Source organism: Salvia splendens, chromosome 2 (genome assembly GCF_004379255.2).
Source record: "Salvia splendens isolate huo1 chromosome 2, SspV2, whole genome shotgun sequence".
Classification (NCBI taxonomy): Eukaryota; Viridiplantae; Streptophyta; class Magnoliopsida; order Lamiales; family Lamiaceae; genus Salvia; species Salvia splendens.
Genome location: NC_056033.1, coordinates 31,407,103 through 31,470,952, shown reverse-complemented (window position 1 = coordinate 31,470,952; position 63,850 = coordinate 31,407,103). Strand labels below are relative to the sequence as shown.

At 38.0% G+C, this 63,850-nt stretch overlaps 4 protein-coding genes across 4 annotated transcripts; all 4 read left to right on the top strand.

Annotated features, from left to right (window-relative positions):
* Positions 1-24,671: 24,671 nt before the first annotated feature.
* On the top strand, positions 24,672-28,163 carry LOC121792192 (glucomannan 4-beta-mannosyltransferase 9-like). Its single transcript, XM_042190045.1, has 9 exons — positions 24,672-25,368; positions 25,451-25,549; positions 25,619-25,871; positions 26,518-26,628; positions 26,722-26,858; positions 26,942-27,055; positions 27,160-27,359; positions 27,443-27,637; positions 27,750-28,163. Exons 1-9 carry the CDS (start codon positions 25,048-25,050, stop codon positions 27,907-27,909), a joined length of 1,590 nt encoding a protein of 529 aa, XP_042045979.1. The 5' UTR covers positions 24,672-25,047; the 3' UTR covers positions 27,910-28,163.
* An 8,324-nt stretch (positions 28,164-36,487) lies between these two features.
* On the top strand, positions 36,488-43,969 carry LOC121792191 (glucomannan 4-beta-mannosyltransferase 9-like). The gene is made up of 9 exons (XM_042190044.1): positions 36,488-37,371; positions 37,449-37,701; positions 37,938-38,048; positions 38,122-38,258; positions 38,343-38,456; positions 38,537-38,575; positions 43,077-43,237; positions 43,332-43,550; positions 43,649-43,969. The coding sequence occupies exons 1-9, from the start codon at positions 36,949-36,951 to the stop codon at positions 43,815-43,817; spliced, it is 1,626 nt and encodes a 541-aa protein (XP_042045978.1). The 5' UTR covers positions 36,488-36,948; the 3' UTR covers positions 43,818-43,969.
* Positions 43,970-48,878: 4,909 nt separating this feature from the next.
* Positions 48,879-51,385, top strand: LOC121792188 (pentatricopeptide repeat-containing protein At5g12100, mitochondrial-like). The gene is made up of 2 exons (XM_042190042.1): positions 48,879-50,579; positions 50,700-51,385. Exons 1-2 carry the CDS (start codon positions 48,917-48,919, stop codon positions 50,879-50,881), a joined length of 1,845 nt encoding a protein of 614 aa, XP_042045976.1. The 5' UTR covers positions 48,879-48,916; the 3' UTR covers positions 50,882-51,385.
* Positions 51,378-52,294, top strand: LOC121792189 (peroxiredoxin-2E-1, chloroplastic-like). The gene has a single exon (XM_042190043.1). It carries the CDS (start codon positions 51,495-51,497, stop codon positions 52,161-52,163), a length of 669 nt encoding a protein of 222 aa, XP_042045977.1. The 5' UTR covers positions 51,378-51,494; the 3' UTR covers positions 52,164-52,294.
* The last annotated feature ends 11,556 nt before the right edge of the window (positions 52,295-63,850 follow it).

The following is a 63,850-nucleotide window of genomic DNA, read 5'->3' as shown; positions in this document are numbered from 1 at the left end:
AAATCGAAAAGCTTGTTCACGCCTCCAAGAATGTTCGAATCCAACATGTCATTGCGCGGAGGGATCAACCTTGCATCGGTATCGGGCGATGTTGATCGATGATTCATACTTGTAACATCACTAATACTCAAATCCACATAGACACCAACAACTATGCACAAACCGGCGTAAGCATTATCTCCTTTCTTGCCCCAACAATTCTCAACAACAGATTTGGATTGCACTTGAACAACAGGGAATGAGGAGATGACCTTCAGCACTTCCTCGATGGAATCGTCCTCCTCTACATATGCCTCTTCCTCATTCTTTTTACTTGAATCATGAAGACCATCATCGTCATCAATTTTATCCACCTCTATAGCTCGTACTTCATCATCTACTAATTTCTTTTCATTGAGCCGCAAGTCAACTTGATTCAACACTTTTGCATCACTCTCCAAGTATTTCTCTTCACAAGAAACAAGCTTCGTAGCGGAGTGGAGGCTCGGGGAACGCAGGCAGGAGGGCGGGCGTTGGAGCAGGGGCTGCTTCACGGTAGTGGGCAATTCGAGGTAGGCCGCAGCTTGACGGAGGTGAGTCGTAGGATGGCCGAAGGATGACGATCGTTGCTGATCCATGTGCAGCGGCGGGGGCGGTGCAGCGCGGTGGCGACTTGGCCGTGGTTGTTGGTCGAGCACGTGCTGCAGCGGTGGCCTCTGGTCGAGAACGAGCTGTGGATGTGCGGGGGTACGAGGGCTTGGGAATGTGGGGTGCAGGTGCCGGTTCCAGGTTTGGGGCTGCTCTCGCTGCTGTCCAGTATACGAGCTAGGTGGGAATCGCGACGGCACGTCTGAATCAGCGTGAAGAAAGCCCCGGGGGCCGAAAGAGGGGCGCGTCGTGTATTTTGACGCGGGAGTGTCAGATGCTCCACGATGCGTCGGGCCATAGAACAGTTCTGGTTCTGGTACAGGCTGTGGCGGTGGTTCTGACAGCGGAGGAGCGCGAATCTCTTCCACACGTCCACCGGATGTGCGGGAGGGCGGATCCCAGCAAGTCCGGCGACGCCTCGATCCGGAATAGAAGTCCACATAGTGTTGTTGTTCGGACTCGTCCATCCCCAGGTACCGGTCCTGCGGCCTGTCCCAGCACGTGTGACTCAACTTATTTTAACACAAGTTATACCCGCAAGTGTACGCGGCTAGTGTAGCAATCAGTAAGCAAGAGTATCGTATCCCACAGAGACAATTTTGTATCAACTTAACTACCATGAACAAAGATCAACTACTATCTAGACAATCAAGTGCAGTTTGGTTTGTTCTAACAACTAATAAAAGCATATAATAAGCAAGTATCAATTAAGGACTAGAAAACACGGTGTGATAATGAAAGATAATATGGAGAAATTGTAGAACTCAAGGATCCGATGCACAATTCCAAGCTCTTATCCAATTGATTCGCCTTACCTTTTGGTGTCTCTAGAGTTACTAAGTCAACCACGATTATAGATTAAACCCCCTCCCGAGGTGAAAAACCTGTAGATTAGATGCTAGAATTGAAGTCCCCTTCTAATCCTAAAACCTCTAACTCCCAAAAGTTTGATTAGGTTAATGACCTCACTCAAAACCTCAACTCTCCCGAGTTCTATTGTATTAAGGTGTGAATTATTCTTCTTTCCGGATTAACTATTTCATCTCCCGATTAATCTAATTAATCCTACACAATCAAATGGTGATCAAGCAATTGAAAGGAATAAACCCAAGAATAATCAAATAACTACAAGAGCAAGGCAAGAACAATATCAATCGGATAAAAACTATGAAATTAGTGCATCATCACCAAGAATTCTACAAGAGATGTTTAGCTACTCATGTTTATGAAGAAAATCATGATCAACACAAAGAAATTCAACAAACACATGAAATATAGATACTAAGTACTCCTGTGAGAGCAAGCTATGGAATGAAGCTTCAATCTTCCGATATAGAGTCTCCAAACTTCAAATCTTTCTCTCAAAGGTGTTCTTGAGGGTGTGAGTGCGTGTGGTAGGCGGTAGGTAGAATGTCGAATGAACCCTAGGCTTCTTCTCCTCTTATTTCCCTTCAAAAATCGCGTTTTCAGCTTTCAGACGCGTCAGACAATCCGACCCGGCCGGGTTGTATTTTTGAACTGGAAATTCAACCCGGCCGGGTCACCATTTTAGGACAGTTGCTGGATTCTGGCTCAACCCGGCCGGGTTGTATTTTTGCACTGTAAATTAACCCGGCCGGGTTACCTGTGCGCGGCTTTCGTAGATCGGTCATATCTCTCTCATCCAAACTCCGATTAGGGCGTTTGAGATACCCACGCGAAGCTCTTTCGAAGACGAAGAGAATGATATGCAGTGGGTGTTGATTGGACTTCAAAATATCTAGAAGAATTGTCTCAAACCAAGGCTGCTGCATATCCACCTATTTTACACCTTTTTCTACACATTCTTAACAAAAAGGTCAACATACCAACATAATAGAGAAGTAGATATAAACACGCCTAATAATAGACGAAATATGATCACATTCATACAAAACCACCCTCTAAAATCATGTAAAATCCAAGTATGTCAACTCCCCCAAACTTACATAATTGCTAGTCCTCGAGCAATGAAGAAAAAGAATTAAAAGAAGACTTGGATTTAAAGGGGTTTTAGACATCATCATCGTCTCAAAGAATATGGAATAAAGGAGCATATCACAATACAAATTCCATCAAGTTAAGCTGTCGAATGCACCTTTGCTACTAACTCGTATATCACCTTGGATTCGTACTTCACTCGGGATGTATATATGTGTGTATATTCACCTCACTAAAAAGTGTATAACGTATCAAGTAGTCACTCAAATCAAGCACAAATGCATGGTTTACCATAAGCTTGCTCAATGTCTGACCTCTCCTCTACCTCGTGTGACAATAAATCAAGAGTCCGAAAGGTCTTTTATTTAGGTTATAATGTAGGCTCTTTGGTAAGGTGAGGAAATATTTGGCTAAAGTGACTGAAATTCCCAAAACGTAAAATCCCAAGAAATCGCAACAATCAACTTTTAACTTCAACCATTCTCAAAACACTTCTAGATAATAACTAGACTTTGTCTAATTTCTTCCCAACTTCCAAAGACCTCAAATTATTCTCTATTTACAAATTTTTTTTCTTTCTTCTTTTTTCTTTTTTTTTTCTTCTTTTTTTTTCATTCACTTTTTTTTCTAAGTACAAACTCAACCAACCTTTTTCAATTATACTTTCCCAACTCTTCTTTTTCAAATCTCAACAAATTTAGAGTCTAGGATTCCCAATCCACTTGATTAGCTTGACAAAAGAAAAGGCTTAAGGCTAAAACTTGGCTAACAAGGGTGTTATATACTAAGGTTAGTGTTTAGGTAAAAATGAGGCTAACAACGATGGCCTAACATCTTCCCCTATATTTAAGGTCACTTTGTAGACTCAAGAAGACCAGGAGCAAGTTCTAGAAACACATGCACAATTGATGATAAAACACACATGAAAGAATTGAAGGCTCAAAATCTCACTTGGGTAAATAGCATGAATCAAGGCAAACAAGCGATTCGTTACTTATGCACCCAATTACTCAAACTCTCAAGTCAATGGTCAAGTGATAGCTCAAAATGGATGGTTCTTTTATCATAGAAGACTAGTCTTCACCCCAATTATACCAATTTTTTTTTTTAATTCAAGCCCAAAATTTGCAATCAATCACAACCAAACAACACAAAACTTCATGAATTTCTTAAACAAAGCAATTCTATCCTAAAACAAAATAAAAACAACAAAACACAACTAATCAATCTAAAGCAAAAAGATAAGTACCTCGTTAGTGTCCGTATCCACCATATCATCCCCCCAAACTTATTCAAAGCTATGCAAAGAATAAGTTTGAAAAGTTGGTGGAGAAGGGAGACTAACATGGTATGCAAGCAACATAAAACACACCAAAAACAAACTGAAACAAAAGAATTAAAAGATACCTACTAGGGGTTACCTCCCCTACAGTGCCTTTGGTTATCGTCGTTGGCTCGACGTCGTCCATGAGCTGCATCATGTCACGCCATAAATGGTGGCGTTGGATTTTCTGTCAATCTTGGAAGCATATGATATAGCCAATCTCTTCTTCCACCAAGTATTTTTCAGAGCTCCATCAGAAATTTCAGTTTCCACTTTGGATAAATTTTCAGCTTTTGTTTTCTTCACCTTCACTTTAGGATTTGATGTAGTCTCTTCTTTAGAAGTTGATCCACCACATGAACCAAACATCCATTGCGGTAAAGAAAAATCCCCAAATGTGGACTCAATTTCTTGTGCCTTTTGGACCTCTACAACGTGCACAGCTTTGCACTCTTTCTTCATAACAAGTTCTTCTTCCTCACGACTCTTCATAGCATTGTAGATAGATAGGATGTGACGTTTGTTACCCATATGAAGAGTGAGCTCTCCCTTTGCCACATCTATCAATGCTTTTCCCGTTGCAAGGAATGGGCGCCCCAGGATAAGCGGTATATTCACGTCTTCTTCCATATCCAATACTACAAAATCGACGGGAAAAATGAAGTCATGTACCCTCACAAGAACGTCCTCAACAATTCCTTTAGGATAGGTGACGGTTCTATCTGCCATCTGTAGTGTTATTGTTGTCGGCTTGAGAGTGTCGATCTTCATCTTTCTGAAAAATGATAATGGCATCAAATTTATGCTCGCCCCCAGATCACAAAGTGCCTTTGTCTGTCTGTCATTTCCAATAACGCATGAGATGTTGAAACTCCCAGGATCTTTAAGCTTGGCCGGTAGCTTTTTCTGAATTATGGCACTACAATTTTCAGATATGTTCACCGTCTCATAGTCAGTCCACTTCTTCTTCTTGGAGAGCACATCTTTTAGAAACTTTGCATATGTAGGCATTTGCTGTAACGCCTCTACCAACGGGATGTTGATGTGCACTTTTCTAAATATGTCAAGAAACCTAGAAAAGTGATCATCTAGCTTCTTCTTCTGCACGCGCTGTGGAAATGGGATCTTAACCTCAGCAGGGGGTGCAGGTATCACGATGCTTGCCTTGGGAGGCGGCACCTCTTCCACTGGTTCTTCTTCTTCCACCACCTCTTCTTGAGAGATTTTCTCCTTCTCTGCAGGCAAGGTTGGGCCATCATAGCTCTTTCCACTCCTAAGATTAATGGCTTTGCAATCCTTACAGTCTTTAGGATTGACAATTGTTTGTGACGGAAATTGGCCCGGTTGATGCTGAATACCCACTGCCTGTGAAATCTGGCTCATCTGGTTATCGATGCTCTTCATGTGAATATTAAGGTCATTCACATTAGCTTCAACCTGCACTAGCCGTTTGTTGGAGTCCTTCATGCACTCTCCCGTTTGCTTCATAAAGGCCATTAACACATCTTTCAGCTCATCCTTCCTCGGTTCTATGATTTGGCCATTTGATACCTGGAATCCGGGTGGTGGTTGCAGGGCATTATTTGGGTTCCCGTATGACAAGTTGGGATGCACCTTGTTCCCATAGTGATTGTAATTGCCTCCTCCTTGGTTGGGGTGGTAATTGTTGAAATTTCTGTTGTTGCCACCTTGATGAACGTAGTTTACATCTTCGACTCCTTGTTGCATCTCAGTCCCAAACTGACTTGTTCCCATATACCCAAGCTTGTCAGTTAGAAATTCCAGCTGCTTGGATATTGCATCAATCCTATCATTATTGGAGGTGGATGCCACCCTATATGATTTTCCTCTGTCGTTTCTCCATCCATCATCATTTGAAGCTACCCTCTCGATCACTTCAAGTGCTTCAGCTTCCCCCAATTTCAAGAGAGATCCTCCGGCGCTCATGTTCAGTTCACGCATTGCTTCCAGCGTGCCTCCCCTGTAGAAGGTTAAGATCTGTTGTCCCGGAGTTAGCCCGTGATTGGGGCATCTTCTCATCAGCTGCTTGAACCTTTTCCAAGCCTCCATGATATTCTCCTGAGGGTGCATCTTGTATTGAATGACCTCAGCTTGGCGTTTGAGTGCCTCGCTAGGTGGATAATATTTCTCCAAGAACAGCTCCACCATTGCATCCCATGTAGGCACAGAGTTAGGACCCATGCTGTCATACCAGTCCCTTGCCTCATCTTTCAAAGAGAATGGGAATAATCGGAGGAGGACTTGCTCATCTGTGACCCCATTCGCCTTCACTGTGTTGCTGATCTGTATGAACTTGGTGAGGTGCTTGTTGGCATCTTCTGAACCTGTCCCACCAAATGCGTTTGCTTCTGCTCTGTCTATCAACCCCGGTCTCAATTCGAAGCTGTTGGCCGCTATCCCCGCATTGTTGACTGGTGGATTAGCAACCTGTCTGTAGGCAAATTGATTTTGCACGGGCACTGGCCTCACATTCTGTTCATCCAATTGCCTCTGCATGGCAACCAGCTGTAGACGGAGTTGGCGGATGACAGGATCCTCATTGTTGTTCTCCTCCCCGTTATCCATTAGAATTGGAGAATGAGGCTCGTACTGGATAGGTGATGGAGGTGGAGATGGACTGGGTGATGGAGTTCTCTGGATAGGAGAAGGTAGACGCCTGTGCGCGGGTGAAGAAACCCGAATCCTTTGGTTTAACCTTCTCTGCGCGTTCCTCCTTCTGTTGGATGCTTCGATCTCGAGATCGATAGGCTCTAGAGGTGGACCTTTAGAACGCGTGTGCATACACCCTGAATAAGGAAACACATCTATTAGAGAACTCAAAATAAAAAGTAAAAATAAAGCAAGTAAAATCTAGATTAGTAATCTCAATTATTATCACGATATTAAGCTATAATGACACACAATTGTCCCCGGCAACGGCGCCAAAAACTTGACTCAACTTATTTTAACACAAGTTATACCCGCAAGTGTACGCGGCTAGTGTAGCAATCAGTAAGCAAGAGTATCGTATCCCACAGAGACAATTTTGTATCAACTTAACTACCATGAACAAAGATCAACTACTATCTAGACAATCAAGTGCAGTTTGGTTTGTTCTAACAACTAATAAAAGCATATAATAAGCAAGTATCAATTAAGGACTAGAAAACACGGTGTGATAATGAAAGATAATATGGAGAAATTGTAGAACTCAAGGATCCGATGCACAATTCCAAGCTCTTATCCAATTGATTCGCCTTACCTTTTGGTGTCTCTAGAGTTACTAAGTCAACCACGATTATAGATTAAACCCCCTCCCGAGGTGAAAAACCTGTAGATTAGATGCTAGAATTGAAGTCCCCTTCTAATCCTAAAACCTCTAACTCCCAAAAGTTTGATTAGGTTAATGACCTCACTCAAAACCTCAACTCTCCCGAGTTCTATTGTATTAAGGTGTGAATTATTCTTCTTTCCGGATTAACTATTTCATCTCCCGATTAATCTAATTAATCCTACACAATCAAATGGTGATCAAGCAATTGAAAGGAATAAACCCAAGAATAATCAAATAACTACAAGAGCAAGGCAAGAACAATATCAATCGGATAAAAACTATGAAATTAGTGCATCATCACCAAGAATTCTACAAGAGATGTTTAGCTACTCATGTTTATGAAGAAAATCATGATCAACACAAAGAAATTCAACAAACACATGAAATATAGATACTAAGTACTCCTGTGAGAGCAAGCTATGGAATGAAGCTTCAATCTTCCGATATAGAGTCTCCAAACTTCAAATCTTTCTCTCAAAGGTGTTCTTGAGGGTGTGAGTGCGTGTGGTAGGCGGTAGGTAGAATGTCGAATGAACCCTAGGCTTCTTCTCCTCTTATTTCCCTTCAAAAATCGCGTTTTCAGCTTTCAGACGCGTCAGACAATCCGACCCGGCCGGGTTGTATTTTTGAACTGGAAATTCAACCCGGCCGGGTCACCATTTTAGGACAGTTGCTGGATTCTGGCTCAACCCGGCCGGGTTGTATTTTTGCACTGTAAATTAACCCGGCCGGGTTACCTGTGCGCGGCTTTCGTAGATCGGTCATATCTCTCTCATCCAAACTCCGATTAGGGCGTTTGAGATACCCACGCGAAGCTCTTTCGAAGACGAAGAGAATGATATGCAGTGGGTGTTGATTGGACTTCAAAATATCTAGAAGAATTGTCTCAAACCAAGGCTGCTGCATATCCACCTATTTTACACCTTTTTCTACACATTCTTAACAAAAAGGTCAACATACCAACATAATAGAGAAGTAGATATAAACACGCCTAATAATAGACGAAATATGATCACATTCATACAAAACCACCCTCTAAAATCATGTAAAATCCAAGTATGTCAACGTGCGGTGCCGAGGCTCGGGGCGATCGCGGTACGACGCCCGATGAACGTTCTGCTGCGGAAAACGGCCGTCGCGCCAATGTAATGCGCGGGCAGCGCCTCGTCGACGATGGATATCCCCATCACGGTCTCGTTGTCCGTGGATGAAAGGCCGGTGGACATCGTCTTCTGCCGCCCAAGCGTCGCACGGGGAGTGATACCCTTCGTCATCAAGTTCGTCCGAGAAATAGGGGGGATCAGGTTCGGGCGCTTCCAACTTCTCCAGCCTGAGTTCCATTCTGTCAAATCGCGCCAAGATCTTCTCCAACCCGGTGGAGAAAATCGCGGTTGTTCCTGCCACATCGTGCGGCGCCTCGGAGGCCGCCTGGAAATCGCGCCGCTGATATCGCGACTGATCGTCGCCGCGTGAAGCGCTTGTGGACGCGCGGCGCGAAGAGTCTCTGATTGTGACTTGCGCATTGCCTCCGGTGAGGAACCCCGTCGGCGGTATACGTTCATCCGATCCAGCGCTGGACGTCCTCATGTTAGGAGGCCCTCGAGGAGATTGCCATTGAGCTACTTCTATTAAGGATATTGGTGGTGAATAGGTTATTGATGAAGAAGGTGGAGGATTAGGCGTGGCTGTGATGGTGGTGCTGCGACTGTTTTTTTTTTTTTTTTTTTTGATATGGAGGATGAGTACGGGATGAAAGCACCAGTTGTTACGGACGTCCTCCGTAACGAGGCCGGATGGCTAACTTCTCGGAGAGATAAGGTGATCGAACCTTCGACGTTCTCGAAAGATAGACCACGGATTGCTGATTTTCGGACGTTCTCCGACGAACAACAATTGGGAAACGAAATATGATATTCTTGTTACTCAAGACAAGTTTGTGGAAAATAATATATTCATTGAATAAAGTGATAACAATAACTCCTATTTATAATGCTACTAACTTAATGAACAAGAAACAAATATCTAAACAAATATGGAAAAGATATGGTAAATCAAATATGTAACTAAATAATTGGGATATGGATATGATCGTATCACAGCTCTATATGAAATTCATATAAATTGTAGTTAAAATTTTTAAAAAAATAAATGAGAAAATTTTTTAAGATTGCACATGCTACACGTGTACTCAAAGAAAGACACCACCACACTATAATGATTGTTGATGAATGTATATTCTTTAAACACTCGAAGACAATATGCAATAAGGAAAAATAGATTAACAATCAAGTTTTATGTCAGGATATGAATTCATATTCTTTTCATGTACACAAATTAATAGATATAGTAAAAGAATCAAGTTTGCCTGAATTTTGAACCTATTTTGAAATTTTAATTCGACCGTCCAGGCTCAAGTAAATTTAAGCTTAATAAATTTATACATAAAATATTTTAACAATTTATTTACTTTCATTATTACTACAGTTAAGCCTCCTGTGATGCACGGTGTCCATTGCTATATATTTCATTCGTCCTCCAACAATATTTATCTCATTTTACTATTTCGATCCATCTCAATTATTGGATGTAATGTAGTCATAACAAAAATTGGTATAGAATCTCGAAAATACAATTGCTTTATACACTAAGTGCAAATTATTTGTAGTTTCTACGGTAATAAAAGTTTTTATTCGATGCTTATTCAAGTTGGATGATGTATACATACTTAACAACTCACGCATAATTTAAAAGAAAAAATGAACGTATTCAGCATTTAATACCAATTCAAATGAAGCATAGTTATTAAATAGTCTAATGTCAACTCTGATTATTAATTTGTATTTAGTGATCAGAAGAGTTGGTGTGTGAAGAAATAGCTAAAATTTTGATTAAAATGTAGTTGGTGAAAGAAAAACAAATGCATCGCAATCAACAAATAGGAAGAGAAGTGTGTGTGGGTTATTAATAATTATTACCAAAGTCGTGTAATGAAATGAAGGAAATGGGAGTGGGCGGAAGGATGTAAAAGCTGTACAACATCACATGGTGTAGATGGCGTAGATCTTTCTTCCTCACCACCACCATTTTATAGTAGTAATATATAATAATTTTTGCAAATGACTATGATGATTATTTGTATGATCAATAGAAAAAGTAGGTAGTAATGTTAGAAGTGGACGACAGTGGAGGCTTTTAAACTGGACGTACGGTAATTAAATTAGCTTGCCCTCATTATCAAATTTTACTTTAATCATCATTAGCACCTTTTTGTTGAACCTTACTGAATATATAAAAAGGCAAAATTTTACATGTTTAAGATCCTAAAATACATATTTTAAAATATAGAAAACATTAGTTTTATAATATTGCTTGGAACCATATGCCGAGTTGCTTGTCTATGTATCGCAGATTGCATGCTACGTTGTTGTTAAGTTGTCACTTTAAGACTGGTGTCAATCTAACGCACTCTAGCAAATATAGTAGAAAATGCTAAATCTCATCAACTTCACATGATCAACAATGGTATTTTAGTACTTAGACACAATCTCCAATTTATTAATGTTAACCTGACCCCAAACTTAAAATCACAAACTAAGATTAAGGAATGTTAATACTAATCCCCAAACTTAAATTAAAATTATACTATCATTTTGTTTCTTTAAAATAATACTGACCATTTAAAACACATTGTACGTGTGGTTCAACCTCCCTTTGTCGACTGGAACTCACAAAGAGTGTCAAAGTACAATAAAAAATCTAACAATTACATCTTAAACTTTAATTAAGTAGATAAATAATCGACTAATTTTCTTAAAGAAAATTAAATATATTTTTATTATGAATAGATTTATCATTTTTTAAAGCGATAAACCGGCAATGAACAATAAACCATGAGAGAGTAGATAACAGTTACTCCCTCCGTCCCAGAAAGATTGTCCCAATTCATTTTTTGCATTCGTTTTGTAAAAATAATAATAAATAGGTAAAGTTGAAAGAGAGTAAAATAAGAGAAAGAATAATATAGGTAAGACTATTCTCTACATTATTCTCTCTTTTACTTTACTCTCTCTCTACGTTAACTATTTATTATTATTTTTGCAAAACGAGTGTGAAAAAGGAAATAGGACAATCTTTCTGGGACGAAGGGTGTATAAGATATAACTTATAATCATAAATCCATGTTAGTAAAAGAAGTTAAAATTGATTGAACTTGTATATGAATAAACCAACAACACCATAGTTTTATAGCACAACGTGTCCATATCTTGACACCTTGTTTAAGGAAGATTTTTATGGTATAATAATAATATGTTATTAGCTTTTAAAAAGTGTAGTCTTCTTCTTACTCAACAAAAGGACAAAAGACAATCAAAGTTCACAACCACATTGACAAAAATAATCAAAATTCACAACCACATGTGCATGATATTCTTATAAAGCAATCAAAATTCACAAATACATGTGTATAATATTCATATAATTAACATAATCAAAATTCACAAGAACATTTGTATATATAATGCTTTAGTAAAATCAGAAGCAACATTAAAAAGAGAGAACCGTGAGAGGAAGGTTCAGGCAGTGGAAACCGGTGAGGGAGGCCGCGGTAGCAGCGGCGGTGGAGAGTAAATGGCGGTGGCGGGATTAATTAGAATTCTGTATAATAATGAATCGTGTGATATTCGACTTAATATATCGTTGGATATTGACCTATTTAAATATTCCCTTTGTATTAGTGGCACGAGATTTTAGGAGGAGTTGTTAGTTGAAGTAGATGTCCATATTCTTGAATGACACGAGATTTTATGAGGAATTGTTAGCTGAAGTAAGTAAAAAAAATAAAGTTGAATATTTTAATGAGAATAGATGAGAGAGAGATTTAATTTCAAATATAGAAAATAGATATTTTAAATATAATAAATTAAAAAGGAAATGCGGATATATGAGACAGAGGAGTCAGATTTTATTTTAATATGAGGTCCAAACAACCAAAATTAATTACCACTGGGCTTGTTTCGTAAGTTTTAATAAATTGCCCTAAAAACAAAAATAATTCGTAATTCTCCTCTTAACTATGGTTTATTAATTAAATATTTTAGTTTATTTTGTCATTGTATAATTTCATTTTTATTTACTTGATGGCTTTATGATATAGTGTGAAGGGTTTGTTATTTTTTCAACGACTTAAATATTGCAGTATATTACTGAATAATAATTAATGTATTTTAATTTACATTAATATAGATAATTAAGATGGAGTAAGACCTTTACAATTAGAAAAACAATTATAGTAGTATAAATTTGGTCAATACGAATTAAGTTAATATATGTACAAAATTACCTTACTAGTTTTATTCATGAAGCGTAATCAGAAAGAAAGACAAAGAGAACTTATAATTAAATAATAGGAGTAATAGATTACATAATATAAATTTCATTAGTAATAATAGCAATGTTGTGGGACTAAATTTGTCTTTCTCTTTTAAATTGTTTGTCAAACTTTTATGAAAAGGTACAACAAATTGCTTGATATTATATTTTCTGATTGATTATATTATACATAATCTGCTTTTGGATCTATTAATTTTGCATTAAATCTTGTATTGTCTATTTACTAAAGTATTTATATATACATATTCGATTAAGTGGCACGTGGTTAATAGAGTATGTCATACTGGATGGAAAATAAATCCTGTGGATATTTAAATTATTATTATTTTCAGTGGCGGATCTAGGGGGGGCAGGAGGGGGCGGTCGCCCCCTCCGTGCGACTATTTTTCCCTTATCGGGATGTAAAATTACCATGTTCGCCCCCTCCATTTGCCTCCGGCGTCGCCCCGAACAACAAAAGAAATAGCCATGTCCTCACTAAATCAAGCTAATACTATATATTCCGCCCCCTCCGTTTCCGGATCCTGGATCCGCCACTGATTATTTTTATTGTTATTATTGTTACTTTTTTTTTTCTATAAGTCGTATTTAATAAATCTGATTGAGTGTGATTTAGCATAATGGAATTTTTTAGTTCGAGGTTAGCGTCAAGACTACAACATAAATGATGCCGTAAATTGAATTATTAGACAAACCATTTGCCAACCTCTTAACATATGACTGACTTAAACAGGTTTGGAGCAACTATCTTTTTCATAAAGCACCTCTCCACCAATATAACTCTTATTAAATCTTTTTTATAAAGCAAATAAGTTACAGTGAAAATTGCTTTCCCCATAGATCCTTCAAAATGTAGTTTTTTTCGAGAACGAATATACAGAGACAGGAAATATTCCATTTAAATATAGAACACATTATCAAAATTGTACCATAACACATACTCCGTAAAAAATAATTTATTGAATCACATAAATGTAGAATGCATAAATACAATACTTAACTAATTTTTTTGCAGTTATTTACTCCGTACTAAACTCAATAATATCCATAAAATACTCAATTATTTAATAATTTTGTAATTTAAATCTACTTTTGCATAGGTCAAAACACATTATTACAGTATTTATAGAGAGAGGTGAGTATATACCCATATATAATAACTTAATTAGTATTAATATAAAACAAATAATCACTTATTGATTATTAGATAATCAAATCCAATGGATATAATTAAGGCATGTGAAACAATTAATTTATTAAAAAAAACAAAAAAAGTGGAAATTCATTAATTTCCTATTTTAATTCGATACTATTTTATTTTGAAGCTATTTTTCAAAAATAAATATAATTTGAGCTATATTAACTAAAACTAATATTTTTCCTATATCAAAAATTGATTGAATATAACTTAATCTTGTTTGTTATATAAATATATAAATTTCAAATCAATTAATACATAATCCAAGTAAATATAATTGACAAAATAAACATCAACTTAATTCAAAATAATATCATACTCCTCATATAACATTAAAATAAATACTTTTTGTTGGATTGTCCCATTAAAAATAAAATATTTTATAAATGAAAACAATATCATCTCTAATTTTTTTTCTAGTATTAACTTTATTCTTTACATTTTTAACTTACAAACCAACACTATCTAAAATTTGTGCTACAAATAGTATATTATATTCAATGAGTTAATAGTGCTCGTATCATATTACAAGTCTTCAAAGTTCAAAAGGAATTAAAATTTTCTTTAACTTAAAAGAAATTAATTACTCCCTCCCTTCCATAGTAATAGAGTCATTTTATCATTTTGGTACGTTCCATAATAATAGAGTCATTTCTCTTTTTAGTAAAAGTCAACACATTTTTCCACACCTACTTTATTCTCTCTACTTTATTTTCTCTTCGTCTCTCTACCTTTTTTCATTTTCCACTTTATTCTCTCTTTATTTAACTCACCTAACATAATTTTTTTAATCTTCGTGCCCAAAAAAAAAACGTTTCCGTTCGATACGAACGGAGGGAGTATTAGTCTTCAAACAGAATTAAGTACTTCATTAACTTAAATAGAAGGACATATGTGATCCGTGCGAGTCAATCAATACCGATTGGCTAGAATGTCATTCAGTGACGTCAGCCATTTTGATTTGTCGGTTCAAGCCTCGTAGTTATTTCTCCAGCATAGCAACGAACATTAATATACATTAATGGATCGTTTGGTTCGTTTGCTTGGTATAGGACATGTTCGGGCTTCTAGATGGGCTCAGGTTATGTTTGGTATATAAACCTGCTGTTTGGTTTCACTGTTGAGTGTTTAGGCTCATCTTACAAGTTTTGTTTGGTACATATGTTTAATGAAGAAATTTCACCATCCATGACTCTTCTACCCCTCTAGGGTTTCCGATTTTGGAGGCTTTGATACATCGATTACAAGGTAATACATCATCTTTAAATATTCATAAAATGTTAACTTTTCTACAAATAGAGCGTAGAACTTACAGGGAGATGGCTTGCCCACGTGTTCGCCGAGACGATGATCTTGTTGCTCGGTTCATTCCAATATGTACCTGCGATTCCAAGGAGCTCTTTGAAGGTCCTATAGCCCTGTTCCAAGAAGTGAAGGCGATCCACAATCTCGAACCATTCAAACGTCACGCCGAAATGATACTCCACCACGGACTGAGCCTCGACAATAAAGTGGCTGGGGAATACCGAACCCTCACAGCCATACTCCTTTTTTAGGCGAGCCATGGTGGTGAGAATGATGGTGTCAATTTCATGCTTCCATTTGCCCCGGTAAAGAAATGAGCTTTGGAGGGGTGAGTCCATTGCCATTTTGATGCTATCGAAGTTGAAAGAGAGAAATGAGATACTTGTGTTTTTCTACACCAATGAGGTTCATATTTATAGAATCTATTCTTCTTCCTCATTTATGAGCACATTTCCTACCCTCCATCACTCTTATCTACCCCTCATTCATTTCTATGCGGCGAGTGATGTGGTTGCATCATATCAAATCCCCCATTTGTAGCATTGAAGATAATTCATTGAAGTGATTTTGCATATCCCGCAAAAGAAGCTACAAATCAAAACTACAACACCTACCCCATTGACATCAATACTGCATGGTTATAAACGACATAATATACAAATTACAAACCATTTAATTCAAAACAAAAGTGCATGTAGCTGATTCACCAAATGTCATACCAAAAGCATAATTGATGAATAGAAAACTACATAATAAGTAGGGTGTCTTTGTTAGGGTTGGAACGGTACGGTATACCGCGCCAAAATGTATCATTTTATCATTTGAAACTATCATTTGAAACTATCATTTTATCCCCTCAAACTATCATTTTATCCTCTCAAACTATCATTTTATGATGCAAAAGTATCATTTTATCATCCAAAAATCTAAAACTATCATTATTAAACAAAGTATCATTTTATCATTTGAAACTATCATTTTATCCCCTCAAACTATCATTTTATGATGCAAAAGTATCATTTTATCATCCAAAGAACTAAAACTATCATTATGAAAGAAAAGTATCATTTTATCATTTGAAACTATCATTTTATCCCCTTAAACTATCATTTTATGATGCAAAAGTATCATTTTATCATCCAAAAATCTAAAACTATCATTATTAAACAAAGTATCATTTTATCATTTGAAACTATCATTTTATCCCCTCAAACTATCATTTTATGATGCACAAGTATCATTTTATCATCCAAAGAACTAAAACTATCATTATGAAACAAAAGTATCATTTTATCATTAGAAACTATCATTTTATCCCCTCAAACTATCATTTTATGATGCAAAAGTATCATTTTATCATCCAAAAAATCTAAAACTATCATTATTAAACAAAAATATCATTTTATCATTTGAAACTATCATTTTATCCCCTCAAACTATCATTTTACGATGCAAAAGTATCATTTTATCATCAAAAAAATCTAAAACTATCATTATGAAACAAAAGTATCATTTTATCATTTGAAACTATCATTTTGTCCCCTCAAACTATCATTTTATGATGCAAAAGTATCATTTTATCATCCAAAGAACTAAAACTATCATTATGAAACAAAAGTATCATTTTATCATTTGAAACTATCATTTTATCCCCTCAAACTATCATTTTATGATGCAAAAGTATCATTTTATCATCAAAAAATTTAAAACTATCATTATTAAACAAAAGTATCATTTTATCATTTGAAACTATCATTTTATCCCCTCAAACTATCATTATATGATGCAAAAGTATCATTTTATCATCCAAAAAATCTAAAACTATCATTATTAAACAATATTCGGGCTTTGCATATTTACAATAGAATATATTGAAGGCGAATATTCAAATTTTTATTTATGAAAAAAAACATTTAATCACTATATTTTAAACATATATTTTTTCTTATAGAATGGAGTTCTATATTTTAGCTCAGTAGCTAGTGTTGAATGGTTAGATTTGTGTTCTTATTGTGAAATGATTTAATACATGAGATGAGAGTGATATTGACATTGATTAATTTCGTTCTTAAACACTATGGATAATCTGATTAATATTGATACGTCATTAATTAACATTTTATATGTTCAAACCAACTACTTTTGCATAATGATAGTTTTAAACTTTTGGATGATAAAATGATACTTTTGCATCATAAAATGATAGTTTGAGGGGACAAAATGATAGTTTCAAATGATAAAATGATATTTTTGTTTCATAATGATAGTTTTAGTTCTTTGGATGATAAAATGATACTTTTGCATCATAAAATGATAGTTTGAGGGGATAAAATGATAGTTTCAAATGATAAAATGATACTTTTGTTTAATAATGAAAGTTTTAGATTTTTTTGATGATAAAATGATACTTTTGCGTCGTAAAATGATAGTTTGAGGGGATAAAATGATAGTTTCAAATGATAAAATGATATTTTTGTTTCATAATGATAGTTTTAGTTCTTTGGATGATAAAATGATACTTTTGCATAATAAAATGATAGTTTGAGGGGACAAAATGATAGTTTCAAATGATAAAATGATATTTTTGTTTCATAATGATAGTTTTAGTTATTCGGATGATAAAATGATACTTTTGCATCATAAAATGATAGTTTGAGGGGATAAAATGATAGTTTCAAATGATAAAATGATATTTTTGTTTCATAATGATAGTTTTAGTTCTTTGGATGATAAAATGATACTTTTGCATCATAAAATGATAGTTTGAGGGGATAAAATGATAGTTTCAAATGATAAAATGATACTTTTGTTTAATAATGATAGTTTTAGATTTTTTTGATGATAAAATGATACTTTTGCATCGTAAAATGATAGTTTGAGGGGATAAAATGATAGTTTCAAATGATAAAATGATATTTTTGTTTCATAATGATAGTTTTAGTTCTTTGGATGATAAAATGATACTTTTGCATCATAAAATGATAGTTTGAGGGGATAAAATGATAGTTTCAAATGATAAGATGATACTTTTGTTTAAAAATGATAGTTTTAGATTTTTTTGATGATAAAATGATACTTTTGCATCGTAAAATGATAGTTTGAGGGGATAAAATGATAGTTTCAAATGATAAAATGATATTTTTGTTTCATAATGATAGTTTTAGTTCTTTGGATGATAAAATGATACTTTTGCATCATAAAATGATAGTTTGAGGGGATAAAATGATAGTTTCAAATGATAAGATGATACTTTTGTTTAAAAATGATAGTTTTAGATTTTTTTGATGATAAAATGATACTTTTGCATCGTAAAATGATAGTTTGAGGGGATAAAATGATAGTTTCAAATGATAAAATGATATTTTTGTTTCATAATGATAGTTTTAGTTCTTTGGATGATAAAATGATACTTTTGCATCATAAAATGATAGTTTGAGGGGACAAAATGATAGTTTCAAATGATAAAATGATATTTTTGTTTCATAATGATAGTTTTAGTTCTTTGGATGCTAAAATGATACTTTTGCATCATAAAATGATAGTTTGAGGGGATAAAATGATAGTTTCAAATGATAAAATGATACTTTTGTTTAATAATGATAGTTTTAGATTTTTTTGATGATAAAATGATACTTTTGCATCGTTAAATGATAGTTTGAGGGGATAAAATGATAGTTTCAAATGATAAAATGATATTTTTGTTTCATAATGATAGTTTTAGTTCTTTGGATGATAAAATGATACTTTTGCATCATAAAATGATAGTTTGAGGGGATAAAATGATAGTTTCAAATGATAAAATGATACTTTTGTTTAATAATGATAGTTTTAGATTTTTTGGATGATAAAATGATACTTTTGCATCATAGAATGATATTTTGAGGCGATAAAATGATAGTTTCAAATCGCATAATAATTTATGGACCACATAACATAAAATTCCAATTAGAGAAATGTAGATTCAGTAATGTATTATTTTACGGAAAATACACAGCCATGTGAGGCACATACACATACGCAAAATTGAAAAACTCAAAGTATGAACAGATACAATTTCTAATTTTTGCACTGTGAGTTCAATTACAGTGTGACATCAGGAAAATCAAGCACATAAAAATAAAGCCCAAAAATGAGATCTAGAAACTCAAGCACATAAAAATAAAGCACAAAAGGAGATCTGGAAAATCAAGCACGTAAAAAATAAAACTAACCGTCCGAAATTGGGAGAAAACTTGATGATGTTTATGTCTACCGATTCCGGTAGCTGAATCGGAGCCCTAACGCCGATAGTTGTATGTCGGCGCTTGCTTATCAAGGGGGAAAAATGTAACAGAACTGAGTTTTACCGTTCTCGCCGGGATCGATGAAGACTTCACTGGCTGCTCAACGTCCGGCGTCGAATTGGTGATTGCACTGACTGGATACGCACAAGAGGGGAAACGAGAAGTGGAGAGAGGATTTGTTTTCAATCTTCAAATTGTGAAAATAGGGAGGGCATAATGGAGAAGTGGAGGTTTGTCGGGGCTGGGCATTCGAGCCATGATAATAAACCAGCCCCCACAAGTGTGATTTGGGTCAGGGGTTTTTAGTGTGAACAGTGCGGGCCTTACGGGCCTCGACCGGGCCATCTAATATCAAACATGGCAACCAAACAACTAGTATAAATATGATATGAAACGTAAACATGAGTTAACATACGAACCAAACGACTCCTAAGCATAACAAAATTGTACTAATTTCCCATTCTACAATAAGCAAAAACAAAATTGGAATCCCTCGACTCTACTATAAGCGAGTCACTTTGCTTTTTCCGGATATCATATCATAAGTAATGTATTACCCTTTTTAGCAAAAATAATGCTCTATTTGTTTCCTCAAAATAAAACTTTTTTTTTATGTGTTTCCTAAAAATAGAAACTCTTCACTAACACTAATTCCATTATTTTTCTCTTCCTCTCTATTACTTTTCAAATGTTTTCTCTTCATCTTCACTAATTTCACTATTCTTTCTCATTCTCTCTATTACTTTACAAATATTTTTTCTTTTAATCTCTCTTACTTTATCAATTCTGCATTAAAATTTATACTGTTTTCAAAGTTCTTATTTATAGGATGTTGTGAGTGCATTTTTTCTATTTTACTTTATACTTCCACCTACTCTATTTGCTCTTCATCTTCTACTTTTTTTTATCTCCTATACTTTACTTTTTCTCCACTCACCTTTTTAAATATTAATTTTTTAAAACTCGTGCTCAAAAAAATATTCTCGCTTATAGTATGATGAAGTAGAATAAATTTGTCGCGTTAATATGGGCAATTAAATCCATAAACTATATAAAGTATTTAAGTAAATCTTGTTTACAGTAATAATATATAAATTTTATAATTGCAGTTTTTAAAATATTTTAATAATTTTCAGTATAAATCTTGTTATCTGATAGGTAAATTAAGTAAATAGAGTTCGCTGAATGCGATTGAGTTCTATACTTCTATGGAATACTGCTAAAAGGGTATCAAACAAACGAAATTACAGCTCGAGGGATCTTCTATTCATCGCTAATTATTCATTGAAATGAACATATTTTAGATACTAGAGTAGTTACGAATAATTTAATAGTTTGGTATGGCTTTTGCTTGCAATAAATTTACATATGGAGCTACATCATGACTTATTGACTTCTACACACAATTATTTTAAATATATACTAGAGTAATTAAAGGCAAAAAATGGTCCTGAACATATGACGATTTTATGATTTTGGTCAAGAACATTATCTTTTGAATTATTTGGTCTAACACAATTGAAAACGAGCCAGATTTAGTCATTTTTAGACGGCGCCGTTTAAATCTAACAGTCAACGGTTGTTTAGTTGATTTTGACTGGATTAAGTTACTAATTATGTTATATTAGAGCCTAAATTATAACCTAATATTTTCTTCAGAAAATTTTAAACATAAAATACTTTTAAGTACTTAAAAATGCAAAAAATACAAAACAAAATTTTCTCACTTTTCTCAATATAGAGTTACGATGGGTAAATCAAACTACTAGGAGTATAATTTAGTGTTTATAAATTTCAACTTAATTAATAATAAATAAATTTAAAATGCATCTATAGATCTACTACGCAATCTACATCCAATTTACACAAATTGAAACCAAATTCCATGGAAAAACTAAAATAGAATCAGCGCAGATTCACACCACCGCTCTTGGTGGGATTGTAGAAGCTTGAAGGCGGTGAGATTTTAGAAAGAGAAGGAGGAAAAGAAGTCTAGAGATGTGAGTTTGCCGTGGACAAAAAAAGCAGGAGGAGGAGATGGCCGCTACGTGCCGTTGCACGACTGCTACGACGGCCACACGGGCGGCAGAGTGAGAGAATCAGTGACTATCTTCATTTTGTTAGGGTTAAGTTTATTTTCAGCTTTTTAAATGACTATCTTCTTTAAATTTGTTTTTGAATAATAGGGGAGTATATTATTTTTGGAAAAATTTTAAAAAAATTAATCTAAAAACCTAATCCGGTCAAAATTAACTAAACAGCAGTTGAGTGTTAGATTTAAACGGTGCCGTCCAAAAGGGGCTAAATCTGGCCCATTTTCAATTGTGTTGGACCAAATGATTCAAAAGATAATGTTCTGGACCAAAATCATAAAATGGTTATATATTCAGGACCATTTTGGGCCTTTACTCTACATAGTATTGTAATACATTTTGTGCTGTTTTACATACTTTACAGTATCTCCTAATTCTAAATAGGGATGATGATTATTAATTTATTTATTCTCATTTTTTCGTTAAAATTATTTAGAGGTGTATGAACATATGATATGGCTTATTTAGAGGTGTATGAACATATGATATGGCTGTTTATCACACTCTTTTACTAATCAAAATTTTCACATAGAATAAACTGTAACTAAAGTTATTAGGGAATCACACCTAAGCAATTTATTTTCTTTATAAGCAATCTGGTATAATTAGTTATATTAGTTGGATCGGTTAGCAGAAATTATAAATTAGCGAGTTAAGTCCATAGCAACTAACGGGAAGCAAGGGACTTAAGATTCGATCTCTCAGCGTTGCTGATGGATGATCAATTATTATGAAATTATGATTTTCATACACTCAGTGCCTGTTCGATTACCTATATTAAATCTCTAAGTTTAGGTTAAACCCATGTTTGATTGGTCATATTATGTCTTGACTCAATATCAGACTGAGTCCAAGATAAATTGTCACAAGATAAGTCGTCAAGGCTTACTCCATTCAACAAAATTAATCGATGTGTACAAATAATTAACTTTCCATATCTACCATTTACTAATTCTGCAAGGCCGCCGGAGAGAGCCACACCAACTGTCGTTGTATGGCCGCCGCCCCCAAATTTCTCGCCTCGTTAATTGCCACCACCTCCCCCGTTGAAGAGGATACCCTCCAGCTACCCGAATCCAGCCTCAAACCCCTCCATAGCACCAACAATTATGTCATCATTGTCGGGATGGGTGGGGAAAAAAGAGAGAGAGATGTAATTAGAGTGGAGGTGTGAATGAAATAAGAGTATAACTGCGGTATTTATAGTGTGAATTTAGGAATAAATTTAAATGACAAAAATAACATGTGATCAGCAGCTGCGACTGGATCGGCGATCGGGCTTGCAATAGGCGTCGATTGAGCACCGATCCAACCGGCAATAGGACGTGTTGGAGGAAGGTGAGATCGGTAGTGCTCTCATAATAGAGGATGATAAAGCCTTCGATTAATCGGGACCACGGTTTTATCGTCCTCTATTGTGAATGCTTTTAGTATACACTATACATTATTCTATTAAGTTATTGTGGATAGTTAAATAGTACTCCCTTCGTTTTATAATAGTAGAGTTAATTTGTCATTTTGGTGCATTCCATGGTAGTAGAGTCATTTCTATTTTTAGTAAAACTCAACACAATTCTTCTTACTTATTTTACTATCTTTTAATTTATTCTCTCTTCGTCTCTTTACCTTTTTCATTTTTCTTAAATCGGGTGCAGTAAAAAATGTCTCCACAATCGTGGAACGGATAATAGTACATTCTTTTGGTTATTGTGTGTCGTTAAACATTATATTTTTTTATATTATTATTAAACTGTGATCATGAAATGCAATTTAATTATAAGAAAATTTTCTTCAATCAATAATGAGACAGCCTCATATTGAATCTACATTTATAGCAGTATGTGAGTAGTAACTAAAAATAATGCTAATTTTGCCAATCTATCTTTGCTCATGTGTATGAGTGTGTTTGTATTTTATTTTTATTTTTCATAATTTGATAAATTAAGAGATCGCAAATTCGCAATCATATCTCAGATAATATTATTGTTTTCAATTTTCAAAGAATCGGGACATGATTTATTTTCTGACAGTAGAATGTCGGAAATTATTAAACAATCTAATAAAGAATCTAAATTAGTTAGCTAACCTTACATTAATTCCATTTATATCAAATGTCGTTGGAATTGGAGTGTCTAGAAAGACAGCCCAACTTCCGAGGGCAATTTTGTCACTAAAATTAGTTTACGATTACTCGAGTAAATCTGAAGCACATAGGATTAAGGATAGCAAAGAAATAAGCACAGCACAGCACAGGTAGGATCCTTTAATTTGATAGATAAATTTGCAAAATTAATTAATGCTAATTGACCGTTGAAATAGTTACTGTTTACAGTTAATTATCTATCTGTCTATTGTACTAACGCTTTCAATCCCAATTAGATTTTTTACAATAATTTACTTTCCTGTTTCAAGACACATTTTAATTCAGCACAGGTATTAAGAATTTTTTTGAATTTATAAGAAAATATGCAAAATAGTTAGTGGAACGTGAATCACATTTTTACACGATTAAGTTTATAATAAAATGTGAGTATAATAAATTATTGAAGAATGAAGTCCAAATATTAAAATTCCTAAAGTAATAAATGTATCTTTAAATGGTAATAGATGTTTGAAATAACAAAATATGTCAGGTTTTGACAAAAGGATAGTATTTTCCCCCATTTTATTCTCCTGTTTATCCTTTATATTCTTTTTTATTTATTTTATTCTCTCTTTTACCTTAAAATAATTTAACCCACTATATAGTACTACATTCGTCCCAACTAAAATAACATATTTTTAGTCGGTACAGATTTTAAGAGTTATTGATCAATATGTTTAATTGAACAATAAATAGTGATGTAATTATTAAATTGAGAAAAAAAGAGATATGAATAGTTTTATTTGAAAAAGTAACTGTGTGTATTAATTACGTAGAAAAGCTTTCCAAAATTTGAAATGTGTCATTTTATTTATTACAGACTAAAAAAGAATATGTATCTACCATATTAGGTTCAGTGGAGAGTTGTTTTCACGGCTCTTGGAAACCGTCAAATTCATCAGTTGTTAGCAGACTTAGTAGACAATAGAAAATAACATGAATAATATTAATAAAATAAGCAACCTAAAGATGGAAGCCAAAATAGAATTTCTATAAAGAGGTTCTGTTTCAATCCCTTCCCCACACCATTTAGTATTCCCACTCCTCACTTCCCCTGTTTTCCCATCGTCCTAAAATCCTCAGAGTGGCCAGAGAAGAAGCAATATTTTTCTGGCCATCTAGAAAAAAGGCGACTGCGATTGATTGTTGAGCTGCATTGCTTTGATGTTTAATTCAACATAAAGGATCGCAGTCTTTGCAGTGTGTTTTCTGACAACCATGCTCTTTTTCCCCATTCGTTTTTGCGTCTCAGAGAAGCAAAATCAATAGAAATATTCTTGCGCTTTTCGCAAAGAGAAGAAAAGCAACGCACAAGGCTATATATACCCTATCAACAGATCTCGATTTTCCACACTCAAAAACAAACCCAGAGGAATCAAACAGAGCCTAAATGGAACGCCTCTCCGCTCTGCCGGAAACCTTCTCCGGCGTCCACAACGACATGGCGGAGCAATTCCAGATCATCTGGGGGCAGATCAAGGCCCCGCTAATCGTGCCGCTGCTGAACATGGCGGTGTTCCTCTGCTTGGCAATGTCAGTGATGCTGTTCATCGAGAGGGTTTACATGGCCGTCGTCATCACTCTCGTCAAAATCTTCGGCCGTAAAGCCGATAAGAGATTCAAATGGGAGTCGATGAAGGACGACTTGGAGCTCGGCAACTCCTCCTACCCCATGGTCCTCGTCCAAATCCCTATGTACAACGAAAGAGAGGTAGCTGAGCTCTCCTTGTTTAATGCATTTCTAATTTTATATGTTTGAGAATTCTCCATTCTAATTCAATTCTACTGCACAGGTTTATCAGCTCTCGATCGGAGCTGCATGCGGCCTGTCCTGGCCGTCGGATCGAATCATAGTCCAAGTTCTCGATGATTCAACCGACCCCACCATCAAGGTAAATTGAAAATCTCAATTGCATTTGTTGTAAATGAATCGGAGTAACAATATTTGAAAAATGCAATAGAATATGGTGGAAATGGAGTGCCAGAGATGGGCGAGCAAAGGGATTAACATAAAGTACGAAATCCGCGACAACAGAAACGGATACAAAGCAGGAGCTCTTAAAGAAGGCCTCAAACATTCCTACGTTAAACAGTGCGATTACGTGGCAATATTCGACGCAGATTTCCAACCGGAGCCCGATTTCCTGTGGCAAACCATCCCGTTCCTCGTCCACAACCCCGAGCTCGCCCTCGTCCAAGCTCGCTGGAAATTCGGTACTACTATTCTTCTTCTCACGTGTTAATTAAGGGTTATTGATGTTTAGAGAGTGTCGGTGATGACACTGGTGAGAGTGACTGCCTATCCACCACTCAAAACAACCATGCTTCACTGTGTGTTGAGAACATAAAGCCAAAGGGGGTTGATGTAGAATTAAAGACCATTCAATTTTTGACTTAAAAGTGCTAGTTTCCAGGTTTATAATGGTGTGGTTTGTGAAATGATGTTGTGTCAATTGTTGTAATGGAAATATAACTGTAGGTTGTCCTAGAAAGTTGATGGTGAGAACTGAATAAATGATAGCTCGTGGATTGACTTTATTATCCTTTTTGCCATCTGAGGGAAAAAGTTGGTAAATACTATAGTAAATCTTTCATTCTTAAAAAAGGATGGTGTGTGGACAAGGGGTAGTTTTGTCCTTGGTCCCTACCTTTTTTAAGCCAGCAATCGCATGTGCTGACTGCTGAGGCCTGAGGGCATGCATATATGACTGTGGTGGGCCGCAATCTTTATCTACCGACACCCTTCTCCATTCAGTTAGATGGTGGCATTTACTTTTGTTATGGCTCTAAACACTAATTGTTGTTGAATGTTTTATTTAACTAGGATTAGTTAATAATCAGAAATAATTTATCTTCCCAGTTAATGCCAATGAATGCTTGATGACGAGAATGCAAGAAATGTCGCTCGACTATCATTTCACGGTGGAGCAAGAAGTAGGCTCATCCACCTACTCTTTCTTTGGATTCAATGGTAATGACATACTCTTACATTAGATGATTAGAAGTGAGTAATATCAATGTAATAATGCTAATATAAATCTATGATGTTTGTGAAAATGTGAAGGAACTGCTGGTGTGTGGAGGATTGCTGCAATCGAGGAGGCGGGAGGATGGAAAGATCGTACAACGGTGGAGGATATGGACTTGGCCGTTCGTGCTAGTCTTAAAGGATGGAAATTCTTGTATCTTGGCTCTCTAGAGGTGCCTAATGAAACAAGTCATGTTTTCTTCTTTGATGATCGCTATAAAAATGATGTAACTGTATTTTATACTGTTTGTTGCAGGTGAAAAATGAGTTGCCTAGCACGTTCAAGGCGTATAGATACCAACAACATCGTTGGTCGTGTGGCCCTGCAAATCTGTTCAGGAAAATGTTGTCTGAGATCATAAGAAACAAGGTTGAGCAATCTCTCTCTTTCTCTCTTAATCCTGTGTCTGATCCTTGAGAAATATGGATATGGACAGGGACAGCTGATCAAACTATAAACGCGTTTATTTGCAGAAAGTGTCATTGTGGAAGAAGGTTCATGTCATATACAGTTTCTTCTTCATAAGGAAGATAGTAGCCCATATAGTAACGTTCGTGTTCTACTGCGTCGTGCTACCTGCTACCGTGTTGGTACCGGAAGTTCAGATTCCAAAATGGGGTGCAGTTTACATTCCTTCCATCATCACCCTCCTCAACGCAGTTGGAACTCCAAGGTCCCAATTTCTCGCACCTCGGATTGGCCTAATGTTTATTTCACTTTCTTCTTTTGTTTGATGTTATGAGTTCGAATATGTAGGTCACTCCATTTGCTTGTTTTCTGGATCCTCTTTGAGAACGTGATGTCACTGCACCGCGCCAAGGCCACCTTGATCGGGTTGCTTGAGGCAGGGAGAGTGAATGAGTGGATTGTCACTGAAAAACTTGGCGACGCACTTAAGTTCAAATCTGCACTCAAAGCATTCAAGAAACCTCGGTTTAGGATCGGAGATAGGTACATTTTGTGATCAATGAATGCATCTCTTAGTCATTTTTAGCATATACTACTACTACTCTGTACTTATATAACCTGCAAGAATCTGATAGATAATTTTTTGCTGAAACAGAATCCATTTGTTAGAGCTTGCTATTGGCTGCTACCTCTTCTTTTGCGGCTGCTATGACATTGCATTTGGGAAAAACCACTTCTTCATATACCTCTTTGTCCAGGCAACAGCCTTCTTCATCATGGGATTTGGCTATGTTGGCACCTTCGTCCCTTCTTGAGGAGGAACTTCTCGTTGCTTGTTCCGATTAGTGTTTTGCTAAATTTGGAAGCATGATACAGTCTTGGTTCCCTTTCTCCTCTTTGTTTTTTTGCTCTTGTATACTGCTCTTTTTTACATGTAGAAAGTGAGTGTATTCTTGTAGGTTTAAGCATAAGAGTTGGAGCTCAGGATTGTTGTGGATTTTATTTTTTCATGTGTATATTATAAAGTTGGATCACTGAAATTGAAAGTAACATTGGTTTTCTGTATCAATTTCACTTTCTGGTTGTTCATAATTCCAAGGTTGTTTGAATTAGACAGAATCAAAGTCTGAAAAGCAGTATGCAACAATAAGCCTATTCATTAGGCAGTTGAACAGACCTCCCATCTTAAATTTTTCTTTTCTAATAAATAAAATAACTAAATAAACAAAACAAAAACAGAGATGAATTGAACAGTGGAAATTTATTGTTTTCAGCTACTGGGAAAGGGAGATGCACTTAATAAGAGATTATTTTTACCCAACTGCTGCCTTAAATATTGGTGATAAGAAAATTGAATGCAGTTGTAGAGAAAGCAGGCCTCTAATTAGGCAGTTGTGGCTTGTGAGTTTCATTACAAGAACAATAACATATATCTACAACAAAGCCAATATGAAAGAACTGTTCTATTCTGTGGTACAGAATTGCACATGCTAAAAATAAATTCAGGCTCTTTGTATCTAAGTGCCAAGGTATTATAACACACTTTGCAACCTCTGTTTAATAATAATTAAAAAAAAGAACATAAATCAACTAATTGTTGCCTTACATAAACTCTTGTAATTTTACTCCTAGCACTTATAAATTAACTCATCTTTTTTTATTCTTATTATATCACTTTCATTATTGGGTAGACATGACGGCATTATCAGTAACGATGTAAACGCAATTAGGTAGCTAGTTGATATTAGAGGTGAATAAATGTAGCTTAATCATGTTTTAAGGTGGCGAACCAATTACCTAGTCATAGAACTATTAAATTGCTAAGGATTTAAGGCATTGATATTGTTCTTTGACAGTTAATTTCAAGCTAATTAAAGTCAAAATTTCTAATAATGAGTTTATTGAACTGTTTGGATAGTAAAATTCAAAATCCACTTGTATATACTGATGTTTAATGGATCAAGATCGATCAAGTACATATCTTTTCATCGTCCTCTGCATCTATATGGATTTGAAGTAATATGTTTTAGCTTTTGTGATACTAGTAAATATAATCAGGAATTATTTGGAGTGGAAGAAATTAATTATATGTACAGTATGTAGTACCATAAAGGGCAGATGGGCATTATTTTGAGTTAATGTGATGTCAAAATAAATTTGCAATCTTATTGTGGCTATGGCAGTGGATACTGGCAGCTGCTAATCTTTTACAAAGATGCAACAAGATTAGCATGTGTAGAAATTAAAAAGGTACAATAACTTTTTAATCTCATCGCCTAATAATACTATTAAAATAGAAAATGTAAATAAGTATTTGGTAATTAGGAAAATGTGTGTTTCTCAGAATTCTCCATCTTCTGCAACAACAACCCTTTTATTTGGGCCGGTCCAACATATATTATCCAACATTATAATAAAAGGCTGATTCTAACATAGCCCCATTTAACTTTTTGCAGCCCGTCTATTTTAAAATTATTAAATTTATTTATCAAATCAAAGTCAAACGAGAAACCAAAAATTGATTGGAAAATAACCAACAAGCTTTGCACGTAATATTTGGTTCGGACATCAAGAAGGATGGGGATCCCCTGCTGTGGTGGGAGCACAGCAGGGGCTGCTGCCCTCACACAACCAAATTTTTTAATAATAAATTTGTATTATAAAAAAAAAAAAATTTAATATAAAAAATTTGTTTGGGTGAGGGCAGCAGCCCCTGCTGTGCTCCCACCACAGCAGGGGATCCCATCCCCATCAAGAATCGGTGGATTGTGCATTTAGTATTCATTGACTCATTGAATCAATGGTAGAAAGGAATTCTACGTAACTAACTGCATTAACTCACCATGATCCATTCAGTCTTAAGTTATCCTAGATATGAAATGATTTTGAATCAACAATAGCAACTGTTCGCGATAGATTGTCCACATCTATCTAAGTTGAAAATATCAATTACTTACTTCTACAAGGTAATAACTAGGAGATCTTATTTAACCATGGGTTTACCCATCCGTTTATAATGTAGAAGAAAAACTTATTTATTCCATTATTGATTATTTTCTATGAATTTAATTAACAAATATAATAATAAATGACAAACAATGTAAGTAGTAGATAAATTTATTCTTATAAATTCTACTAAGAAATTAGATTTTACTACACAAGCAACTTTAAGCATGTTTTGTGCATATACCATAACAAGTGCACCACCTATATATACACATATATAGCTTAAAATGAATTTTTAATCCCTTTTATCTGAGTTATAAACTCAATTTTCTATGCATTTGGGTTAGACTTATTGTACTTTGTTTGATTTTTGAGCTATTTATATACTCATGTTTTTGTCTAAATCTATATCAAATGGTTATTTGATGAGTTTGGTGCATTTGGATAGAAAAAAGGACTTAAAATGAGATCAAAGACGAAGAGTACAAAGAATAGAGAAACGTGAAGGAAATAGAGAAGCCTCGAGCTTTTCATTTCCTAAGCCTTTTGGCTTTTCACTCCCAAGGTAACCTCCAAAATGTTTATGAGGTGCCTTATTGCCGAGACTCTTCATGTAGGTACTCCTATCCTATAAATAGGTGGAGTTTTGGGAGATGAAAAATACGAACAACAAACATTCTCTCTTTTCTCTCAATGTCTCTACATCATAGTGTGCATCTTAGGAGCATTGCCTAGCTCGTTTCTCGGAACTCCATCAAGTTCGCCGGTGCCTAGCGGGTTTGAGGTGCTTCTACACGCTAGGAGGAAGTCGTTTTATCTTTGGGGGCAATACTCCATTCCGTGAGCACTAGCCGGGGCGTAATTTGTCTTGGGGAAAGAGGGCTTTCCTCGACTCGACTTATAAATTTGGTTTGCTTTATTTCCGTTGTAATTTTCATTCCTCTTTTGTTGCAAGTTTCCTTTCGATTGTAATAGTTAGAGTACCGCCTGTACACGGCTTGGGAATTTCTTCCCACTATTTCTAACAATCGCAAGACAAATTATTGTACTCTTCTAAGACAGGATTATACCAATTGAAGTTGGAGGAAACATGAGCACCAAAGCTGGAATAAAGAAACGAACAGTACCAATGTTCATGAACTACGAAATGGTTAATTCCTTGAGATCTATTCTCTTGAGAATTGTGTTTATCGTTTGTCAGTTGACAAGCAAGACCAATTTTGACTTGGTAGTAATAATTGGGATGCTTGTGGTGTTGAATATACCAATGCACATATGGTTCGATATAATTGTGTACTTATTGTTGGAGACAATATTGTGCAAATTATTTGAACGTGTTGTTATAAACTACAAAGATCACGAGGTGGTCGCAATGGTCTCCGACGTGAACCATGGTAACAATCCAAATGAATGGTTTGTTGATACGGGTGCCACATGTCATGTGTGCTCCGAGAGAAGCGTTTTTTCTACCTACAAATCTGTTGGAGGTAGAAAAGTACGTATGGGAAACCAAGCCTCTTCTAAGGTGGTTGGTGTGGGTAATGTGTTCCTAAAATTGGGATCTGGAAAAGTTCTTACCCTTAAGGATGTACTGCATGTCCCAGACATCCGAAATAATTTGGTGTCAAGCTCACTTCTAGTAAATCATGGATTTTCACTAGAATTTGAGTGTGGAAAGGTTTTATTGACCAAGTATGGAAAGTTCATAGGTGAAGGCCACCTAGTGAATGGACTTTTTGAGCTGAATGTTACGGTCATTCACCGTGGAAAAGGAATAAGCAATAAGGAAGATGACACGTTCTCTTATTTGCTTGAAAGCTCTGATTTATGGCATAATAGATTGGGACATGTAAATCTAAATGCTATAAAAAGACTAGTAAATCTTAATTTACTAAAAGTAGATAAGTTTAACTCACAAGAAATATGTGAAGTATGTGTTGAAGCCAAAATGGCTAAACTGTCGTTCCATTCGGTAGAGCGAAGCACAAAACCTCTTGAATTGATCCATACAGACGTATGTGATTTGAAATTTGTGTAAACAAGAGTTGGTAAAAAGTACTTCATCACATTTATAGATGATTGCACAAGGTATTGTTACCTTTACTTATTAAGAAGTAAAGATGAGGCAATTGAAGCGTTTAAAGACTTCAAAAATGAAGCTGAAAATCAACTTAATTGTCGAATTAAGTGTGTTCGAAGTGATAGAGGTGGTGAGTATGTAGCGCCGTTTGCAGAATTATGCCATGCAAGTGGTATAATTTACCAAACCACAGCTCCATATTCTCCTCAATCAAATGGTGTTGCTGAACGCAAAAATCGAACACTAAAAGAGATGATGAATGCCTTGTTGATTAATTCAGGATTACCCCAGAACATGTGGGGGGAGGCTATGTTAACAGCGAATCATATCCTGAATAAAATTCCACTAAAAAATAGGGATGTGACTCCTTATGAGTTGTGGAAAGGGAAGAAACCTTCATATTCATACCTCAAAGTGTGGGGGTGTTTAGCGAAGGTAGAAGTGCCACCTCCGAAACAAGTTGCAATAGGCCCTAAAATAGTCGATTGCATATTTATTGGCCATGCACTTAATAGTAGTGCCTATCGTTTCCTAGTCCATAGATCAGCTGTGCCTGGCGTGGCTGAAGGAACACCGATTGAGTCAAGGAATGCTATATTCTTTGAGAATGTTTACCCTTGCAAGAGGCAAGAGGATCGTTCTAGTGAAAGAATGATGGATGAATCCACTAGTTCTAATCCTCCAAAAAGGACGAGGTCAATTCCTGAGGATGTTGAACCAAGACGTGGTAAAAGAGTTAAAGTTGCTAAAACATTTGGTCCCGACTTCATAACTTTTATGTTGGATGACGAACCAAAGTCATTGGCGGAAGCTCTGTCTGGCCCAGATGCAGCGTGGTGGCAAGAAGCTATCAATAGTGAAATTGAATCCATCATGAGAAATAACACTTGGGTGTTAGTAGACTTGCCTGAAGGCTGTAAGGCTTTAGGGTGCAAGTGGATTCTGAAAAGGAAATATAAGCCCGATGGTACTATAGATAAGTACAAAGCTAGCCTAGTTGTCCAAGGCTTTAAGCAGAAAGAAGGGCATGACTTTTTTGATACCTATTAACCTGTTACGAGAATCACTTCCATTCGGGTGCTTCTTGCGATTGCTGCTTTGCACAATCTCGATATTCACCAAATGGATGTGAAAACTGCGTTTCTGAATGGTGATCTGGAAGAAGAAATATATATGGAACAACCCGAAGGGTTTGTTGTGCCTGGGCAAAAGCGTAAAGTATGCAAACTGTTAAAGTCATTATATGGGTTAAAGCAAGCACCATTACAATGGCATTTAAAATTTGACAACGTGATGTTGGCAAATGGATTCACTATCAATGAGTGTGATAAGTGTGTTTACATTAAGAACACAGATAACGGTTTTGTTATTGTGTGTCTTTATGTAGATGATATGTTGATTACGGGCAGCAGTAATGCCATTATCAACGAAACCAAAAATATGTTGAAGAGAAATTTCGACATGAAAGATATGAGTTTAGCTGATGTGATTCTCGGAATCAAAATTAAAAGGAATCATGAGGGAATTGCTCTGACACAATCTCATTATATTGAGAAAGTGCTAAAGAAATTTCACTCGTTCGATTGTGAGCCAGCTAAGACTCCATTGGAACCCAACATGCATTTGAGTAAGCACACGGGTGAGCCTATGGCTCAAGAAGAATATGCAAAGATCATAGAGAGTTTGATGTTTATCACAAACTGCACCCGACCAGATCTTGCGTGTACGGTGAATAAGCTGAGCCGATTTACGAGCAACCCAAGCAAGGAACATTGGAAGGCTCTGCGTAGGGTTTTGAGATACTTGAAGTATACTCTTAACTTTGAGCTGCAGTACACAAGATATCCCCAAGTACTTGAAGGGTACTGTGATGCAAATTGGATCTCTGATTCAAAAGACTCGTTCTCGACGAGTGGTTATGTGTTCACTGTGGGGGGTGGTGCTGTTTCGTGGAAGTCGACGAAACAAACGTGTATAGCTCGTTCCACCATGGAATCTGAGTTTATCGCATTGGATAAAACAGGGGAAGAAGCCAAGTGGCTCAGAAATTTCTTAGAATGTATTCCATGTTGGAAGAAGCCAGTGCCGACAGTAGTGATATACTGTGATAGCCAAGCAGCTATAGGGAGAGCACATAGTGGCTTATACAACGATAAGTCTCGACATATTCGTTGGCGACATAATACCGTCAGACAATTGATCACAAGTGGTGTTATCACAGTTGACTATGTAAGGTCAGTTGATAACTTAGCGGATCCGTTAACAAAAGGTTTAAACCGTGATCAAATGCATAAATTGCTAAAAGGAATGGGACTGAAAACCACATCTTAAAAGATGATTATAGTGGTAACCCAACCATACGATTGGAGATCCCATGGGCTTGGTTCAATGGGAAAACGAAGCTATATGAATCTAGTTGTAACACTCGGAAGATTTTTAATCTTCGCCCATTCTTTAGAAAGCATTGAGTGTTGTAACCTGCATGTGGTAAGAGGCTAAATTTTGACTTTTAATGATTCTTAGAAACCTCGAGGAGGTGGGTATTGCAGGATACCTGGAAAAGAATCACCTATGTAAGTAAAGAAGTGTGGGCCGCTTCAACATGTGAATCACTTATGAATCCAAAGTGGTGTTCCATGGCCAGTAAAGGACACAAACGTGAGAACTGAAGAGTTTGTAAATAATATTGTGTCAATATTATTGTCTCGGTATACACCAAGGAGGAATGGTTCAAGGCATCACGTCCACCAGGCCGCCGGTATGCCCGATAGTGTTGACTATGGAAAGTTCAAAGCCCCAAGCTACTATTCCAAATGCAATATTGTTTCTCGAGAATTGAGCATAGAGTCTGCATGCATGCTTTTGTGTCTATTGTTGGTTTGAGCTTGCAGCGCTCTAACCAATGTAGGGGATTGTTGAAAACGTGAAGGAAATAGAGAAGCCTCAAGCTTTTCATTTCCTAAGCCTTTTGGCTTTTCATTCCCAAGGTAACCTCCAAAATGTTTATGAGGTGCCTTATTGCCGAGACTCTTCATGTAGGTACTCCTATCCTATAAATAGGTGGAGTTTTGGGAGATGAAAAATACGAACAACAAACATTCTCTCTTTTCTCTCAAGGTCTCTACATCTTAGGAGCATTGTCTAGCTCGTTTCTCGGAACTCCATCAAGTTCGCCGGTGTCTAGCGGGTTTGAGGTGCTTCTACACGCTAGGAGAAAGTCGTTTTATCTTTGGGGGCAATACGTCATTCTGTGAGCACTAGCCGGGGAGTAATTTGTCTTGCGGAAAGAGGGCTTTCCTCGACTCGACTTATAAATTTGGTTTGCTTTATTTCCGTTGTAATTTTCATTCCTCTTTTGTTGCAAGTTTCCTTTCGATTGTAATAGTTAGAGTACCGCCTGTACACGACTTGGGAATTTCTTCCCACTATTTCTAACATTTATATACTCATGTTTTTGTCTAAATCTATATCAAATGGTTATTTGATGAGTTTGGTGCATTTGGATAGAAAAAGGACTTAAAATGAGATCAAAGACGAAGAGTACAAAGAATGGATCAATCTATGCAAATAGTTTTTCGTAGGAAAACATTTCTAGAAGTTTTCGTAGAATTGTTATATCTTTTACTTTCAAACTTAGACTGAAGCATGTAAGATTTTCACGCAAAACGCTCTAATAAAAATGAGATCTCATGAAGGAAGGATGAGAATTTCAAAATACACACATCCATGTATTTAATATTGTAAATGCTCCCTAATCATATAGAAAATGATGTGGGGTCCATAAATAATATAGTTAATGGTGTGTGAAAAAGTGATTTGATATTCTAATTATATACTTCCTCTGTTTCTAAACAATAGTTTAAAAAAAATTATCTACCGATAAAATTAGTCCACTTCCATTTTAATAAGTTTTTTTATATTTTTATGTGAACAATATCCTCCACTAATAATACTTCAGTTTTATTTTGTATTATCTCTCACATGTTTTATCAAGTTCACGTTAAAACTAGTGTCGTCTCCAAAGTTTTCATATTTAGAGAATAGAGGTAGTCTATGATTCATAAAATCTAATAAAATTGTGAAAAATATTATTTCAAGTATATTACATTAATTATAATAAATACTACTCCGTGTCTTTCACGCGGTGAAATATGATTAATCCAAGGTGTGGAAGCCTTTTTTTGTTAAATGGCAAAATATAATAAACTTAGAATAGCCGTTGAAAGCAACGGCTAGATTTGAGTAGGTTGGTCATAAAATATGTGTAAGCTCCCCTTCATCCTATTTTGGAGCTTATGAACATAAAAATTGTATTTTATTAGAATGACTGTTAATAGAAATAAGAATTATGCTTAAGTTATTTTTATAACTAAAAAAACGAAAAAAATGTGCAGATTGGAGTGGCTCTTCAAGTCCACATTCGGATCGAGTGTGAACTGTGCGCCTGCGCCATATATAGCAAATACCAGCAATCAGCAACTGTTCAAATAAAAATTAATTTGTTCTGAAACTTGAAGTGGTCATATATACCTTATATATGTGTATCATATATTCATAATTTGTTCTAAAACTTGTAGACTGTAGTGGTCAATTCATACATACTACTACCATTACCATATCTCAAAATCTTACGAAGCAGCCTGCCAATATTCTGATTTAATTAAAAGCATTCCCCTCATCCCTTCCTCCAAATCCTCCCTCTCTTTGCATCTTTTCCGGCCTCTTGATTGATCTGTATCTGGTGTTCCAATGATTGAATCAAACTAAAGTATAATGCATTTTCTGTAATAGATCTCGATTTTTCCTTCTAGTTAAAAAGCAGAGGAATATGGAGGAAAGCAGGAAAACGGAATGGATTTGGGAGGTGATGATATCTGGAGCGGAAGAGCAACTGGCGCTAGTGTTGGGGAAGATGAAGGCGTCGACGATAATGGTCCCGCTGCTGGACATCTCCATGGCCATCTGCCTGATAATGTCGGTCATGCTGTTCGTCGAGCGCGTGTACATGGCTGTCGTCATCACCATCGTCAAGATCTCAGGCCGGAAACCAGATACCAGATACAAATGCGAACCAATCGAGCAAGATTTGGAGCAGGGGAGCCTCGCCTACCCGATGGTCCTCGTCCAAATCCCCATGTTCAACGAGAGAGAAGTCTACCAGCTCTCCATCGGAGCTGCATGCCGCCTTTCTTGGCCTTCCGACCGCTTCATCGTCCAAGTCCTCGACGACTCAACCGACCTCACCATCAAGGTAGTATGTCGGAATTAATATTGTTAACTTAACTATACATGGATTTGAATAATTGAATCCTGCAATTGGAAATGCAGAGTATGGTGGAAGCGGAGTGCGTGAGATGGGCGAGCGAAGGGATTAATATAAAATACGAGATTCGGGACAACAGAAACGGATATAAAGCCGGGGCTCTTAAAGAAGGGCTCAAGCGCTCCTACGTCAAGGAATGCGACCATGTCGCTATATTTGACGCGGATTTCCAACCCGAGCCTGAGTTCCTGCACCAGACCATCCCCTTCCTCATCCACAACCCGCAGATCGGCCTCGTGCAGGCCCGTTGGAAGTTTGGTAGTAATTTCTTATTCAAACAGATTTCTTTTTCTTTTTTTTTTGTTTTCACTTGCATTGCATGTTAGAATATGTCAGAATGCCCAACTCTGGTTGGTTGGTGAATTGTGTGTGCGCTTTCACTTGCACGTGGTCTAGTAATTTTGTAGGATTAATTTAATTTTTGTGTATTTCTTGCCAAATTATTTAACTAGAAGTTGATATTAGTGTAAAAACTGATTAAGTATTGTTTTCAGTGAATGCGAACGAATGCTTGATGACGAGAATGCAAGAAATGTCGCTAAACTATCACTTCACAGTGGAGCAAGAAGTTGGATCATCCACATATGCTTTTTTTGGATTCAATGGTAGTACTACTTCTCTTGTAGTGTAGAACAATAATGTAGGTAGATTAATTAGATAAATAAATTAAATGGATAGGAACTGCTGGAGTGTGGAGGATGGCAGCAATTGAGGAGGCAGGAGGTTGGAAAGACCGTACAACAGTTGAGGATATGGACTTGGCCATTCGTGCTAGTCTTAAAGGCTGGAAATTCGTGTACGTCGGCGCTCTACAGGTACATTAACATACACACTTCATTCGAATGAGTTGGATTGGATTGGATTGGATTAATGACAGTAAATAAAATCAATTGTTGCAGGTGAAAAATGAGTTGCCTAGCACGTTCAAGGCGTATAGATACCAACAACATCGTTGGTCGTGTGGGCCCGCCAATCTGTTTCGGAAGATGTTGTTGGAGATTATAAGAAACGAGGTTACATAGAAGAATGTCTTGATTAATTTTGAGTAGTGATATATATGGATGTAGTGATTAACACTGGTTTTTATTTGCAGAAAGTTACACTATGGACAAAGGTTCATGTTATATATAGTTTCTTCTTGGGGCAAAATTCTATTTTTGTGAATGCATGTTAACTTAATTCCAATTTAATGAAGAGCAATAGATGAATTCCCGCACAGTGAGTGACGCATAACATTTGTGCGTCGTTATTAATGAAACGCACAAATGTTATGCGTCTTTACTGAAAGACGCACAAATAATATGCGTCTATAAAAAACGACGCATATAGATTATGCGTCGATAAACGACGCATAACTGTTATGCGTCGTTGCTAAAAGACGCACAATATATGTGCGTCTTTCAGTAAAGACGTATATTATTTGTGCGTCGTTAAATCGGGATTAAGAGGGCAGAATGCTCGTAATTGACAGACGACGCAGCGTGCAGCGAAGGAGGGGCGATTTCAGCGACGATTTCCGGCGATTTGAGGCGTTTTCCGACAGATTTCAACCAAATACCAAACATATTTCGGTAATTATTCATCCATTTGGCTACATAAATCAATAATTGCTGAAGTTATGGAGGTTTTCCCTAATTTAGTAAAGTTAGGGTTTATATGAAATTGCTCAATTTACGGACGATTTCTGTTAGTGTGTTGTTTATTTGTGTTGTTTTGTTGCGTATTTGTGTGTTTCACATGAATTTAGGGTCAATTGTAGAAGTAAGTGGTTCAATTGAAATTATATACACAAAGTGCAGAAAATAGATATATTCTTGTGCAAAAATGTGAAAATTTTAGTTATCTTATGCTATTATATGTTGGGTGAATGTTTTGAAGTAGATGGCATCTGCAAGTTCTGAACAACAGTTATGTTATGGACCTGAGGATCCATCCGTACTGTTTCATCAAAACGAACATATTTCAGCCTCATTGTTGGCGAATGGCACAACAAATGTGTTGAGAGTTCGTAGGACGGAGAGTAAGGTTTGGGCACTGCCAATACATGAAGATGTGATGCATTGGCTTGATGTTTGGGGGTTCAGAGGTGTGATTGAATGTGGAAGGCCAAGAAGGATGGACAATGACCTAATAACTGCATTGATCGAGCGATGGAGGCCTGAGACCCACTGTTTCCACCTTCCAGTTGGTGAGGTAACCGTAACCTTACAGGATGTGCAAAACCTGTGGGGTTTGAGAGCAGCCGGTCGTGTTTTCACTGGCTGTGACTACCCTATTGGATATGAAGATTGGCCCAGCAAGTGTAGAGATGTGTTGGGATGGATACCTGACGCAGAAACAGAAACGAAGCACGGTGGGTTGTTGATGACGTCTCTGATCAACCAAGCGACTATGCCGTTGGGTGATGGGCTGCATGAGTATGCATACGTCCAAAGAGCACGTATACATGCTCTAATCTTGTTAGGGGGGCTTATTTTACCGGACACTACCGGGTGCAAGGTCCCCTTTATGTGGATAAATGCCTTTGACGATCCGGAAGACGTGGCTAATATCAGTTGGGGTAGTGCTGCTTTAGCATACCTGTATCATTATTTGTGCGAAGCTTCTGTAGGCAGACAGAGAAGAGATGTGGGTGGCCCTATGGTTCTCTTGCAGCTGTGGGCGTGGGAAAGAATGCCTACATTGAGGCCAGCCTTCTTGATATCGCCTACGCACACGCCGTATACCCCGTGTGGAGCCAAGTAATATTTTTTTTAAGTAACGTACTTAATTATGTATTTTTTTGGGTAACTTTTGATATTAATATTCCGTGTAGGTGGCACGGAGTTACTGAAATTGGAAATGCGCCCCAACATTCAGTAGCTCATTATCGTGATCAGTTATCATTGATTCGTCCTGGCCAGGTGAAATTTATTTTTCTTAGCTTAGCTAATGAATTAATCTAGTATGAAATTAATTGTGTGAATGATATTATGTTTTTGTAGTTTCTGTGGACACCATATACAGATTGTATCCTGCCCGATTACTGCATTGATTCGACCACATCCTACTTGTGCGACACATATTTGGTGTGCTGGTCATTTGTCGAGGCACACGAGGCTGGACGCGTTTGCCGACAAATCAACCGCTACCAGCGTATTCCTCAGTATTGTGATAGGATGCTACATAATGCCGGACATCTGTCTAAAAGTCACCGCCGTGGGAGGAAGGGCGCCGATTGGGCTAAGGTACATAAATTCTACATTGAAGAATGGGATTTGAGACACCACAGGTTCCAAGCAAATTTTGATCATGCCACGATGACCATGGATGGTAGCATTCATCCGGGCTATATGGCGTGGTTCAATAGGATCACAGTGTCGTACCTAGTTCAACCTGCGACACAGTCAACGGTTGGGATGAACGAGTCAGCATCTTCTATGATGAAATTGGTATGTTATGTTTTTTTATATTATAATGTATTTAGTTTGAAGTTTGTATAGATTGATTGTAATGATTTTGTATTTGTGCTATCTAGGTCGAGACCATTCAGGGGATATGGCATTTGACCTCTGAACACGACACAGACCCTCGATTACGGCAGATTCGTGCAATGGCTGCTGAGGCGCTTCGTACGACGGACCATACTGATGTGATGGAGTATCCAACATCGCAACGGCGAAATGTGGTCATGCCGCCACGCCCACCAACTTCTCTTCGTCATGGACTGCCGGGTGTCCGGACGGGAGGACACGGGATTACACGACAGCATAGGTTGTCGCAGCAGCAACCGCCGCAACCTGATTATGCGGTACCAGAGCCCTTGAGTCCGGAGCACGATCCCCCAGGATGGTCTCAGTTGAGTGGTGCAAGCCACGAGCCCTCGCAATGGGGAGCACGGGCATCATGTGATTCGTTCTTTGGCGGTGGGTCTGATTGGGGTGCAACTCAACCAGGGCGTGATTCATACTTTCAAAATTATCAATTTGTTGATCCTGTGGGGGAAGAAGAGGGCGGGGAAGAAGAAGAAGAAGAAGAAGAAGAGGGCGGGGAAGAAGAAGAAGTCGGCGGGGAAGAAGAAGACGAAGTAATATTCCGACGAACGTCCGAGGGATCCTCACGACCAGCTATGAAGAGTTCATCAAGTGCGATTGGGAGGGCTATGCACAATGTATTAAGGGGATTGTCAACAAGGAAGAACAAAGGGAAAGCTCCGACAAAGTTCACGCCTTCAACTAGATAGATTTCGAATGTGATTCGTTCTTTCGGAATGTATGAAAGTAATTTGTTTTGAACAATTTTTGATGTGATGAAACAGGTTGTCATCTCACATATTTTCTATCCTGCAATTTTAGAACAATTTCGGTAATTCGTTCTTTGTGTCTATTGAAACCGGTTGTTATGAACATTTTAGATATGGTGGAATGAACAAGTATTATGATTTTTGACGCATAACAGGTATGAACAATTTTCTGGAATCTACAGTGTGTTTCTTCATTCACTCGGTGACGCATAACAGTTATGCGTCGTTTCTGGGTGACGCATAATTGTTATGCGTCGTTCGTTAGTGACGCATAACAGTTATGCGTCACCGAGTGAATGAAGAAACACACTGTAGATTCCAGAAACTTCGCCCGAGCGGGCGATTTTGTCAGCAACATCTACAACATCTACAACATCTACAACATCTACAACATCTCTCTGCTCATTCATTTGGTCCACCCTCGCAGATGATCCAATACCGCACTCAAAACTCATTTGTTCAAACCTCGCAGATGCTCCAATACCATAATCAACAACTGGTGGGATTTCTTCACTCCTCACAGGTGAATACTCAACAAATAATTCAATACACCCACTTGAATTTTGAGCATTGTTGAACATAAACATTACACTATCATCATTGCGAATCACAGAACATGTATAACTCATACCGGAACCATAGACTATACATTGTCTCCATAATAATTCAATTGTGTGTTGGTTCATATCTATTCCCATCGCATCACAAATCATTGCTACCAACTCATAATAGGAAACACATGAATTTAATATAATGGAGCTCCTCGCACGAGGTGGGTCATAACCAATACCCATATGTGGTAGTTGAACTACTCTACCACCCCAATACAAACTCACAAATACTTGCATGATTTCTGCATCAAAAACATATAAACCAACGACAATTATGGACATTTTCCTACAAGCCCTAATTTGTATAAATTGGGTAAAACTAACAAATGAAAGCACAATAAACATGAATAATGATGAATGTAGCTAAATTGATGAACAAATTACCGGATCTTATGGAGAAATCGCCGGAAATTGCCAGAAAACGCCGGAAATCGCCGAGATAGAGGAATTGAAAGTGTATGAAGGTGCGTTCTGTGATCTGCGTGTGACTGGAGGCAGATAAAAGCCGCCTTAACGACGCATAACCAATGTGCGTCGTTCATGAGCGACGCACAACCCTTATGCGTCGTTAAGCGACGCATAATCCTTATGCGTCATTACTTAACGACGCATAATGGTTATGCGTTTCATTAAGAACGACGCACAATCATTATGCGTCACTCCCTCAATTAGAATGAATCTATTCTCCTTCATTAAATTGGAATTCCATTACTCTCTTAGCACAAAAGAAGAAAGACCTCTTCTTCTTGGTGAGGAAGATTATAGCTCATATAGTGACGTTCGTGTTTTATTGTGTTGTACTTCCTGCTGCGGTGTTGGTACCCGACTACGAAATCCCAAAATGGGGTGCAGTCTACATTCCCACGATCATCACCGTCCTCAACGCAATCAGCACTCCCAGGTCCCATTATGTTGTATTAATAATCCAGTTTAGTTTTTTTTTTTATAATTTGGTGTTAGTATTTATTGAAATGGAACTAAATAACTTTATACAGGTCAATCCATTTGGTTGTTTTCTGGATCGTATTTGAAAATGTGATGGCACTACACCGCACAAAAGGCACATTCATCGGGTTGTTAGAGGTGGGCAGAGTAAACGAGTGGATTGTCACTGAGAAGCTTGGCGACGCTCTCAAGATCAAATCAATTGGGAATGCTGTGAAGGTCATCAAACCTGCCGCTACCAATCAACGGCGCTTCAAATTTATCGACAGGTATTATTTTTATTATTATTATTATTATATTAGAGTAGTACTCTATTGTTATTGAGTGTAATGTTAGGAAGTTAATCTAATGTAATTACAACGTACAGATTTCATTTTTTAGAGCTTGGATTCGGTTGCTACCTCTTATTGTGTGGATGCTACGACCTCATTTATGGAAAATACCACTTCTTCATCTACCTCCTACTCCAAGCAATCGCCTTCTTCGTCATGGGATTTGGCTACGTCGGCACCTTTGTCCCCTCCTCTTCAACTTAATTACTACTCCTAAATCTTTCTTGCTTCTTACATATAGTAATTCTTTTAGATTTAAGCATAAGAGTTGGAGCTCATAATGCTAGTTTTGTCACGAGTATATTGTAAGCTTGATTGTCTCATCATATTATTCTAATAAAATGTCCTTTTGTGTATGATAGTGAGATAGTGTGGGGCTCAAAAGTGTTGTTATATGAGTATAAAATTGATGATCTCGTTATTCTTAAATAAAATTATATACACAACTTATATGATAGTGAAAATGAACGACGTCAATCATAATTACAATTATTGATGGAGAAAAATTTTGGTTAGTAATTTATAGTGTATGTTCGTAGAAGAAAAGGCTTAATTGAGTTCATGACACTATACCATTTTGAGATGACTATCTCAAGGGTTGGATCCAGGGGCGGACGCAGAAAAATATTACAGTAGGGGCTATATATTTAAATTTTGTATGAGATAATAATTTACCTATATTTTGTTGTTTGAGTAGGGGCTTTTGCACTTCATTTTTGCACAAAATACCAACAAAATCATAATATTATATAACTAAAATAATGAAAAAATTAGTTGGGGAAGGGCTTAAGCCCCTCCTTAATTACATGTGTGTCTGCCCATGGTTGGATCCCCTGCTATGGCTGATAGCACAGTAGGGGATGTTGTTTCGCCCATTGGATTATTATAATAAAAAATTAATACTCCCTCTGTCCGTCACATGCTAGTTGCACTTTTCATTTTTGGACTTTTCCAAAAAAAATTGCACTATTTTTATTTTTTAAGTAAAAATTAGGATATTTAATTAAAATATTAGAATTAGTTAAGTGTTCTTTTATTAAGTATTCTCTTATTATACTTGAAATGCTAATTTTATTACACTAATTACTTATATTTAAATTTACGTTATAAAGACGAAAAGTGCAAGTAGCATGAGGCGGAGAGGGTATTTTAAAATTATGATTTAAAAATAAAATAATTAGGTGTGTGTGAGAAAAATATTCCTATTATGCTCTCAGCCACAACACGGATCCAAACCCTTGTCTCGGAATTTGATTATGATTAAGCAATGATTTGAGTTTATTTTTGAGTTTGACAATTTTACATGAAGTCAATGTTTACCAATGAAAGCGATAAAAAAATAATATTCGTACCAATCCCTAACATTCAATGAGAAATGCAATCATTTCAATTATACTCCTACAAATTTAATAATTCTACAAATTTGTGGAATCCATAAACAACTTGTGCAAACCACAGTAATTATATTAAACCTCATAAATAATTTCTTCCATTTCTTTTTAACACTTTTGTGCTTTTTCCTCCCTGTCATCACTCATGACCGAATTCATACAAAACAAAACATTTCCATTCCTACAGATTCATTCCAATTGCATTATTTATTTATTGTACTTTTGGAACGCAGTGAATTACAAGTGTATATCATATTTTCGCCTTGTATAATAACATAATTGTGATTCATGAGATCTGATCATTTATTATTATCACAAGGGTAGTTGGGACGATATTTCTTATAAATTGCAGAAATTCAATAACAATAAATAAAAACCACCGTTATTGACGCAGACTTATTCCAAATCATGGGATCCGATTTCACACATAACACTATGAATAAGAAATAATAATGTGAATCACACTTGCACTAAAAGTGTCTAAATCAGATGGATCCGAATAATTGTTCACGGTTGTTTTTAGCTAATTTGCTTTTTTACTTCATTTTTGTTGTTGGCAATTTCTACTATCTCCTCTGTCATTTTTTCATTTTGGGCATTCGCTTTCCTATCATGTATAAATGAAAAATGGCCTTACATTTATATAGAGAGGCATATAACTCTGTCTTGTAAAAATTTACTATTTCATTCGAATCCAATGGTATGAAAGTGAAACAGCTGTTTTGTGATGCAGGATTTCACGTGCTTAAACGTAAGTGCCAATTCTATATTGATATAGCCCAACCCACAGTTTGGATCCTGTGTGTTTTTTTGTATGTATCCCTTTATTATTATTTTCCCATTTTCAATGGGTACACACCCCTGTGATCCAAACCTCACCCTCATAACTGCATGCTCTAAGTGTGGAGATGGAATAAATTCAAACAGTGATGTGCATAGCATGGTCTTGACATTTACATGTGACGTGTACTAATACAATCAACGTGATACATCTAATAAATGTGAAAAATATACTACTATTATCTCTCTGCGGTAGTTGAGTCATTTCTTTTGAGCCCGTGATTAAAAACTACTCCCTTCGTTCCACCTTAATAGATGCATTTCATTCTCTTAATAAATAGTTACAGTGGAGAAAGAGTAAAGTAAGAGGTAGAATAATTCTGCCCTCTTCTCCGCATTATAAAGTGCAAAAATGAAATGCTTCTATTAATATGGGACGGATGGAGCGTGATATTTAGTGAGTTAAGTGAAAGATCAAGTAAGATTGATAATAAAGCAGAGAATTGGTGAGAAAGATTAAAATAACCACATTTAAAAGGAGTTGTTTTTTTCTAAAACAAATTATTCAATTATATTACTCCAGAACGATTAAAAAAAATATGACTCAACTAGCAGGAGTAATATATTTGAGTTGATGAAACATACATTAATCATGAAAACCATACCATGTCCATAAACCAAAAACACTAATTAGTCTATCACTCATCCCATGCCCAACTTATTACTCTAGAGAACGATTAGAATTCGACGTTGTTTGCTATTTAAACCTAACATTTCAACATTAGCAGTAAACACCTCACTTTCTTTGCAATCCAATTTATAATTTGAGGTAAATTATAAATTCCCGCCTCCAAAGACCGCGGAAGAATAAAACGCATGGTAAGTTGAACGATGTAGATGACTAAAACAAAACTTACGAATAATTTAATAAGTACAAATTTATAATTTAATAAGTTATAAGTACAACTTTATAAAACAAGATTCACAAACGCACTAATCAGATCTCGAGCTTTAACATTCAGCCAATTTTATAATTTTCGGTAAGTACCAAATAATAGAAAATTCGTGTATGCCTGCAACATTGACTAAATGATTCATAAATTCAGCTTTAAATTAAGTGTATATATATCTCACATGCTCATCAGTTCATGCATACTCCAACTAACTTATCTCGCTATAATTATTGTCCAATTAGATGCCCAGTCTTACGCAAATAAAATATTGTATTGGAGTTGTTACATGATGCTGATTCATGAGCTATTTTAATTTGTATTTAAAGGCAAGCTGACAGCTTTTTCAATACTCCTATAATATTTCTAACAACTGTGTAAACAATATGAACACCAGATACTCATTAGATCACTCATTCTCTCATTACATGAATAATAATATTAGTAGCAGGTAAAACTAGATTCGTGATTTGATTGTTCATTATAGATTTAAAAATTAACACTTTAAAGTGCATATTAGTAGTGTTGGAAATATAATTTCGGGTGTCCCAAGTATGTTGGGAAGAGAATGTGTGGAGCCCCAACCTATTGGGAAGAGAATACCATTTATAATATGGAGTTTCAATAAGTATAGTTCCTAGATATATTTATATCTAAAGTCTTATAAATACCTATGTACTATATATCAACAACAACAATTCAAATCAATCACAATATAGTCTTCAAAGTTCTCTAGTGTCTTTTAATTTCCGCACAAGTAGTATAATTAAGTTAATTTATAAAGAACTATAATTATCCCAATTATACAGTTCCATTAAAAAAGGTTACCCAATTTTTTAATGAATACGTACTAGTCATTTTTTACTATAAATTACCTTGTCATAGCCCGACTTTATTTTGTAAACAACTGATAAGCTTTTTCTTTTCTTCAATGTAAAAATAACTGATAAGCTAACAGGAGTGACCAAGGTATAGAGAGACTAAAGACTAGTCTACAAACAAAATAAATTGAGACACTATGGGCCTAAGAGCATCCACAATGGCGGCGAGCGGACCGGCTAGAGTCATTTTGTCATTTTGGTACGTTCCATAGTAATAGAGTCATTTCCTTTTTTAGTAAAAGTCAACACATTTTTTCTCTACCTTTTTCATTTCCCACTTTATTCTCTCTTTACTTAACTCACCTAACACAATTTTTCTTAATCTCCGTACCGAAAAGAAACGCATCCATTACTATAGAACGGAGGGAGTACTATATAAATGTGAAAATTCGATTTTAATTAGGGTATTGATTAAGTTAAACAGTAATTTGATATTATCGGTGAGTGAAGCCTGCACGGATTTATTTTTGGATCATTCCAAAAATGTCTCAAACTAATTGGGGTTAGACAATAATTATATATACCTTCTAACTTTCCTCATACACTCAATATGGGATAGGTTTGTAGTAAAAAAAAGAGTCTAACGCTTCCTCTACCCCTTATTTCACACGATGGTTTCCAAGAAAACACCCCTAATCCGGATCAATGGGCTCAAACCATTCCATGTTTGCAGTAAGACTGCTTAATTAATTATCAGTTCTCGATTAAACTAAAAACCGTTTTCGCACTGGAATTAAAAATTTGTTATTGTACCCTTAAACCATAATAGGAATTTATAGCTCAAATGTTTATATAAAAAATTATTCCAGAAATATACAGTATAAGATTAAATTGATTAATTTATGTAATCTATTGCTTAATTAAGCTAATTCCGTATAGCTTTTCTGTCTTAATTACGTCCTATATATAGAATAGGTATACAAATTCAAAAATTGAAAAAAGAAGAAGAAATTTTATGAAAATATACATAGGAATTAACTAAGTCGAAAAGGCCACCTAAAATTTTCTTAACTATGCTGTTAAATACCATTAGTTAAGTATATAACATATTTATAGAATACTTTTTTATTGTTTTTTTTTCGGATTCCTAAGTCTCTAAATTGATATAATATTAATGTCAAGAGAATCCTACAATTGTCAAATGACAAAAGAATGGAGTGAAAACTGCAATTAGATAAGGTCTTTATATTGGTTTATGTAAAACAAATAGCCCAGAAAAATAGGCAGAGGCCCAACTTCTTCCAACTGAATGGCCCATGATGCTATTTTTCATCTCAGCTCAACACTGACTTCACAAAACCATGGCGACACACCTTCGTCCTCTCCTTCCCTCAAAATCCTTCTCTTTTCCTCTCCTCAAATCCTTCTGCACCTCTTCCACTCCAGACACCACCACCCAAACTCACCTTCTCGAAGAGCTCCGAAATATTCGGATCCTCATTCAGCAGAAACGGACCGAAACCGCCAATAAACGCCTCAAACTCCTGATACCTCATCATTCAGTTTCGGAGCTCTTTGCTTCCTTCTCGCAGTTGTCTCCACTGCCGGATATCAAACCGGATTTTTCCGACGCGCTTCTTACGGTTTACGCGAAGGCAAAGCTTCCAAATGAGGCCGCTGAGATGTATAGTTTGGTTAGAAGAGACGGCGCTTTCACCTCGCTATCGGCTTTCAATGTGCTTCTCCAGTCTCTGGTGGATTCGAATCAATTCGATAGGACCCTCGGGATTTTTGCGGAAGCCATGGATTGCGGTGTGTGGATGGATAAGTTCAGCTACGGGAAAGCGATACAGTCCGCCGTGAAATTGGGGGATTTGGAGAAAGGTTTCGAATTGATGGATGTGATGAAGAAACGCGGGATCAGGGCGAATGGGTTTGTGTACAACGTTTTGATAGGTGGGTTGTGTAGGGAGAGGAGAGTGCGTGATGCGGAGAATCTGGTCGATGAAATGTCGCAGTTGAATATATCTCCGAATAGAGTGGCGTACAATAGCTTAATTGAGGGGTATTGTAAAGTAGGCGATATAGAGAAAGCGTTTGATATGAGAGAAAGGATGAAATGTGACAATGTGGAGCCAAATCTTACGACATTCAACACTTTGCTTGGGGGGCTTTGCAGAGTGGGGAGAATGGGAGAGGCTGAGACGATTTTGGACGATATGCGTGCCCACGGCTTCGTGCCAAATGGATTTACTTATAGTATTCTCTTTGATGGGCACTCTAGGAGTGGTGATCTCGGGGCTTCAATGGCGTTGTATGAAGCTGCGGTGGAGAAAGGGTTGAAGATGAACGAGTACACGTGTAGCATCTTGATGAATGGGTTGTGCGAGGGAGGGAGGATGGAGAGAGCGGAGGAGTTCTTGAGCAAGTTGAAGGAGCACGGGACCGTGATCACTGTTGTGATATTGAACACCATGATCAAAGGCTATTGCAAGGTGGGAAATGTGGATAAGGCAGTTTTGGCTGTTGATGGCTTGGAGAGGGAAGGGGCGACTCCAAGCTGCGTCACGTATGACACGATGATCAACCATTTCTGTGAATTGGGTCGGATGGAGGAGGCGCATGAGTGGGTAGGAAGGATGAAGGCGAAGGGTCTTTCCCCTGTTGTGCAAACGTTTAACATCTTGATAGATGGATATGGCCGTGTTTGCCAGTTTGAAAAGTGTTTGCAGATTCTTGATGAAATGGAAACTGATGGATTGAAGCCCAACGTTGTCACCTATGGATCTCTGATCAATAGTTTCTGCAAGAACGGGCGCATTCTTGAAGCCGAAGTTATGCTCAAAGACATGCTTAAGAGAGGGATTCTACCCAATGTTCAGATATACAATATGCTTATCAGTGGCCATTGTATGGGAGGAAATATTGAGAATGCTTATAAATTTTTTCATGAGATGTCGAGGAATGGTGTATCTCCCACCATTGTGACGTATAACGTGCTTATAAATGGGCTCTGCAAGATAGGTAAGGCTCCAGAAGCAGAAGAATTAGCCTTTACCATTGCTAACAATGGTTTGAGTTTGATCCCTGATGTCATCACCTTCAATTCCTTGATATCTGGTTTCTCGGATACTGGCAATGCAGACAAGTGTTTGGAATTGTTTGAGAGGATGAAAGAATCGGGCCTGAAGCCTACATTGAGAACTTACTATCCTTTGATAAGCGTGTTGAAGAAGGAGAGGCTTGATCTTGTTGAGAAGATTGTTGCAGAAATGTCCCAGTTGGAGCTGGCTCCTGATCAGGTGGTGTGCAATGAAATGACATGAGAGAGTAAGTAACTAAGTATCCTATTATTAGCTGATTATTGGAAACCCTCATGACAAGATGACTTATAATAACTTGATTGGAGGAGGCTTGCAAAATGGGAATGGCCGAATGGGTTTGTGCATGGAGCAGGGGATTCTTTGATGAAATGGTTGGTGGAGTCTTGGTCCCCCGAAGGCTGAAACTTTTAGCGCGGTGGTTGAATGCCATTCCAAGCTCAAGGATGTTGTTGGCGCTGTGCTCACTTGTGGGCTTAGACAGGATGAAGAGTGGAAACCGTTGGCTCTGAAATGGGTTTAAAAGGGAGTTGGGTTTGCATTTAGGATGAGTGTATTTCAGCTGTGTATTAGGATTTGCATTGTACATCACAGCAAAGATATATAGAATAGGATTGGTCACAATTGGCCAATAATTAATTAGATGCCATGCCACTGGTATTTCTGAGATTTAGAGTTGACGTGTTTTTCTACTTTGCAATGTGTAAATAAAGTATTTTTCTAGATTAATATTTTTACCCAACATATATAAATACTCAAAAACCTAATAAAAGTCTCATACTCTGTAGAAGTGGCTAGAACGTGCTACTCAATATTCAGTCGCCAATCGCCGGGTAAAATGGCAGCCACCGCCGCAATATCAGTCGCTTTCGCCGCCAGGAGGCTCCTAACTTCCTCCTCTCGCAATCTCAAACAACCTCTCTCTCTCCTCTCTTCACAAAAAAGATCCAGCTCCTTCTTCTCCATCAGTTCGCCCCCTCTCCCCCTCCGATTCTCCACCCTCCCCAGCATATCCGCCACGATCTCCGTCGGCGACAAGCTGCCTGACGCCACGCTTTCCTACTTCGACTCCGCCGACGAGCTCCAAACCGTCTCCGTCGCCGACCTAACATCCAACAAAAAAGTCATTCTGTTCGCGGTTCCGGGGGCGTTCACCCCGACCTGTTCCCAGAAGCATCTCCCCGGATTCGCCGCGAAGGCGGCCGAATTCAAGGCGAAGGGGGTAGACACGATTGCTTGCATTTCCGTGAACGATGCGTTCGTGATGAAGGCGTGGAAGAAGGATTTGGAAATTGGGGATGATGTGTTGATGCTGAGCGATGGGAATGGGGATTTCACTGGGGCGATTGGGTGCGAGCTGGATCTGAGCGATAAACCGGTAGGATTGGGGGTGAGGTCGAGGAGGTATGCGATGCTGGTGGAAAACGGCGTCGTTAAGCTGTTGAATTTGGAGGAGGGCGGTGCCTTCAATGTAAGCAGCGCCGAGGACTTGCTCAAAGCCATTTGATTGATTTTCTTTTTCAATAAGGAGGAAATGTTCTAGTTTTGAATTTCGACTCTTCCACTTCTTTGATTGCTCTGTGGTCTTGGAATTTATTTTGGTTGCTAATAATGATAATGCCTTGTCAAATTCGAATATGTTTGTTTGTGTGTTTGATTTTCGATCCAACCAATCTGTTCTGCAGATTCAGTGATTCAGTTGAAAGCCTTAGAATTCCATTTCCCTCAAAAACACACATTGTATAAGCAGCGTTCTACAACAGCGACGGGACAAACATTTACTATTTGCTGATCTCAATTATTAATTGATCCATCATATTCTCAATACATGCTCCAAATAGTGTTTGATCTCTATTTTAACACAAACTATACAGAGTCGCAAGGAGATAAAATACTACTCCCTCCGTTCCCCAAATAATATGCACTTTGGATACGGCACGAGTTTTAATGCAAAATTGGTAAAGTAAGAGAGACGTAGAGAGAATAAATAATTAAATTATTGCAGCAAAAGGTGATTCCGTCGCCTTGGCGCCCCCACACTCCGGCCCGACATAATGTGAGGGGGTTCAATCAGGGTACGCAGTAGCCCGTTAAGGGGAGGCCTAAACCCACTGGCTGCCAGAAGCCCATCTCCCAAGGCCTCACACTTGTGTCTGATAGATGGAAGCAACTACACGACAACAGTGGGATTCGAACCCAGGCTCATTGCAGCAAGATCTGTCCCTCCGTTGCCAACTGCGCTACGCCCCTGCGGGCATAAATAATTAAATTATTGTTAGTGGGGAATGGGTCCCACCACATTAGAGAGAAAAAAATTCAAAATTGAAAAGTGTATGCTTGTGGGACAGAGTAAAAATGAAAAAGTACATATTCTTATGCGACGGAGGGAGTACAAGTAAACTACTGTAACATCTTCACACAGAACGAGTGTTTGTTCGGTAAATGGTTATACCACTAACACATGCGAAAACAATGGATTTTGAAGTTATCGAATTGTCTCTCTTGCCAATTTAACATTTGAATTTACTATAACTGACAAATCGTGCATATTGGGTAAATATTGGGTCAACCTTATAAGTGATAACAACCCAATCTAATAAGGTAGTATAACTCAAACCCGACCTGTTACCTTAAACCCGAACGCAACCAGTACCCGATACGATATAGAAACTTTTAAAACAACACGGTTTTTAATGCATAATTGATAAAATAAGATAGATGAATTAGTAAAGTAAGAAAGAGGGTGAGAAAAATGGGTGACTAAGAGAGAAGAGAAAAAAAGTAATGGAAGTAGTGTTAGCGGACCATGAAATTCACTTCCTAAAATAGAAACTTTAGAAAGTTTTTACATTTAAGGAATGGACTAAAATGGAAATATTTTTTATTTATAAGGGACAGAGTTAGTATGTGTTAAGAGCATCATTAACACATGCGGACCGGACCGCACCTGGGTCCCGGCCCGCGCGTTGGAGGAGGCGAATGAGCGGCTCAGGCAACGCCCTGTTGCAGCCCGGCGCAGTGTTGGAGGGCCTTCAGGCCGGATCCGAACCCCCTACTTTTTTTCGATTTTTTGCTTATTTATATCTCATTTCTTCAACATTCTTCCACCAATTTCTTATTTCTATCCTCTAAATTTTTCTACGACATGTAATTTTTATTTCTAGGATTTGTAATTTTTAATTTCTAGGATTTGTAATTTTTAATTTCTAGGGTTTGTAATTTTTAATTTTCAACTTAACAATGAATTTTCCGTGTTTTAATTATTCAACGTTTTTTATTTCATGTGTAAAATAGGTGGTAAATTGTGAATAGTGCAATTTAATTGTTGTGGCCTGGTTGAGGCCTGCAAGGATGACGTAGAAGGCACTTGGGGCCTGAATCCAGGCCGGGGTTAAGGATGATCTAATGCGACACAATAACAATACAATAACAAATCAAAACTGATTTACACAAAAAGCTCCAATTTAAACCTGATTTATAAGAATCTAGAGCATAAAACTAAAATATAAACTTTTAAAAGATAATATGGAGTATTATTTTTTTAATGGGTTATTCGAATCCAATTCGAAATTATCGGTTCCTAACATATCAACTTGATAAAGACACAATTCAATATAAGGTTTGACTTAAACTCATTAATTTCGTGCATATTTGTGTTGGATTATTTTCTCGTGTCAAAAATTATCAGCACTTGCTAATTATGATGAGTTTGAATTCTTGTTATTTTTATATTACGTTTATTTTTCTGTAGCTTATAAAAAATGATTTTAGTATATTTTATGAATAATGATTCGTTGACCTAAAGGCGCATGCTACTGAACTATTCGCATTTAAATTATTAACTCAATTATTATGAGTTAGATACTTAGATTGATACTACTATTTGACATAAATTATTAATCTATTAAAATATACTCCCTCCGTCCCATGTTACTTGCACTGCTGCTTTTCAGCTCATCACAAATTCCTTACACTATTTATAGTTTAAGTTAGAATTAATGCATTTAATTAATATGTTAGATTAAGTTAAGGGCTCATTTATTAAGTGATGTCTCGTTACACTTAAAATTCTAATTTAATTACACTAAAAAATCAATCCCAAATTTACGGTCTAAAATGAAAAGTGCGAATAACATGGGACGGAGGGAATACAACTACTTGGCATGAAAATGACAAGTTTTTTGTGTTGTTCTTTTAAATAATGTAGTTATTTTTTTAATTCTTGTTCTCTAGTTATATATTTAAGTAGTGGTTTCCCTAGATCACTACTATGGTAAGATATATTGATTTATGTTAGATAAGCATATAAGAGAAGACTTTCGCACGTAGTACAAACATACTATTTGATGGAGTACGTACTAAACAAGCCCAACAGCAGCAAAGCCCATCAGTCTAAAGCCCAAGAAAGAGTATCAGTTCGGCATGACTAAAGAGTATCAGAGTTCAGTTCGGCACGACCAAAGAGTTCGGCCCCAGCCTACAGCTCGGTAAAAGCCAACCAATCAAACTCTGCTCTCAGGTCGGCATCAAGCTCTACTCTCAGATCGGCAAAAGCTGCTCGGCAATAATTCAGCAGTTCGGTCTCAGTATTCGACCGAACTAGGAGATAGTGGACTCATGCAGGATTTCCACCTCCACTACACCCACGATCTATTTAGTGGTGTCAAGCAGTCATTAACTCATGCAGGATAGTGGACCCATGCAAGATCGCCACGATCTCCACGACATCCACTACCTAGTAAATGGCTGCATGCCACGATCTAGGTCAATGTATAAATAGAACCTAGATCAGATAGATAGGGTTAGGTTCTAAGACTCTCTCGCCTTCTAGAGATCAAATACAAAATAGCAAGTCTGTATTGTAAGCTGTAAGAAAACAGATCAAGCAATACAACTCTGCCCTCATTTCTTCCCGTGGACGTAGATTTACCTCAGTAAATCGAACCACGTAAATTCTCTGTGTCGTGATCTGCATCTTCCTGCATTCATCACCGTCAAAAATTCGCCGATTCATCACTGGCGCCGTCTGTGGGAAACAGAGAACCAAATTTGTGATAAAGCAAATTTTTGACCCCTTTTTCCACCCCAAAAAAATGCATACCAGATCACATACCACCCGTAATACCGTTCGTGATCACCGTGAGGAAGCTAGTCCAGCTCGCAGGTCTGAAAAACGGCCTCGGGAGACATCTACCTCCGGTTCTCACGAAGGAGGAACAAGCCACTCCAGGAGTCATCGCACCGAGTCTTCCCAGCAGCCCGATTTAAATGAAGCTGTCAAGCTGTTCTTGGCCGAGAAGCAGGAGGAGTTCTTAACCTTCCTGCAGAAGAGCCAACAGCCGGAGAAGACAACGACGGATTCTCCCTCCTCATCTAGGCATGAAAGTCACTACCGCAGTAGTGACGTGTCTTCCAGGAGAAAGAATCCTCAACCCCGACATGTTCCTGTTCCTCCTCGGTACCGGAACCACAGGAGAACTCCATCTCCTCCGTACCGAAGAGATGTCGGGTTCGCCATGTACGGAGCATTAAAGACTCCGTTCTCGGACGATATCACCCGAACTCCTTTGCCGCGGAACTACCGAACTCCGTCGATAACCTATGACGGATTCGTGGATCCTCATGATTTCTTGGGACGCTATCAATATAACATGGCGAACCAGGGTCTCAACGAGGTCCACATGTGCAAGCTGTTCCCCGAGCTGCTCATCGGGAACGCCAGAAGGTGGTTCGACAGCCTTCCTCAAAGCAGCATTAGATCCTACCGAGATCTAATGGATGCTTTTCACAGGAGGTTCTTTCAGAAAGCGGAAGCCCGGATCACTTCGGCTCAGCTGCTTTCTATTCGTCAAGGTCGCGACGAAAAAATCAGCGACTTTATGACAAGATTCCACAAGGAATGCCTGCAAGTAGACGATCTCAACGATCTGCTTGTCATCTCGGCATTCCAAAATGGAATCCTGCCTGGAGCTCTCTACAGGAAGCTCGTTGAGTGCGGTCCGCAGACAGCTCAGGAAATGTGGGACATTGTGGACCAGTACTCCCGGGCCGATGAGGCAGACCGTCGCAAACGGTCGTTAGACAGCTCATCGTCCCGAGGAGACAGAAGGAAGCCCGATCATAGCGATCAGGGGCATCCTCGCCGGACTCCATTTGAAAGAATTCAAAGGGCTCCGGTGCAAGACAGATTGGGACCCCGTCTCAACCCCGAGAAGCCGCCCGCTCAGTTCGTACCGCTGAACAAGTCAAGAGCGGAAATTTTCGAACTACATTCCGATATGTTCGAAAGACCAAAGCGGATGACGAAATCAGCCGTGCGGCGACCTCAGGATCAATATTGCTCCTTCCATCAAGCCCACGGACACGATACCGAGGAGTGCCGAGATTTGGCTGCAGGTATTGATGTTCTTGTGAAAACAGGAACATTAAAAAAATACCAAAGCAAGCAGCCGAAAAAGAACAAAAGGCAGAGAGGTGCGAACTGCAATCCTCAGGATCCGAAAAGGCATGAGGATCCCGAAGACGACGACGAGCCGCAATATGATGGAGTAATCCAGACTATTGATGCTCTCCCTGCCGGGAAGACTAAGTCGTCCCTAAAAGCAGAACGCAGAGGTTCCAATCAAGAGGAGCCAACACATAAAAGGCTGAAGAAAGACGAAGTGATTACATTTTCAGATGCCGATCCCGTCCCAGCCATCTCTCCTCACCAAGACGCTATTGTCATTCAAGCCGGAGTGGCAAACAAACTGATCCACAGAGTATTTGTGGATACAGGAGCATCAGTCAGCATTCTTTTTAAAGAATGTTTCGATAAAATGGAAGTGGATCCAGCTCGGCTCAGTCCGGCTCCGCTTCCTCTGAAAAGTTTCGCCCAGGAGGACACCCGCCCTGAAGGTATTATCAGCCTTCCAATCACGGTGGGAAAAGCGCCTACAAGCTCCAATACGATGATCGAGTTCTTTGTGGTGAAAGCTCGGTCCCCGTACAACATCATCCTGGGGAGAGACTGGCTCAACACAGTTCGGACCGTTTGCTCTACTTATCACCTCACCATCAAGATCCCTACTAAAGGAGGGATAGCGGTCATCCGAGGTGACCAAAAGAGAGCAAAGGAATGTCTACAAATTGCGCTTAGAAGTGCCGAGCAGTCAGATCGGCACCACCAAGCATAGCAATCACAGCAGCCGGAGTCAGAGGCGATGACCGAAGTCATACCGGAGCCGAACTCGATGACAGTTCAGCTGTACGAAGACGATCCATCCAGAACGGTTAAGATCGGCTTCGCGGGAACGCCTCTACTTCGGGAAAAAACCATCCAGCTCCTCAGGGAGTATAAAGACGTCTTTGCATGGTCTCCGTTGGACATGACCGGAGTGCCCCCCGAGGTAATCACTCATCGGTTAAATATTGATCCTTCGGTCCGGCCGATAAAACAGAAGCAAAGACTCTTTGCAGCAGAACGAAGTCAAGTCATCCATGACGAAGTCCGTCAATTATTGAAGGCGGATGTGTTATTCGAAGTGAAGTATCCTTCGTGGGTGGCCAATCCTGTCATGATCAAGAAAAAGGAAGGAGGATGGCGGATGTGCATAGATTTCACCGATCTAAATAAGCACTGTCCCAAAGATTGCTATCCCCTTCCGAATATAGATAAAAAAGTAGAAGCTTTGATCGGCTTCGAAATTTTCTGTTTTCTTGATTTATACAAAGGATATCACCAGGTGTTGATGGATGAGAGTGACGCTCCGAAAACAGCTTTCATTACCGATTTCGGCATTTTCGCTTATAAAAAGATGCCATTCGGTTTAAAGAATGCCGGAGCCACTTATCAAAGGATGGTAGACAAGCTTTTTCGGCACCTAATCGGAAAACAGGTTGAAGTGTATGTCGACGACATAGTTGTCAAAAGCAAAAGCACTTCGGAGTACGAAGACAACCTCAAATCCACTCTCGACGTGCTCCGAAAAGCCAACCTCAAACTTAATCCCCAAAAGTGTACCTTTTTGGTAGATTCGGGAAAGTTTCTGGGTTGTTGGGTTTCAAAGGACGGACTCAAGGCAAACCCCTCAAAAGTTCAAGTCGTTCAGAACATGGCAATGCCGAAGTCCATACATGACGTGCAAAGGCTAACCGGATGTCTAGCCGCACTGAATCGATTCCTTTCCCAAGCAGCCGAAAAGCAACTGCCGTTCTTCAAGGTGTTGAAAAAGGCACCAAAGTTCGAGTGGGGAGCCGAGCAGAAAAAGGCCTTTGACGAGCTCAAAAGTTATCTAGCCGAGCTTCCTATTCTCTCTGCTCCAACCGAAGCCGAAGTAATTTTCTTATACTTAGCGGCATCCGATCAAACCATTAGCGCGGTGCTTGTACGAGAAGAAGGCCTAAAGCAGTTTCCCATCTACTTTACAAGCCGAGCATTAAGAGGTCCAGAAACAAGGTATCAACCTCTGGAAAAAATTGCTCTGGCGTTAGTAAATGCAGCAAGGAGACTGCGGCCATACTTCTATGCTCACAAGGTATGCGTCTTAACCGATCTGCCTCTTCGGCAAGTTTTGACCAAGCCAGAAGCATCAGGCAGAATCGCCAAATGGGCCATAGAGCTGGGAGAACACTCAATCGAGTACCTACCTCGAAAAGCCATCAAGGGACAAGCCTTGGCAGATTTTCTTGCAGAGGCCAAGTTCGATCAAGCAATCCCTGTCATTGCCGAACAGAAAAATTCTGCCAATGCCGAACTAGCACAGCCCTTGGAATCCGAAGTAGAGCCGCCAGACTGCTGGAGCGGATTCGTAGATGGAGCTTCAAACAAGATGGGAAGTGGAGCTGGTATTTTACTCGTCGCTCCCGACGGACACGAGGTAACCTACTCACTTCGGTTCCTATTCCTCACTACTAATAATGAAGCCGAGTACGAAGCCCTCCTGGCCGGACTCCAGTTAGCGCAAAGTCTGCTCGTCAAATCTCTCAAAGTCCATTGTGATTCACAAGTCATAGTAAATCACATGTTGGGTACAAGTGAAGCTCGTGACGAGAGAATGAAGAAGTATTTGGACAAAGCGCAAAGCATCAGCCGAAGTTTCTCCTATTTTCGGATAATCCGCGTTCCCAGAGCGGAAAATAGCCGAGCAGATACCTTAAGTAAGTTGGCCTCAGATCCGAGCTCAAAGGCGGAAGAATTAATGCATCGAAGCATTGATGAAGCTGAGGTACATTCAGTATCCAGCTCGCCGAACTGGATGACGCCGATCTTGCAGTATCTGGATCAAGGACAATTGCCCGAGGATAAGAGAGAAGCTCGGAAGATCACGTGTCAAGCACTTCGATACGAACTTCATGAAGGAGTCCTCTTTAGAAAGTCTTACCTCCAGCCGTTATTGCGGTGCGTAGGACCAGAAGAGACGGACTACATCCTCAGAGAAGTTCATGAAGGATCGTGCGGCAGCCACATCGGAGCTAGAGCTTTAGCTAAAAAAGTTCTAAGATGGGGATATTATTGGCCAACCTTGGTACAAGAAGCAGTGCAGCTCGTCAAGACCTGCCCGAAGTGCCAAATCCATGCAAATATCCCAAGGATGCCGCAGACCGATCTATCCACTATGCAGAGCCCTTGGCCTTTCATGCAATGGGGCATAGACATAGTGGGACCACTTCCTCAAGCTCCTCGGCAAATGAAATTCCTAATCGTTGCCGTGGACTACTTTACGAAGTGGGTGGAAGCTGAACCATTAGCTACGATAACGAGCTCGAAGGCATTGGATTTCGTCTGGAAGAACATAGTGTGCCGATTTGGCATACCCCACATCCTCATCTCGGATAACGGGACTCAGTTCACCGACAAGACGTTCAAGAATTGGTGCCAAGAGCTGAATATTCAACAGCGGTTCACTTCGGTCTCTCATCCACAAGCAAACGGACAAACGGAGGTAACAAATCGTATCCTGGTGAAAGGGTTAAAAGCTCGGTTAGAACAAGCCAAAGGACAATGGGTAGAAAATCTCTCTCAAGTCCTATGGTCCTACCGAACTACACCCACAACCTCCAACGGTGAAACTCCGTACAGTCTGGTGTACGGCACTGAAGCCGTAATTCCGGTGGAGATCGGCGTACCCAGTCCCCGAACTCTAAATTTCTCCTCAGAAATGAATGACGACGGACTGAGAGCCGAGCTAGATCTTGCCGAAGAAAGAAGAGAATTGGCATGCATAAAAGCAGCCAAGTACAAGGAGCAAGTAGCCCGGTATTACAACCAAAGGGTGAAGAAGCTGCAATTTCAAGTGGGAGATCTCGTCTTGAGAAACAACGAAGTAAGCCGAGCAGAAAAGCTGGGCAAGCTCGAACCCACATGGGAAGGTCCGTACCGGGTGTCAGAAGTCCTCGGCAAAGGGTCTTACAAATTGGCTCACATGTCAGGAGAACAGGTACCCCGAACATGGCACATTTCCAACCTCAAAAAGTTCCATTTGTAAGAGACAGTCCGGTCAGTCAGTCTTGAGTCCTGTTCAGTCAATGTGCTTTATTTGGTTTACTTGGTCTTTATTTGTCTCTGTGCGTTTTGTCTGTGTGTTTTGTCTGTCTCTGTGCGTGTCGTCTCTTACAAATGTTACTGAGGTATCTTGTTCTTCGAAGGCTGATCCCCTTCTTAGAACATATACAAGCCAACGATTGTGAGTCAAAGCTTCTACAGAAGATACAAGACCACAATTCAGCTTAAACAAGCAGTTCGTCTGAAACGAGCTGCAACAAGCCAACGATTGTGAGTCAAAGCTTCTAAAGAGGATACAAGACCACAATTCAGCTTAAACAAGCAGTTCGTCTGAAACGAGCTGCAACAAGCCAACGATTGTGAGTCAAAGCTTCTACAGAAGATACAAGACCACAATTCAGCTTAAACAAGCAGTTCGTCTGAAACGAGCTGCAACAAGCCAACGATTGTGAGTCAAAGCTTCTACAGAAGATACAAGACCACAATTCAGCTTAAACAAGCAGTTCGTCTGAAACGAACTGCAATAAGCCAACGATTGTGAAGTCCAACCTTCTAAAGAGGATACAAGACCACAATTCGGCTTAAAAATCAAGCACTTCGTCTGAAACGAACTGCAACGAAAGTCCGATTCTCGCGATAAAACTTGCCTGAATTAGGACAAGGGAAAGTCCGATCCACGCGATAAAACTCGCCGAATTAGGACAAGGGAAAGTCCGATCCCCAAATTAGGACAACGGAAAGTCCGATCCGAGCGATAAAACTCGCCAAATTAGGACCAAAGACGAGTCCGGTCAAAGATGTTTATTTCATCAGCCCAAAGACGAGTCCGGTCAAAGATGTTTATTTCATCAGACCAAAGCCAAGTCCGGTCAAAGAAGAGTTCACTTCATCAGACCGAGGACAAACATCAACTTACCCCGTACCTTTATCCAGAATGCCGAAGTGATTCACTTCACTTTCCGGGGGGGGTAGTGATGGAGTACGTACTAAACAAGCCCAACAGCAGCAAAGCCCATCAGTCTAAAGCCCAAGAAAGAGTATCAGTTCGGCATGACTAAAGAGTATCAGAGTTCAGTTCGGCACGACCAAAGAGTTCGGCCCCAGCCTACAGCTCGGTAAAAGCCAACCAATCAAACTCTGCTCTCAGGTCGGCATCAAGCTCTACTCTCAGATCGGCAAAAGCTGCTCGGCAATAATTCAGCAGTTCGGTCTCAGTATTCGACCGAACTAGGAGATAGTGGACTCATGCAGGATTTCCACCTCCACTACACCCACGATCTATTTAGTGGTGTCAAGCAGTCATTAACTCATGCAGGATAGTGGACCCATGCAAGATCGCCACGATCTCTACGACATCCACTACCTAGTAAATGGCTGCATGCCACGATCTAGGTCAATGTATAAATAGAACCTAGATCAGATAGATAGGGTTAGGTTCTAAGACTCTCTCGCCTTCTAGAGATCAAATACAAAATAGCAAGTCTGTATTGTAAGCTGTAAGAAAACAGATCAAGCAATACAACTCTGCCCTCATTTCTTCCCGTGGACGTAGATTTACCTCAGTAAATCGAACCACGTAAATTCTCTGTGTCGTGATCTGCATCTTCCTGCATTCATCACCGTCAAAAATTCGCCGATTCATCACTATTGTACAAATTTCAAAAAATAATTCGATTACGGGAATATGAATTGCTTAATACTTTGGCAACGCAAATTTGTATATTTTGTACCGTGTTCCTTTTATTTATCTTCGTTATCATCAATAATACAATAACATAAACCCTATCCGAATATATTTAAGGAATATGCTTGAGAACATTTTGTTAGTACTCCTATGATTTTTTGGCTATTCAGCATCGCGGAAATACTGACATTTTATCTCCTCTTTTTGTTTGTTTGTTTTTTGTTTTTTAAGTGAACAGCATCTAGTGACCATAACTTTTGCACTTATTGTACCAGTGACTCCTAACAAAAAAATAGCACCAGGAGGCTAACAAAATATACAATTACAAACGAGGTTTTTTAGCCATTTTTCGGATGAAAATGCCCAAATGGGTTGAAGGGCATTCTCTTCTGATGACCGCCAAACCTGCACACCTACTTTGCGTACCTGCAGAGTTTTGTCAAATCATTATATTTGATGCAGATTTCCCATAATGAGTTTGTGTGAATATTTATCTCTCTCTATTCCATGAGTGTGCATGGAAAAAGTGATATTTACTGAAAACATCAAAACCTTTCTTAAATTATTCTTCGCACGTTATCCTCATATGCTATTTTTATGAAGGTTAATTATATCTATACATATATAAAGGGAGAGTTTTGGGGGTATTTATGGAATTACCATTTAAGCTTAAATATATAATTTAGATACTATAATCTAGATATTTAAGAATAAACACTATAATATATAATATATATATATATGTTGCCATAACGCCACCAATTGAACATGAAACGTATGCATAATTATTTTAGCCATTAGAGCTAAATGGGGCTGCAATTGAACATGAATATAAAACGCATACTCCTACGTTATTATTTCAGGTATTAGAATTAAAAGGCTCCAATTGAACATGAATATAAAAAGCCATTATTAATTACAAAGATTATAGAAAGCCAACGGACTCCAATTGAGCATGAAACGCATGCACTATTATTTTGGGAATTACAGCTAAAACTTTTAATCTACCCCATCTTGGCTCTATATA

Coding starts and splice junctions, on each gene's coding strand:
- LOC121792192 (XM_042190045.1), top strand. CDS start 25,048: ATGGAACGCCTCTCCGCTCTGCCGGAAACCTTCTCCGGCGTCCACAAC. Junction 25,550..25,618: donor CAACCGACCCCACCATCAAG/GTAAATTGAAAA, acceptor AAAATGCAATAG/AATATGGTGGAAATGGAGTG. Junction 27,056..27,159: donor CTGAGATCATAAGAAACAAG/GTTGAGCAATCT, acceptor GTTTATTTGCAG/AAAGTGTCATTGTGGAAGAA.
- LOC121792188 (XM_042190042.1), top strand. CDS start 48,917: ATGGCGACACACCTTCGTCCTCTCCTTCCCTCAAAATCCTTCTCTTTT. Junction 50,580..50,699: donor AAATGGGCTCTGCAAGATAG/GTAAGGCTCCAG, acceptor CTGGCAATGCAG/ACAAGTGTTTGGAATTGTTT.
- LOC121792189 (XM_042190043.1), top strand. CDS start 51,495: ATGGCAGCCACCGCCGCAATATCAGTCGCTTTCGCCGCCAGGAGGCTC.
- LOC121792191 (XM_042190044.1), top strand. CDS start 36,949: ATGGAGGAAAGCAGGAAAACGGAATGGATTTGGGAGGTGATGATATCT. Junction 38,457..38,536: donor TGGAGATTATAAGAAACGAG/GTTACATAGAAG, acceptor TTTTATTTGCAG/AAAGTTACACTATGGACAAA. Junction 38,576..43,076: donor AGGTTCATGTTATATATAGT/TTCTTCTTGGGG, acceptor AAGAAAGACCTC/TTCTTCTTGGTGAGGAAGAT.